Consider the following 63656-nt stretch of genomic DNA (forward strand, 5'->3'; position numbering starts at 1 on the left):
TCCAAGATCTCACCAGGGGCCAGCTGGACACGGGTGCACTCAGAACATGGCTGCCTGTGCCAAACAACAGGAGGAAACAGAGACAGTGCTGTGAGCATACACCTGGGGAGCAAAGATGCAGGATGCAGTGGGTGGGCTTCTGCATGGTGCCTGCAGAGGGGTATTTGGGGTCAAACACGGGCTGGGGACCTGACCCTGTGTCTGACTGTGGTGCACTGATCCTGTCTCCAGGCTTATGGAAGGCCACAACAGAGCCAATCCATGTGAGATGCTCCTGAAACCCACCATGAAGGAGCAGGAGGGGGCATGCAGCCAGCACCCAGCCCAGCAGGCTGTTAGCATCTGCTGTCAAGTACACAAAAACTCTCAACAGAAACTCCTGATGTCTGCAAGCAGCCACAAGGGATGGGAGCCTCCTCCTGTGTCCTATGCAGAGGGTTTGCCCCACCACTGCCAGTGCTGCAGGTGCACCCAGCATTGCTGTGACAAAGGAACTGTCCCCAGCACAGCGTCTGCCCCCACAGCCCCTCTCACTGGCTGCTGCATTCACCCATCCCTGCCCAGCTGACCCCCAGACTGATTACTCCACAGGAGCTCAAACCAACAGTACCACCTCCACCTCTCAGCTGGTCTGATGCCCCATTCCCTCGCAGGCAGATAATTACCATCTCTCGGATGTGGTACTTTTAATGAGGCCAGGTGCTTGTTTCCCATCTAAGCAATTTGCTCAGCAGATCCTCCAGTGAAAGAGAAGTCCCAGCAAAGGGCCTCAGAGAGTGAATGTGGCTGTGATGGATGTGTGGGACATCAGAGAGGGATTACCTCCTCAAGGGAGGAAGTGGAAAAACAGATAAGGGGAAGGCTGGAGAGCACTGGGATGGGGGAAGGAAGAGACAAAGGAAAGAATGGGGAAAATGCAGGCCAGGAAAGAGAGCATCTAATGAATGCTGTTCTATGATTTCCCTGTGACCAAGCCCTGTAGCACCAAAGCTAACACAGATCCAAATAACACACTGCAAATACAGGCTTCAGGACTGCAGGGATACCAGCAGCGAGCTCCAAACAGAGCAAAAACACAAACACAGGAACTCAAAGAAAAACAAAAACATCCTGCTTGGCATGGGGAGCCATGAGGAGGGGGTGAGGGAAGTGGAGAGCGGAATGCAGCACCAGGACCCAGCCTGATGCTTCACTCCTTGCAGCCACGTGCTGCAGCAGCTTCCAATGAGGGAAGCAGCATTTTGGCCAAGTGATCAGCCCCACACACAGCTCCCAACTCTTCCCAGGGCTGCTCTGGACCTGCAGTGCTTGACAGTTCAGGAACACCACTCTGATACCCAGCTTGGATTTTGTGCACAGCTAATTGACAGCCATTTGATTTAGTGATGATATCATGTAATGTAAATTGTTTATCTCCTTCCTTGGCAATCACTCCTCTAAATTTGTTTATTAGGAGTCATTATATCCCCCCTGTCTCAACCTCTTTTTGGCCAGGCTGAGCAAATTGTTCCCTGTTCTTTTCTCAGGGCAGGGCAAATAAGGTCCACACACTTCCCTGCCCTCCTGTCTGGGTACCAACACCCACAGCTAACATCACCACAGCCCCAGCTGCAGGAACATGGCAGCCCCAGCACCACCCTCACCCTGGAGCAGCTCCTGCTGGGAGCTCCCAGCCAGCTCTGCATGAACAGAGCTTGGGAACAGCAGTTGTGCCCACAGGTGCCCACCTCCAGCAGCACAGCCTGAGCAGGGCCGGGTCAGCAGCCGCTCTGAGCATCACTCTGCTCTACTTCTTCTCTTCACACTTCCCTGATTTACAATTGGGCAGCCGAGCCAAATGCAAATGTACCCAATGAGGCCAGTTCTGCTCCCTCAGCTCCATGGAACAGGCGTTTTCTCCATGACCATGCAGCAGCATTGGGGTCTGTGGTAGCAAAACAGGCAGCGGTAGCTGGGGACACCCAAGCAGAAAATGGAAAGCCATTAGAAAAGAACAAATGATCTAAACGTTAAGGGAGGAAAAATGTAATATATTAAATGTAAATCTATTTTTGTTACATCTGTTCAGATCCTTTAAGGAGCTTTAGGACAGATGTTTCTATAGCCCATTTAATCTTGATGTTATTGTAATGAGCTGAGCCGCGGGGTCTCCGCTGCTTCTCTCCCTGGACACACTGCTGCTCTGTGCTAAAGCCCCACCCAGCCCTGGGAGCCACAGCACACCAACACCATGGCTTTGGACACCTCACTGCCCTCTGGGTTCAGCCTCCGGCCACTCTCCCACTTCTCTGACCTCCTCCCCCCCCCCCCCCCCCCCCCCCCCCCCCCCCCCCCAAAATGGTCACATCCCCCCTCTGCGTTCCATCTCCATCCCCTGTTCGCTGGCAGAGTTATTACTCCAGCATTAGAGGCTTTGTTTTTAATTTCCTAAATTACAGCATAATTTAGGCTAATTATTGCTTTGTCCCTCTGATCTTATTAAACCTTTAATCCCCCAGTGATTCCCCACCCAGAACACAGAGCTTTTCTCACATCCATTCCTGCACAGGGCCAGCTCTCACCCCTTGCCCCAGGCAGCCTCACCTCTCCAGCATTACAGATGCCCTCACACCCTCCCTCTCGCCGCACCCCCTCCTCCTCAGTGCTGCAGGAAGCAGGGTGGGACTCCACACAAACACACAGTAACCACGAGAAGGGCTTCCAGGGCACCCCACTGCCCCACCACACACACCACCTACATCAGCTTTCGGAAGCAGTGCTCATAGGACAGTGCAAGAGAGCCTGGGAATGCTCACACCCTGCACTGTTTTCCCTGCTTACGGGTCCTCCAGCTGCCATTGGGTTACAGGGAAGGCATAGCTCACTACACACCCCCAGCTCTGCCACCCACACCCAGCAGCACCCCACTATGATAAGCAACTCCCAGCACCCTGTACAGGAAGGAGCCTGGAGGTGGGGATGTTGGCTGCTTTTAACCCCCCTCCTTGTACCCCTCAGCACCTGGCAGCAGAAGCAGAGCTCAGCCAAGCACAGGTAAGGGCACTGTGCTCATCCAGACCAGGTGTTGGGCACTGAATGCTCCAGTTCATTTGCATAGGCAAAACAGGTGATAGCAGTGTACTCTTTACAGCAACAAAGTTGAAGGCTTTTCTGACCACGGGCTGCAAAAATCCTCTTAATGAAGGCCCACAGCTCTCTGGGGCTTTAGGAAGAGCTCTGGCCCCTGGTCCCCCTCCTCCACTTGAAGCATTGTTTCTGCCTTCAGTCGCCTGCCAAGAATCTCTTCAGCTCTTGCAGCTGGATTTGATACAGGGTGGGGAGTGAAGTTTAATCACCGCAATAAAGAGAGTGGCAGAGGAGCTGTTCTGGGGGAGTCTTTCAAGGAGTGGGGTTTAAAGCATCCCTGAGAGTAGAGAGAGTGCCCAGATGTACGGCACAAAGTGGGAATAGAGGGAAGAAAGGAAAAAAAAAAAAAAAAGAAGAAGGAAAAAAACCAGAAGTGACAAACAAAACCTCTCCTGGGCCCTTTCTGTCTCTAATTTATCCCAGGCCCTGGATTAGAAGTAGGTTGTTAAAGTGGCTACAGGGAAGGGGTATGGGCAGCACTGCTAATGCCAGTGAGGCAGCAGTAAATCACAGCCTGCACTGGGCAATGTGGAGGGGACACTGTGAGAGCCAGAGCTGTGCTGAGCTCTATGGGGAGAGCCGTGTCCCGCAGGCACCCTTGGAAAAGGACAGCCAGGCCTGGAGCAATGGAGGTGGTTCGAGGGCTCTGGGACCTCTGCACACCCCACCAGCCCTGCGGCTGCTTCCAATTTCCATCTCCGGAGCAGGGCACACCTGCAATTACGAGGCACAGCACCACTGAGCGCGGGGACAGCAGAGCTCCCGGCCCTGCACAAAGGAGCCCTTACATCAGCTCAGCAGCCGACGTGCTCTGGAGAGGGGAACAATTATATTTTTATTCTCTCATTTCGGCACTTATTAACATTCCTTCACACGGCAGCCGAGGGCCGGGCCAGAACAGCTGGGAGCCGTGGTGAGGACGGGCATGGAGGCAGATGGCCCCAAGGCACACTGAGTCCCAGCATCTGCTGCACCACCGTCCTCTCCGAGCGAGCGCCAGCGGCCCCTGGCAACATCGGGCAGAGCCAGGGGGAGCTGGGGACCGGCCATGGCTCACTGCTATAAATAATAATAGCAAACCTGTTTGCCACAGGCTGACAAGGAAGTGCAAGTTAGAAACCATCAGCTGCGTATTGTGGAGCCCAGATGCATCTTGCAGAGCAGTGGGGAGTGGAGAAGAGGCTGAAATCCCGAGTAATAGTAATTACACCGAGCATGGAACGGCATAGGGCTGGGAGCTGTTGCCGTCTGCCATGGGATCCCCCAGGTCCCACCCTGCTTGCTGCCCCAGGCTCCTGTTGAGCATGGAGATTTGCTGGGAAAGGGCCAGGATGGGCGGCTCAGCTGCCTTTGGGGCTCAGCTGGAGGCCAGAATGCTGGCGGGAGGCCCAACAGCCCCATGGCACGCTGGGGCTGCATCGTGAGCTGTGTGCCCAGAAGGATCCACTCAGCAACCAGCGCAAGGGATGGGGAGCAGGAAGGAAGGGCTCAGTCCTATGGTAAAGGTGGGGCGGCCATGTGCTGGAACACCCAGCCCTGGCAGCACACACCCATGGGGCACGGGCAGGAGCGAGCAGAGCAGCCTGCTCCAATGCAGATGGCCCCAGGAGATCCTTGCCATGAGCTGCCAGCCAAGGGGATGCTGAGGGCTGTGGGTCCTTCTGCACCACACAGAAGGAAGACAACGTCACAGCAGCTGTGAGCATTTGGAGGCTGGGGTAAAGGAAAATAAGCAGGGGATCCATGCACACCACTCCCAGAGCCATCCTGCTGCACCCAAAGTAGGGCACCCACTGCATCTCGTTGCCATTCCCATCCTTCAGCAGCTGAGGATGTCCCACAGGCAGTGGCACAGAGATGAACTGCTGTCCCCAGTCACGATCTGGTGCCCACAGTGTAGCCACCCTTGAGCAGACACATGAGACACACTCAGCTGCCCAGCAGCATCTTGCCCACTGCCCTAATTCCTTTGATCATCACTCAGCTCCTCTCTACAGCACAAGGGGAGACTGTGAGGGTACAGCGGGCACACACAGGTCTGGGACTGCTCTCCTGCACCTGGAATGGGTCAGGAGAACCCTGACCATTGGTGCCCAGGCACCCCAGCCAGAGGGGCTGCTCCCTGCCCCCCACACCCACTCCTGGGCCCCTCATTACCCTCCTAAACACTGCCTGGGGTCGGGGGCCCAGACGACGGCACTGACAGTAGCGAGGAAGCTCTGACTGGTGCCGGCGCCGCGAATTCTGGGCAGCCCGGCTCACCACCCACGGCACAAAAGCAATTAAAAGTTGCACACTGAGGCCACTGTGAAGAATGAGGGCACGTCGCTATGTCATCACTGCGGTGTTCACGCCTGTCACACCCGCAGAGCCGGTCCTGGAGTGCACAGCCAGGCTGGGGGACGCTACTGGGGAGAGCCCCAGAGCTGCTGCAATGGGAAGTGGGGCACGGCCACCAGCAAGGACCCTCCCGGAGCAGCGCCACCCCCACACCCACCCGTTGCTGCCGTGTTCTTAGGGTAAACAGAGCACTTCTGCCTGCTGCATCCAACCCCTCCCAGGGGTCACTGGGGTCCTGTCCCATGTCCGTGTTGCTTGCAGAGCTCTGGGACATGCCCCTATGGCCACGGAGCACGGGCAGAGCTGCCACCTCCACCTCTGCACTCTCCCGGGAGCACCCTCATGGAAAACCCTGCAGATACAGCCCAGCACTGTTTTGCCTTCACCCCACTCTGCTGCCGCATGGGCCCAGGCGTGACCCATCCACACGGGGGGGGGGGGTCCCTCTCCCCACACCCCCCTGCCCGCCGCAGCCCATTGTATAACATGGCCGGGCCGTCAGGACGCATCTCATCATCTCGCACGGCCGCAGGGAAGCGGCGGCAGCAGCTGCCAATGCGCATTAGGGAGCGCTGCCTGCGTGCACTAAAGTGGGGGCACAAAGCACGGGGAGCTGCAGGGAAATGGGGAGGGTCAGAGCTCCAAAACACAGCAAACTGCCCCAAAAGGAGCAGCCTGGGGGAAGCAACACCCCAATGCGCTTCTCCGGAGAGAACCATGGCAGGAAGGTGGGAGAAAAGCTGATGGCTGTGATAACCGTGAAAATAACTGATTTTCCATCCAAGAACCAAATAATAATAATAATAATATAGAAAAGGAATCAATCTGAGTAGGCCCGGAGCAAAGGAGGAACGTTGCAGAAGGGAATGTCTTTGTCTCCAGAAGGATAAACAAACAAACACACGCTCCGTGCAGCCAAGGAAAAGTTTATTTAGGGAAGAGAGTTATCTTTAAGAAAACGTTCCGTGCAGCTTAACTTGATCTGCGTGCTTTGTCTCCAAAGGCAAAGCCAAAATATTGTATTTAAAACATGTCAAAGCCAGACGTTGCTGGAGGTTTGAAAATCCGCTCTCTTGGCCACAGATCCAGAATGTATGAATAGTTCAGCCCGGTCCAAAGCTGCATATTTGTGCCGAGCAAAACGTCCGTCAGAAACGTTCCCCCAGCTCTTTGGGGAACAGGAAACGCACCCCGTGCAGCTGCTCAGCCATCTCCCATCCCTCAGGGTGCTGCAGGGCATCCTGCTGGTCACAATGCCGGCAATACATCGACCTCCATCTCCCATCACCCTGCAGCTTTTGCACCCTCTATGCTGACGCGATGTCCCCACTCCCCCCCCCCTCCGTGCCTGCAGCTACGGTGCAGTCCCTGCCCGCGCCGGGGGAGCGGCGTGCATGGCTGCACTCCCTGAAAGGCCCTTTCTCTCCCATTCACACCGACCACGCTGGGATTTGCTGTGCATACAGCCAGCATTGCACGCATGCCCCTAGGTTGCTGGGGCACGGCCGGAGCACCCCAGCGAGGCAGAGCAGGGCTCGGGGATAGGGAACGTGGGGCTCTGCTCCCGGGGAGCCATTCCATTGCACTGAGGTGCAGGAGGGTACTCAGCTCTTGGGCGCATCGTGGCTTCCGTGGTGCCTCCGCACAGCTCAGCAGCTCTGCCAAGGGCTCCCTTTTATTAAGAGCTAATTACCCCTCTATTAGTTTGGGGAAGGATAGCGCCGATGTTTGTAAAATCAGCATTCATTAACCCTTTCACCCCGGGCTGGGATTAATTTCCTGCTGACCCCGCTGGGCGATGCGCGCCCGACGGGAGCGCGGCCGCAGCGCAGACAGAGGGGCTTTGTTCGGCGCTGCTGCCTTGTCGACGCAGGATCACCTTACGCCGAGCGCTCCAGCCCCGCGGCCGCTTCCAAGAGCAGCACAGCCCAGCAGGCAGCGGGGGCTGCTGGGGGCCGGGCAGGGCGACGGGCGGCGGTGGGAGGCACCCAGTCCTGTGCGCGGCCGTATCCGACCGGGGCAGGCGCGCTGTTCCAGTTACAGCGTGGCTCTGCTGTCCCTCCGTCGAGAGTTCCTCCCCTGGCCTCCTCGTTAAGCACATAATTAATGGCCGACACTTGACTGCGTGGAGCAGCAGGAAGCTGAAGTTCGCCACGCGGCACTCTTCCAGGCTGCCTTTGCGCTTAGAGCCAAAGCAGGGATGGATGGAGCTAACCTGCACGCCACGCTGAGTGCTGCTGCCTGGAACAAACTGAGCTGCCACCGGCCGAGGTCACATCACTCACATCGGGGCACGCAGGGAATGGCACCGCTGTCCTACGGAGACGCGTGTGCCCCAGCCGTCCCCGTTCCCATCTCACCGCAGGCTGCGGCCGTGAGGCACCTGCCCACAGCGCGGGACGGGAGGGCCTCCCGGCTCCTTCCTCTCATTAATGCAAAGGAAAATAAACCCCGCAGCCAGCTGCCTTTGTGCCGCTGGCTGTGGCCAACGTGCCGCTTGCCTGTTCTTCTCTCAGACTTTCCTGCGTCTCTCCCACCGTCCCGCAGTGAGGCCAATTCCCCGTACCCTGCCCCAGCCCCATCCCTCTGCCACCCTCCCGGTGCCGCTCTCCCCAGCATCCCCCAGCACGGGGCTTTGCACTGCCCCGGGCCCGGCTCCCGTTGGCTGTGGCACAGTAGAGAGCAGAGCCGTCCCGAGCCGCTTCCTCTGCAGCCGCCGTCTCTCTTTTCCTTCTGGCTCAGCTGCGTTACAATGACCCCTGAGCCACAGCCAGAGCCAATTTCCAGCCAGAACCTGGCGCTGGGCTCGCTCGGGGGGATTACACCAGGCTGCAGGAATTGGGAGGAGGAAAGCCCGGCTGAAACCAAAGCTCCAGTCCTTCCCAAACCAAACAGACCAAGGTGACCCTGGGGACAGCGGCAGTGGCTCGCAGCATCCTCACGGGGCTGGGAGAAGCGTCTGGTGCACAGTCCCTGCCACAACCCCCAGGGCACGTCAACCCCGCAGTGCACAGTGCCCTGGGGACAGGTCGTGGAGCACAACAAGTGACTGCACCGCACAGAACACGCTGGCAGAACCCCCTGCTCACAGCGCTGACAACTCCCATTTACCTCTCATCCTCAGTCAGGACTAGAAAAAGGAAAAGCTCTCAGTTTCCTTCAGGCTCTGCTCCAGCAGCCAGGAGACCCCCTCAAAGTGTTTTGTTTCAGTAACATTAAAACCTTGCACATAATTAATTTACATTTGCTGCAGAGTAATACTCGCACTCGTTCCTTTTTTTTTTTTTTTTTTGCACGAATGATGAACTACTGGATTTGCCCTCAGACTGCTGCTCTGCTGGGCCTCACTCTGCTGGAAGGAATCTCTCTCCCTCCTCCACTTCCCAGCTCCTTTTCTGGGCTCTACCCCTTGTTCCAGCCTGATGGTTTCCCCTCTCTGCTGCCCCACTCCTGTACCAGAGCCGGCACCTGAGCTCCTCACCCATGTGTATCACATGCCCACCTCCACAGCAGGGCACACAGACACAGCACAGAAGATGGATTTGGGGACACCAGCAGCACTGCCATGGGACTCCTCCTGCCTCAATGTGGAGCTTTGTGCAGAGCACAGTGCAGAACAACCCAGCAGCAGTTCCCAGCCCTGGGACTCAGACTGTGGGAACCACCCTACTGCTGTCCTCGGGGGTCTTCAATGGGTCCATGCCGAGCAGCCCATGGGGCCCTGCAGCTACTGCTCCCACTGTAGAGCCTGTGGGACCCGCTGCATACCACGGCCCTAATGGATCTTCCAGGACCCTGCTGGTGTGAGCACAGAAGCCAGGTGCAGCCGGGCTGGTGTGCAGCATGAGGCTGCAGTGTGGGAAGAGCCATAGCCCCAACCAGGGGAACCTGTTGCTTATTTCAGATGAACTACAGGGAAAACAAGGATAAACCTCCCCATCCTTGCTGTGGCAGCTGGCCTGGCCAAGGTTTATTAAGAGGGATTGCAGCTCTGCAGCACCATACAGGCAGGGTTTGCCGAGGAGATGATCTCTGAGCACAATGCCGTGTCCACCCAGATCCTGGCTGACTGACCTGACCGCAGCAGGTGTCATTTCTCAGCTGCAGATGTGCCCACACTGCCTGGCCCCTGCCCATGGCTCAGAGTATGCAGGTGCTGCCAAGGCACGTGGAGATGGAGGCCAATCAGGTGGGATCTGGCCAAGGGTGAGTTAATAAACTTGACAGAAAGCTCCTTTACATTTTATAATTAAAATAACTTCTCCAGGCCTGATGGATGTCCAAAAGCATCAGCTGCTGTAATGCTCCCGATCCTCAGGCTTGAAGCGAGATGCTGCCAATTCCCTGGCACCAGCTGGCCCTGGGGAGCACAACCCACACCTTCTCACTGTGCTGCAGCTGGGAGCAGGGATGCTCTGAGCAAAGCCCTTCCTGTTGCCACTGCTTGTGTTGGTCGGGGCTGTGAGCAGAGGGAAGTGCAGCCCTGTGCAATATGGGATGCTGCACCGTTGGGTCTGTCCTTGCTCTGTGCCCAGGCCATACAGGGTGGGACTCCGGGGGCTGGCAGTTCTGTGCCATGCTCTGGGTGCTGTTGGTGTCCCCTGATCCTTCCCCCCTGCTGGGTGCTGGGCTACAGGCAGGTCCCAGCAGGCTGGGTGCACAGTTTTCCCCTTTGGCCACCAAGGCCCTCTGAAGCTGTTGAAAATTAAAAGCATTATTTAATTCACACCAGGTTCAAAGCATTGTGGAGGATCGGGATTTCAGAGCAACAGACCACTTATGAGCCCACATGTCACACCCCAGGGCCTGCTTTCCCCCTGACCCCAGGCCCAGGCAGCCCCTGCCCACTGCTGGCACAGTGCTGCAGACCCACCTGCTGCTTTGATCTCCCCATCCCACCTTGTCCAACACCCTCTGCACATTTGCCAAGGGGAAGTTCCTTCTCCATTCTCTTTTGGTGCCCTAAACTCGTTTTTCCCATGACCCCACAAGCCCAACCCATCCCCTCAGCCATCACAGCAGCACCATACAGAACAGTTCAGCACCCACAGCCCACACAAGGTCTGCAATAGGCACGGCCTCAGCTCTGCCAGACACTTTCAGAGCTGTTGTTGGGCAAACAGGGGAGCACCAGCCCTGCTCCCACCCTGGGCTCCCTGAGTTTCCCATGGAGGTGGCTCATGGACACCAGAACACACCTTACATCCTCCATCCTGCACCCCCCACCTCACACCCTGTATCCCATGACCACAGCAGCCACCCCTCACATGGTGCTCCATTGCGTGCCAAGAGCCACATTACAGCAGGTTATGAAGAGCCAGAGCTGTGGCCGTGGCAGAGCCCATTTTGGACCTGGTTAAAGCACCATCTGTTAAGGATTTATTGCCATCCTATTTCCTAAAACAACTTTTTAATAACTTATTAAATGAAACTGCAACAAGGAATGGATAAAATACATCATCAGGAGAGACAAGCACTCCTCCTCGGGGAGCAGACCCTGAGCCCCATCCCTATCTCTGGATGCAGAGCTGCCCCATGGAACAACACACACCCAGCACCAAAACAGCACCAAAATGGCACCAAAATCCCTGCCATAGCACCCACCACACACATGAACAGCTGGCTAATGCCATGCTGCACTGTCCTGGCCCTCTGGAGACAGGCTGAGGTATCAGAGCACAGCCTTGGGGCAGTAAAAAAGCACACGGGAAACAGCCAAGGTTTCCATAGGAAAAAAACCTTTTATTTAACAATATATCAGGTTCCATCACGGCTCCATGGCGCTCAGCTGCCACAGAGCAGGTTACCGATGGCGATGATATGCTAGGGAGAGCCGGGAGAAGGTGAGAGGGAGAGAAAGGAGGGACATGACAAGAAGAAACAAAAGCCCGCATTGTTGGGGGCGGTTACACGGGCAGTGGCACCACCCCCATCCTTGCGTGCGCCCGCAGGGACCCCATGAAGGATGCTATGCAGGGGGTGCACATGGGCACAGCTCTGAAATGCAGGAGTGGCGCGGGGTGCTTCTGTGCAGGGGTGCAGGCTTGGGGCTGCCCATTTGTTTCCCTCTGTAGATGCCACGTGGGTTTAAAGCATGGGCTCCTGGGGGCAGCTGGGACTCGGGGTGCCCAGGGCCATCACCTGCACTGGAGACAGTGCCACCCCCTTCACCGGGCAGCCCCCCGCCCATAGGAAGGGACAGTGTAAAAAAGGGGCCCTGCAACAGCAGCAGCTCTGCAGGGCTGGAACAGCAGAGCAGGACCTCAGGACACTGCATGGAGGTTTGATGATTGTTCATCTGTCTGCTTTTATGGGTTCGATATATAGAGACGAATGGGATGCTCCTTTTGCTGATGTTGCACTTCCCAGCCCTCAGCCTGCGCTCAGCCCTGCACAGCAATGCACCCCCTGCGCTCAGCACCCCTCCTGCAGTGGGGCATGGGGAGCACTCTGCACAGCAGCACCCAGCACAATCCCCCCCAAAAGGGGCACTGTGGGACCTCCGCACATCAGCACAGCCCCCGCAGGGGCTCGGGGTGGACTGCAGTATGACAATGTTTTACACCCGTTCTCTTGGTTAAAGTTTTTTCTTTTTGTGTTTTTTTCTTTTTCTTTTTTCTTTTCTTTTCTTTCTTTTTTTTTTTTTTAGTTCTCGTTTGGTTTTTTTTTTGTTGTTGTTGTTTGTTTTTGCTTTTTTTTTTTTTTTTTTTTTTCTACGAAAAAGCAACCAGAAAATAATTCGGAGTTTATACAAAACATCTTTACATTATTTCTTCCAAAAAAGACCTACTATTTACACGAACCAAATGAAACAAAAAGGAAACAACAGGAGGGGAAAGGGAGGGGGGAGGGGAAAAAAAACAACAACAAACCAAACCCAAAATACCAACAACCCAAAACCGAGCGCAGCGCCCTCAGCGAGCAGCACAGAAGGGATGGCTGCTCTGTGCCAGGGCGCAGCACTGAGGGCTCAGTCAGACCCAAAAGCTCCGCTCCCCACTCCCTGCACACCTATTTTACAAGGTCTGCCCATCACCACCCGCACCCCAATGCCACTGTGGAGCTACAGAGGGGGGGCAATGTGGCTACTCAGTGACCACTATGAGGATGCGGCCATTGGCTTTTGGCGTGGGGCTCCTTGCCCAGCCCTCTCCTCTGTATCTCAACTCCCTCCCTGCTGCCACAGCCCCGGGGGACCTCCATATTGTTACATTGTCGGGATTGGAGGATTTTGTTTTCTTTATTTGTTTATTTTTAAGACACAATTTACTGTGATGGAGAGCAGAGCCTGCGCCCTGAGGCAGCACCAGCACAGTGCAGCATCTGCATAGACACCCATAGGGGAAGGCAATGGGCTGAGGGGGTCTAGAGGGCGTTCTGTAGGGGGTGAGGAGAAGGGATGCCCACACAGGGGAGGGGAGCGGAGCTGGGGTCTCCCACACTGCTCCATCCCGGCCTCACATCAGCACAACCAAAGCAACACAAAGGAACGTTTTGCTCAGGGCCTCACTCCTGCCCCAGCCCCTCCCTGATGGCACCATTGGGCTGCCCCTCCTGCCACCCCCGGCCCTCTCCTCATCAAGGCACTTTGGCAGAGCAGCTCTCTTGCTCTTTGGGCACTTTGCAGCCTGGTCTGGGGCCACAGGCACATGCCCAGGGCAGGGTGAGAAGCGGAGCCGGGAACACATGGCAGGCAGCAGCCCCCCCCCCCCCTTGCTCCACACCCACTCCCTGAGCAAAAGCAGCTACTTCTGAAAGGAAAAAGGAACACAAGGGCTGAGACAGGCAGGGCACAGGGCTGCCATCGCCAGCCCCAGCGTGCATCCAGGGTGGCAGAAATCTGGAAGCGTCCCACCAGGACAGCCCAAAACTCAACCCTTCCATTTTGGGACATGAGATGGGCCGGGCAGTGGCACAATGTGGTGTGACGGAGGGGCTGGGTGAGCACCCAGGGATGTTGAGCTTGGGGAAACTACATCGGCGGCTGTGGGATGGCTGCACGTGGAGCACTGAGCACTGTGGCACTATGATACCTCCCCTGCAAACATGAGTCAGGGCACAATGGGGCTGGGATGACAAGTAGGGGGGGCGAAGCTCCCCAGGGGCGAGCAGCCTTGCCTGGATGGATGTAAGGATGGATGGATGGTGACCCAGACATCAGCCTGATCCTGGCAACATCCTGTACGATTATTTTCCAGTTTTCCTTTACAAGGAGAAGTGCTATAGGGCTGCACCCAGGGGCGGCCACCTGCAGCCCCAGCTCTGGGACGGGAGCAGTGACAAGGGATGTGCCACCAGCCCTGCCCTCCCTCCACCCCCAGCTGCTCCATCTTTTGCTTCCAGCAGTCCCAGCCTGACAGGAACCTGCACGGAGACGACTTCAGCCCCGCACTGCCCAGAGCCCTGGGCAAGAGGATGCCCTGGGGATACCCAGGATTGCTGCTGCTCCATGGGCAGAAGGAGCGCTTGGACCCCCACACGCTGAATGCTTGAGACATCATTTATGTGATTTTTTTTTTTCTTTTTTTCTTTCTTTCTTTTTATAAAGAGAGACTAAAACAAAGAGTCAACAGCTACGAACACAAAGGTTTTAAAAGGCAGAGGCGGATCTGCCTGCGCCAGCAGGATGGTGTGCTGGAAGGAGGCTGTGACATGTGCCCAGGGCGGGGGGGGATCCCGCCACGATTCACAAAATTAAAAATGTTACAAAAAAAAATTTAAAATAATTATAATAATAATAATAGTAGTAGTAGTAAATCGGGTTTGCCAGCTTCCTCCCTGCACAGTTCTCTGCATCTCGGGCACCTGGGCGAAGCATCCTCCTCCCTCCCAGGGCTCCTCGCTGCTCCTTGCGGCGTCTGACACAGCTCCCAGGCCCCTGCACGGGCACTTGTTGTGGAGGCGATGAGGGGAAATCCCAAAGTGCAGAAGGGGAGGTGGGAGTCCGTGGGTGCCAGCGGTGTGCAGGCAGGCGCGGGAAGGCAGAGTGCGCGCTGCAGCCGCAGTCCAGAGCAGGAGAGGAGGATTCTGGCAGCTCACCCTCAAAGTCTCGGGATTACAAAAGCTGAGAACTACAAAACTAAATACAAAGGGAGAGAGGCAGCGCACGAGTGAGCGCGGCGCTGCCGGGCGCCAGACCCCTGTGCTCCCACGCCGTGCCGTGCCATGGCTTAGCACAATGCCTCCCGCTGCCAGCCCCACCGGGCGCTCCTGCGTGGCGTGCTCAGGCTGCTCCTCACACCTTGTAGTAAATGTTGGCTGGGCTCTGTGGGGGCATCTCCTGCACGATGTAGACAGGGTGCCCATAGTCCCCGCTCACCTTCTCGTAGTGAGGGCAGTAGTTGTTCTCTGTAGTCCGTAAGGGGATGATGATGTCGCTGGGCTCTGAGCCGGCATTCCCGCTGCATTTGGGGCTGGCCAAGGTGCTGAGGGACAAGGCCGCGGCCCGCTGCTGTGTGTGCTTCCGGTGCCGCTTGCGGATCTTGATCAGGAGGACGACGAGGAAGATGATGATGAGGATGAATATAACACAGCCTGCGCCGATGGCAGCGAAAACGGCGACTTTGGAGCTCAAGAACCCGTCGCTGGGACCTTGGGTCTCCTGGCCGTTCTGGTTGACGGAACCTGTAAGGAAGGGAGATGGGCATCAGTGTGAGCAGGTGGGCTCCCTGCCCTCCCACCCCAGCCCCACGTAGCACATCTCACCCCATCCCCACCCACCAAAACCAGCACATGGCTCAGCCCCAGGCTGTGACCAGGGCACACCCTGGGAGCTCTGCACACAGTAATGATCTCGGGGTCTGGTGCCCAGAGCCCTGCAATATCCGATGACTGACCCCCACCTCCTGCTGACCCTGGCCCCAACAGCTCTGGGCCCCTGAGGGGCGGTCGCTTGGCTGCCTGCACTGCGGGAGAAGAAAAGAGCAACTTTTCCCGACTTCATCTGATTTCATTTTTCTCCCAGCAGGGTCAGGAACTCAGGAAACCACCTTCAAAGGGCTTTCACACTGGCTCGACTCAAAAACCCAAGGACCTCAACTCCTCCAAAACCTCTCAGATGTACGTGGAGGAACAGATGGGCAGAAGAGGGAGGAGGAGGAGGAGCATGCTGAAACAGCACTTCTCTGCTGCACTGCTGCCAGCACAGCCCAGAGCTGGGAAAACAGCCCGGGAGCTCTGCTCAGCAGCACCTCACTGGGCCACCGTGTGCAGAGCTGGGGTGTGAGATGCTGAGGGTATGGAGATGCTGGGGGATACAGGGATGCAGCAGGTGTGGGGATGCAGTGCCCAGCATCCTGCAGCACAGGCAGCACAGCTTCAGCCTGCACAGCACATTCGTGCAGACGTTACCTGGTTTGCCAGGCTCCTCCACCGTGGGGACTTTGTGGCGTGGGCTCTGTGTCACAATTTTCACGGTGTTGTCTGCCTCCTTGCTGGGCCGACTCGTTGTCAGCTGCTCCGGAATCACTGCGTTTGGATCTGAGGGAGAAAGAATGGATAAAGAAATCTCAAGTCAAGCATACCACAGTTGGCCACCCCAAAACAGCCACTCTGCTGTGGCTTTGAACGTCTGAGAGCTGGGGCAAGCCCAACAGTATGGAAACCTAGGAACAAGGATGCAGCCAGGGAGCATCACTGCAGATGGGCTCCTCCTGGAACAGGCATGAGGATGGAGGGAAGGTGCTTCCCATCCTTGTCCGACACCCAACATCTTTTCGTGCTTTCTGACCCCCTGAGTGTGGGCTGCAGTGCGCTCCTCATAGGGCAGCAGGACCACAAAGGAAAAGAGGCTGCCAAGGCTGCAGTGCTGCTTCTTATGTTTGTTATAAATATTGGCCCCAGAGTGAAAACAAAATAATGAGAAGCAGGCAGCAGGAGAGCTGCAGAGCAGGGCCAACACAGGCCTGTGGCATGGATGGAGCTGGAAGCAGCCCCAGAGAGGGAGGTTCTGGGGGCAGAGACCCTGAAGCCCATTGAGTTAACTCTGAAAGTTGTCCATGCTCTCAACAGGAACTGGCCTGGCCTCAATGTCCCCAAAATCCAAAAACAACCGTGTGCTGGGACTGGGGCCCTGGTTCAGCTTCCCAACCAAAAAGACAGGCTGCCATAACACACAGCTGAGGGAAGCCGTATCAGGAAGCAAAGCCATCTGAGGACAACTTGCAGGTCTATGATGGCGGCTGGGCAGAAAAAGAAATGGGAAGGGTTTTCAGCTCCTCTGTGGGTATGGAAGGATGATGAGCACACTGAGAATGGCAGCCTGCTTCAAGCTGCAACTTATTTGCACGGAAACAGAACTAATTCAACCTCCCAGCCTTAGTAAGGAATAAGGTAGCTCCCCTGGCTCGCCTCGCTCAGACTAAATGCAGCCAGAGGAAGCCCTTCCCCTGCACCAGGCACTTGGGTACCCACACACCAGCACTCACCCTGCCCCACTTTCATGACGATCTTCATGGAGCGTGTCTGGCAGACCCCTCCTTCCCGGTTCTCCAGGCCATCCAGTGTCCCGTTAGAGGTGGCTGTAAGGACAAGAGGCAGGAGGTTACAGAGCTGTAAGGAACACAGAGTGCTGACAAGCTGGCTTTATTTAGCTCTCCTGTCTGTGGCTAGTCCCCTTGGGCCAGCTTAGAACAACGCCAAGGAGCAGAGAAAAAGATGTGTACACCACTCCACACAACTCCCACCCTATACAACCATCTCAGGGTGGTTTCTGTAAAGCAGCATGAGCACTGCCCATGTATTTACCCATCAGAGCACTCTCTGCAGCTCCAGGTTCCTCTGATTGCAGCACAGTCCCCATCAGGTGCAGCACAAGAACATGAACATTATTCCTCACTCACGGCTGCCAGCAGCCAGCACTGGGCACGCCTCGCCCAGAGATGCTCACAGCAGTGAGGATGTGATCCCTCCAGCTTCCCCCTGCCACCACATCCACACAAGTGAGCCATTCTCAGTGCCTGCACCCTCCTCCCCCTTTAATTCCTGGATAATTTCCTTTGCTCCTCGGTGTATAATGGGAACACATGCATATGCACAGTTTAAATTATACATATATAATTACACACTGTACCTCAGTAAAGAATGTAAACTCAGAGCCCCAATGGGCTCGAACGGCTTTAATTGCAGGGCAGAAGTCAGTTAAATTCACATTAGCTTTTTTCTTTAGCCGGCACAGATTTTTTTAAGCCTCCCTCCTGTGGGAACACAGTGAGCTGCATCCCCTGGTACCAACAGCAGGATGGGGCACAGGAGGGGAAACCACCAAACCAGCCAGGTCAAACTTCCACTGGGCAGCCTTACAATCACAGTCATTCAGGTTGGAAAAGACCTCTCGGGTCACCAAACTCCAACCCATCCCACCAAGCCCACTGACTGTGTCCTTTCATGACACATCCCTACTGTCCTGGAACACCTTGGGCCATGTTAACAGCACCAGGATGAGGACTGGGTAATGCTTTGCAGCAGGGCCAGGGTAGGTCTGAGAGCTGTGGGAGCTCTGATGCTGTCTCCCTGTGGGGCTGGAGCCCTCAGGAACACAGCTGAGCTTGCCAGGACGCCCTTGCCAGGGCCAGAGCTGCAAGCCCTCTGCTCGGTCCAAAACCTTCCCTGCAGTCCAACCTCAGTGAGTGTTTTGCTCATCAGAGCTTCTTGGGCAGCCAGCAGCCCATGGACAGAGCTGGACATCCACAAGTCAGAGTTTGACAACAACACTATCAGCATAAATCTCAATGCAAATGTATGGGGAAAGCAGAGAAAAGTCTCCCAGTGCCTGCATGAGCTCTTCCCAATTGGAGCCAAGTTCAGGCCCAAGCTCCAACAGCCCATAAAAACATCTGAGGAAGTTCATTCCTTCCGAACAAACAGCAGCTCTGCACTCCGAGGCCAGAGGCACTGCTTTTGGGGTGAAATAAACCAAAATGTTCCATGTACAGATTCCCTGCCCAGCATCACACTGCACTGAAAGGGGACATGGGCTGCTCCACGCACATCTGGGTCTGCTCCACCTCTGACAGACCCCAGTGCTGCATCTGGAAATGGGGCAACACCATCCCACAGTCAGGGGCCGGGCAGCACCTCTTGGGGACAGACCCATTTCCACCTGCTTCTAGCCCAGACTGCAGCCTGCCCACACATGTCATTGCCTGGAGCATCAGAGCACCCTGCTCCACACAGCTCCTGTACAGCCAGCAGGGGTGGGGGAACAGCACTGCAACCACTTCCACAGATTCCACGAGGTCTTATTTAGGAGGTGATAACTAATGACAGCAAAATGACCAGAAGAAAGCATGGCTGCAGTGCTGGAGATCTTGCAAAGGTAGAGCACGTGGCAGCAATGGGAGACGTTGATTTCTCCAAAATAACTCCACAGACATGGCTTTCAGATACGACCGAGATATTAAATGTTCAAACAATATCAAAGAGTGCCAGATGGATAATCACATGGATGGGCTGAAGAGGACACAGCTGAGCGCCCTTTCTCCCAAGCAGCGTGCAAGACTTTGTTGAAGGAGTCTCTTCTTATCCTGATCATAATAATTACGAGGAGAAAAAGTAGCTTTGAAAGGGGAGCCACACACACAAAAAAAATGAAGCAGCTACTTGAGGGAACATGAAAGGGGCAGCAAAAACGGCAAAGCGCTCCCAAAAACCATGGCTGTCATCTGCACTGCAGCCTCTTGAAACAAGCTTGAAACGAGGACGTGCAGCCTCAGCTCCGGCTGTACCAAAATAGGCCACAGCCAAAGCACAGCCGCGGTGCAGGCAGCACAGCCACATCCCAGTGACATAGCAGCACAGCTTCTGACAGGCTGTATGTGAGCAGTGAAGGGAAACTGAGGGGCTGCTGCAGGGCTGTGGGCACAGGATGCAGAGGTGAGAGCCTGTGCACCTCAAGCAGTCCCCGTGTAGGTTAGCAGGGCTGCTGGAGAAGTGCAAGGAAGGAAATAAGGATGTTCCGTGTGAAAAAGTCTTTTTGTCCAATGCGCCTAAAATCCAGCTGCAATAAAGAGAAGAGGGCAGCTCACAGGTGCACCACCGAGACGACTTGCTTCTCAATGAGGATATATCAGCAGGCATGGGAGTGGCTCAGGAGCAATGTGCAACCTGGGAAGCACCTTTCCAACGATGACATGAAAGCTCACAGGTGACATTCAGGTATTGCTGATGAGAGCTGCTAAGACAGGTGTGGAGCTGTGATGGCACTGCGCAGCACAGATTTTAAATGGCATCACCTAATACAAAGCAACACATGGGAGAGAAAGGCAAAACACATTTACTGCACAGCGGGTTCAGTGAGAAGATTACTGTTTGGGTGGGATGCTGGAGACAGCCAGGAACAGTAAACACAGAAGTGACGCAGAGCCACACGTGGCAGCAGGCAGGGTCAGACCCGCTGCCCCTCTGTGCACCATATCCCTGCATCCCCACAGCACCACGAGGCTGTTGCAGGATGGGAGCAGCCCCAAGGCCTCAGGTGACTCACAGGACAGACCCCTAAAGTGATGCATGCAGCTGGGGAGATGCAGGGATGGGATGAGGCAGATCTTACACCCTGGCAGTGCAGACAGTGACAGGGCCGGGTACAGCCGTGCCCAGTGCAGAGCCACCTACCCACATCCCTGTGGATCCGAGGGGATTCGCTGCTCCCTGTAGGACCAGGAGAACAAAAGCAGCCTCCAGACAAATCACTTCTACTTGGGCTTAAAGACAGCGCAGCTCCCAGCCCAGAGAGCTATTAGATGCCTTTGCCTTAATGAAGCATTAAGCCTCAGGCTGCTGAGCGATGAGGATTTAACATTGATACTATTAACCATGTAATTGCTTGTCAATTTAGAAGAGATGCTCAGCCTCTGTGGAGGCAGGAATGCAGCAGGCTGACACCGCTCGCCCTAGTCCCTGGACACAGGACCTACCCAGCACCCAGCACCAGCTCACAGCACACCCCAAAGGATGGACCTGCTACGGGGATGGGAGGGAACTCCAGCAGCACTCCCACTCTTGTCCCACTGCACTCCCAATGCATCCTCTCCGCCTTCCTACCACTGCACTTAGAGCTGCACCATCACTTTGTTTCCTCCACTAAAAATATTTCAGACAAGAGTTCAGTTTTGGCAAGTTGGAACCTCTGGAAGTAATACCTGGCAGCAGATAAAGGCAAGGGTCTCTTAAACGGTCAGCCTTGGACAGAGTGAGACGTTTGGTTTCTCTTCTGGATTCCCTCTTGCAGGACTCCGTTATGATTTGGGCCCCAAAGCACAATTAATGTGCTGAGACTGTAGCGAATCCAAGTCTCTTTCCTTTTATTATTCTTAATTACTCTTCCATCTGTGTACAACAGCCCCGCTGCAGACCCAGCCAAGTACCGCATGGATACAGCGCGGCCGCTGGCCCGCAGCCCTCCCCTCGCCCCCAGAAGTGTCAAAGATTCAGGTTTCCACACTCTATCTCACAGCCTGCAGCGGAGCTCACGGTGGATTTCCCTTCCTTTCGGTGAGCCCCAAGCCCTGCACTTGGATTGCACACACCTCATGCACCTCTGGGTGCAGATCTACAAACACACTCCAGGAAGGTTTACAACAGAAACAGCTCATGCCACCCTCTCTGCCCTCCCATCTTTCTGATTGTTTTCTGCACCCTCACAGACCACGCTGTGGGTGTTGCATTGGTGCATGTGCTGCAGTGGTGCTCAGCCCCATCCCAGAGCATCTCGCTCCCTCTTTCCCACTGGGGCCAGCACATCGCTGCAGGAGCACTGGGACATTGCAGGAGCACAGGGACACTGGCAGCTCCCCCAGCAAGGAGACAGTGTGCTCAGTCACATGTGCTGCCTTGCAAGCCCTGGGGCACCAGCACACATTCCTCTTACAACCCCCATTACTTTATCCTTCCCCATCCATGCTGGGGGGAGTTGAGCCCCGCACACAGCCCCCTGCACCCTCCCCACACACCGGGGATGAAGCTGTCGGGCTGCCAGCAGGGCTGGGAGCCGCCTCCGATCCCAACAGCAGCTGCGCCGGGAAGGGGCCCCGCAGCCCCAGCAATGCGCACGCATCCAGGCCAGCCCCGGGCTGCTGCAAGAGGCACAGGGCTTGGGTTTCACACGGCCAGCCAGCAGCCAGTGAGCCCAGCTCTGCTCACAGCAGAGCCCACGCTAACAGCAGCACTGGGGACTGCTTCCCCCCTGGCACCCTAAAGCTCGAGGACATGCTGCAGCCCCCAGCACTGGCCTAACCTTGAGCTGAGTTCAACGAGCAGCACACCCTATTCATTCACTGCCTCCTCCTCTTTGCTTCACGGGGTCCCACAGAGTGCTGAAAAACGTGGGTGTTTGCCGCAGAATGTACCATCCCAGGAGCACACAAGCTGGGGCTGTAAGAGCAGTGGGGTGCGAATCCTTCTCACTTCCCAGCACTGTTTGCTGCCCACACTGCCACAACCCACACACACATCGCAGCTCCTCCAGCACCAACCCCAACAACAGCTGTGAAACACCAACATAGGCAGCTCTTATGGCTCCACCTGGCACAGGCACAGCCCCGTGCAGAGCAGTGCACTTCCAGCACAGCTCCACTGGCACCGCCACACTGTGGGGATCCAGCTGGTGGCACACGGTGGTGACACACAGCTCCAGCTGTCCCCAGAAGGGAAAGGATGGCACAAAGCAAGCAGGGGGTCGTGCGGAACACTGCCACCCACCAGCAGCAAGCAGGCAGCCTTGGGCTGTACCTGGCTACATAAATACAGGCTGGATGAATAAATAAATGCATGTTGAAAATTAAATATACATACATAAATACATACTATCTGTATAAATACGTAAATAAACAAACTTAGCTGTAAGTAAATAAAGCACTGAACCAAGCAGGTTCAGTCCCTGCAGTGGGGGCACTGGGGGCTGGTGGGGCCCCCCAGCAGGGGCCGGTGGCTCAGATACACCTTGCAAAACATTAAGTGGCTCACTGGGTCTGTCTGGGGCAAGGGAAGCTTTCTGCCAATCAGGGCCAACTCAACACCAGGACCAATAAAACACTTTGTTAAAACCATCCCTTAGAGAGAGGCAGCTGTACCGCAAAGCACAACTCCAGCAAGGGCAGGTGAGAATGCACACCAACAGTGTGCTCAGTGTGGCACAGGGAATTGTGCAAAAGAAGATTTGCATTTCAGCATCCTGGCTGCATGGCCACCTGCCCAACTCCTGGAAGCAATGCTCTGCTGCTGCCCATGGGCAAGAACCGAGGTGCCACACAGAGAAAGATGCTTGAACACAAGTGATGACATCGAGGAAGTGATTTCCCAGAAAAGCAGTTTTTTGATGGAAAAATTATAATCAGCTCTAATTAGCACTGTAATTAAGAGTCACAGCCACGCGGCAGGTAACCTTGTCAGGGCCAGAAAGCACGGCTCAGTGCCGCAGCACCGCTCGGCTGCACGCTCTCCTTGCATCCAACACACTGAGAGTCCACGTGGGATCGGGTCACAGAATGGAGCCTTTGTCCTACATCTATCCACCCCCTTCCAAAAAAAGGCAGCGTCAGGAGGAGAGAGACTATTGCAGAGGCTCAGGCGCAGCCCTGAGCAGCAAGCTGCACGTCACAGGAAAAAAAGTGCCATGTAATTCTCCACCTGATGCTCTGCCAGAGTCATTTGTGGGCCCCGCTGGGACCCTGGCAGGAGGAAAGCACTTATTGAGTTTTAACAGGGTGTAAATCTCCTTGGTTAGGTAGCAAAACATCTGTGACTCCGACCAAGCAATCTGTCGCGGGGCCCCGAAGGACAGACGGACGGAGATGCACGGCTGCAGTGGGCTCAGCAGGGCTGTGTTGGCGCTGCCTGGATGCAGAGCTGGAGGTGGCTCAGAGCAAAGCCGAAGTTACCAGGGAGCAGAGCGGCTGATTTATGCGTAGATGTGTTGGGAGCAGGATCTGCTGGGCTTGGCTGCAGCTGGAAGATGCAGAAGGTGGGAAGCAGCAGGGAGGGAGAGGGTTTGGGGCACGCTGCAGGACAGCCCAGAGGAAAGCACACACTTTGCATTTACGCCAGGAATCTGCTGGCAGCAGAGAGAGTTACATGGGTGCAAACAGCCCCACAGCTGGGATGGGACACAGCCCCAACCATCATCCTGATCCCAGCCCTATACTGGGACGTGGGGCTGCTGCTTCCCCAAGCCATGGGAGATGGGTGCTTGCAAGGGATGCTCGGCAGAAGGCTGGTCCCCAGCACACACCTGCTTGGTGGCCAGAGCATTATGTAGGATGGGGGCACACAGCCCTGTGCCAGCAAGGCAAGCTGGGATCAAAGCATGGCATCATCACACAGCAGCAAAACCATCAGTTTTAGGGCAGAGTGACTTCAAACAGCAACACAAACTTTTCCTCCCCAGCAAGGCAAGCTCCAGGGGGTGAGCATGCAGCAGGGCAGCCCTCTGCCAGCACAGACAGGCCAGCCAAGAGGATTTCAAAATGCAAACCATTATAAATTAAACGAAGATGGAAAGGAGCTACATATCGCAATTCATTCATACCAGAGCCCAGTTTGCTTGCAGGGCTGCACGTCCCATGGAGCAGGTGGTGCAGTGCTTCCCAGAGCCTGCAGCACTGGCTCGGCTCACAGAAGCACAGCAGAAGCAACACATGACACATTCCATGTGAGGACAGGTCAGAGCTAAGGGACACTGGCAAGCCCACGGCAATGCAGAAAGTGCAGGCAGCTCCTACAGGGGCTGAGCTCACCAAGAACAAGAAAGCATTTCTGGGTGGTCCTCTGTGCAGCCAAGAGTTGGACTAGATGATCCTTATGGGTCCCTTCCATCTCTGGATACTCTGTGATTCCATGAAAGCACTGTGGGTGCGCAAGCAGCAAAAGGAAAAGCAGCACGGGGGGCTCAGGGAGCAGCAGTGATTTAAAACAAAGCGTGGCGCATCGGCTGCCTGCGCTTATCGGCTGCACACCCCCAGGCATGCCCACACGCTGGGAGCTTGTTTCAAACCATCCTCAAGCTGAAGGCTCCTGCAGCCTTTAAAGGGCCTTGGTAAAAACTCGCTCCCAAAGCAGCCACACTTTGGTTTTCCCTGTGCTATGGAGGAAGCACTGCTGAGGACAGGCTCCCTCCTAGCAATGCTGCGCTTCACCCTGAGGACCCCCCCATGCTGCTGGCAGGGAGCTGGGCTCTCCAGAACGGGGCACAGCAGGCAGCAGCAGATCAAAGTGCTGGGCACTGCCCTCCCAGCCGGGCGCAGGGATGCGGGCCCTTTCTGATGGGGCTTTTCATCCCTATTAGCACCGTGAAAGGCTGAGCCATGAGATCAGCTGCCAGGGCCTGCGCGGGGACAGCACTGAGCCGAAAAGGTCAGGAGGGAGGAGAAGAAGAGAAAAGAGGCAGAGGCTTAAGGGACAGGGCTCAACAAAATCGCATTTACCGTGGTCACGGTCTTCAGACAAGCCTCCGAGACAAGGAACCGCGTGTTGTCTAAGGGCCATTATTTGGGTTTGACATGTCCAGCTCAGGGGCTTTGAAGTTCTGAGTCAGGCACGGTGAGAGCCTGCTCGTCCCCCACACCACTACCACCTCCCGTGGGGACCCCAGCGGGGCAGACCTCCAGGACCCCCACACTTAGGCACAGCTCCAGGATCTACATACTCAAGTTGGACAGCTCCAGGACCCCAAAACTGAGGGACAGTTCTAAGACCCCCAAACTGAGGGACAGCTCTGGGACCCCTAGACCCACCAGCCAGGGAGGAGGAGCCTGCAGCCACAGCTCAGTTCCCAGAGTGCGTCCCTGCAGCCATGTCGCAAGGGCAAGGAGGTTGCGCAGCTGCAGCCCATTTGGATGAAGCATGAGGAAGTTGGTTAATTGGGGTTTTATCAGCAGAAGTTCACAGCTCTCATCAAGGCATCAAACAGCACTTTTGCTTTCAACTCGATTTCACCCAGCGAGTTGTGGGACGGGAGATGAGGAGCACATGAAAGCGGCCACATTCAAATGGAACCAGCAGGAAAGCAGCAGAGCGTGTGGCTGGCGGGTACCCAGCACGGCCCCCCCCCACCCAGAAGCACTGCAGCTGTGCACATAAGGGACAAGGGACAAGGAAGTACAGCAATGTGACCCCCCCCAAAAAAGTATATAAAAAATTTTAAAAAAAGAATAAAAAAAAGAGAATAAGAAAAGGAGGATTCTGGCATTTGGCAGTACACAGGTGACCCTCTTCTCCACATTAAAATTCAATCTAGAATAGAAATAGAAAAGTGCTGAGGAAGAAAGGCCCAGGGATGAGACCCACATCGCAGAGGCAGCAATGGCTGACAACAATAGCTCTTGCCAGGTTGGGTCTAATTGCATCTAAAAACAGAAATGCAAGACAAGGGGTTTAAGGGAACAGCCGGTGTAATGTATCTGGTCTTACTGAATTCTGCTGCCAAAAAATGTTAGATTGGATTACAAACATTATTACATCAAAAATGGATTGAAGTGCTTAAAGACCAACAATCAACAGCAAGCGCACTCGGTTTGTGAAGCACATCTCTTCTGCTGCCTCCCTTCTACTTCAGCACTTTCAGCTAATGACCCTGCAGAGGACGGGCATTCAGCAGCTGCCTTCCCACTGCTCCCCTGAAGGCGGGGGGGGGGAGGTCAGACACAAGTCTGCCCACCATGCTCAGAGGGGGATGAGAAGGAGTTGCACCCAAAAAAACAGAGATGCTTCTAGACTGGGGATGAGGACATGCACAGAAGCAGAACAGATCGCAGGAAACAGGAGCAGATAAGGCTGAAATGAGGCATGGCCAGGTCTGGGACCCTGCAACAGAATCTCAAGGACCCTCCAACACCTCTATGACAGCACAGCTCTGCAGTTCTCACCTCCTAATGCATTTGCTCCTGCAAGTCCACAAAGCATCTGCTGGCCTGTTTGTAAGCATTCAGAGCCATCCTTCCCTCCCAGTACAGCCATTTACAAGTGACAGCTTCCTCACCAGCATGTCCTAAACCCCCACACACAATACAGCCACCCTGCCGACCCTGGGAATGGCAGCAGCACCCACATCCATAGATGGGTCTGGAACCCAACCCAAGCCCTACCCTGGCTGCCCAGCAGCCTGCCCAGGCTGGGATTTGTGCTTGGGAAAGGAAGCCCCAATGGGCAGGAAGTGAGAATTTGCTTTCGCTGGATTCACCTCCCCATAGAGCAAAGCAGGAACCGTGCCACAAAGAACCTCTCCCCTTCCCCATCACCAGGTGCCAACCAGACCCCAAAAGCAGGAGACCAAATGCACAAGAACCCATGGGCTGCCCTGAGCCCACATGTGCCGAGGAGCAATAACGGAAGCAAAGCACCAAATACCCAAATTGTGCCCAATCCCCGCAGCCCTGCCGTGCCTTTGTGCACAGCCCCGCCGCACAGCCAGGAGCTCCTGCATCTTTTTCTTTATGAAAAGGCTTAGGGAGAGGAATCACCTTCCCCTGTCCAGCCACGGGAGAAAAGATGCTTTTAATGAAAGCCTCTGGCTGGCATTGAGGGGCTCTGCGCAAGGATTCAGAGAGGATGGGGAGAGGTTACGTCTGCTTTCAAAAGCCTTTTTCATCACTAAAGCAGCCTAAGCCGAGGGCTGAGTGTCCCTCGGTGATAAAAGTGGCCCTAAACGAGGCTTGGCATATCCAACGTGATGCGGGGGAACAGGGGGGGGGGGTTGCCCTGAATGGTGGGGATGGGACCGCAGCGCTCGCAGCGAGGCTGGGACAGCACTGTCCTGCAGGTGGCCACTGCCAGGCCGTGTGCTGCATCCCCCGGCTTAGAGCCAGCAGGAGAAAAGGAAGAAAAATCCTTTTGTGTGTCTGATCAGGCTGGAGGAATACAAAAAAAAAAAAAAAAAAAAAGAGAAAAAAAATAATAAAATTTAAAAAAAAAGAAAACACGTGGGTGGTCTGCTCGGGAGACTTTTGACTTTGTTTTTTTGGCTATTTTCTTTCTTGGCAGAAGGAGTTCCTGGGGCTGCTGGGCAGAGGCTACGGGCAGATCACAGGAGCATCCCCAGCCCACCCAGGGGCCAAAGAGCAGCACACAGCAGCCAGCCGGCCCCCGCGCCGCCAGGGCTCGCTTCAAAGCACGAAGCAGTCAAGAGAAATTAAAGTCAGAAACGGTCGGAGCCGCACGGGCAGGGGGCACCGGGGGGACACAACAGCACCAGCACCGCTCCTGGGGTGGAGGCCGGGATATGGTGGGGGGGGGGGCAGTGGGAGTGTGACAGCCTCCAGATTCCTCAGTGCTCGGATGGAAACCAGATTTCAGTGCAAACATGAGAGAAAACTGCTGCATGTGGGACAAGGTTCAATGTTCTGGTAGTGGAATAAAAATGCAGTTGCAGTCTTCTAACTCTGAAAGGAGAAAGGAAAACCAAGGCAGGAAATAATAATTGAAAAAGAAAAAAAGACTGCTTTCACACCAGCAGCCAGATAACACAAACACAAGCAGCTGAGGAGGTGGCATGGGAGGGGACAGGTGTGCTGGCAGCCCAGGTGCACAGGATTTGCAACAAGGAAACCCATGCACTCGTTCTCCCTTGGGCTTCTATGGGCTCTGAATTTGTTCTGGTGAATGCATTTGTCCTGGAAAGGTACTTCCAGCTGCAGAGGGTGGTGGGCTCACTAGTGCTACGAGAGCTGCCAGGGGTACAGCTCGAGGTGTAATGCAGGACCAAGTGTGCCCAAGCACTTCCTGGTGTTTGCCCCAAACACAAAAGGAAAACCTCTGACAGTGCTTTCTGTCCCATCTCACGGCGACCACGCTGCAGCCAACCCTGGGTACACACAGCGAGCCAGGCAGGACCAGCAGGCGTGCGTAAAGCAGGAGGAGCTCATTGCTGTACCAGGTCCTCACCCAGCTGCAGCACTACAGGTCTGGGAGCAGGTGAGCAGAAGGGCTGTTTTGGCAAGAAACTGCTGCAATCCCTTTTACACCATCCTATGCTCAAGCCAAGCATTATAGAGAGCTGAGCAAATGTATGCTAAGGATCCAAGGGTGGGCTGAAATCTGACCTGCAGGAGCCCATTTGGCTGTTTCCTCAGTCCCGGGCTTAGTGAAATTAAGCTGCAGTGAAAATAAAGCAATTTCCAACACCAGATAGGGCAGCAGGGAGCTCTTAGGCTGGCAGCATCTCTGCGGTACCTCCTGCCCCACAGCCCCAAGCTGGAGGATGCCTGTAGGGTCCTGGCCATCCACTCTGACAGTAGAGAGCTCAGGCTAAAAATACCTCTCTGACCGACTCCAGTGCCCCAGCCTGCAGTCTCAGCTGACCCCTGTGTGCCAGGCTGCTTGTCAGTGAGCCCGCAGCATGTGACAGTGAGCGCAGGGGGTAGCAGGGCCTCCATGCCCTTTCCCGGCTGCTGTGTTGTGGGCTCGCACGCGATGTGAGCAGCCAAGCAGAAATCCCAAGGCATGGGGCAGAGGGAGAGGGAGGAGGCAGACATCACACAGCACCATGATGCAGCCCCAGCAACGAGCTCACAGCCACCATGGACGATGGGGATGTGCTGGTTGGTACCCATAGGTGCATCCCATGCGCATCGTCTGGGTGCTCAGAGGAAACTCAGCCTCCTTACTTCTACAGTGCCATGTTACAGATGGAAACAACGACAACAGGCCAACGTGTAGGATTTTACAGCCACTTATATCATAACAAGCTCCAGGAGCAGCTCCCCAGGCTGCTTTCCATGGCAGGCATCAAGGACGGCTGAGAGACTCTGCACACCATCAGCATCCCAGTGCCCTACAGGACGGCCCTGCAGCACTCCAGCCTCACAGCCTGGCTCCACAAACAAGCTCCAGTCACAAAACCTCTCCAGACACAGAAACCATTCCAGCTGCAGGCAGGTCCCTCCCTGCTGGAGGGGCCATCCTGGCTCCTGGCGTTGCCAGATAAGGACCCAGGACCCCTTGGCCAGCACATTCCTCCCTTCTCCCATCCAGTGGGAAATACTTTCCATGCGTATCAGCACTGAGCAGCAGCCAAGTCCCAAAGCAGTGCCTGGTGACACTCTGCAGGCCCCCGAAGCCCACGGCGAGGAAGAGGAGGGCGACTCACATGTGATGAAGTAATCCTGCTGCCGCTTGAACTCCAGGCCCATGTAGTTGGGGCTGAACTCCTGAAACTTGATAGTGAAGCGGATCTCCTGCTCGGGCCGGTTGCATGTCACCAGCACATTGGGGTCCATAACGGTGCTGCAGGCATCTGCCTGGTCCTTTTTCACCAGGTACAGCTTGTAGTACTCGTAAGGCTTGGATGGCTCCGCCTTGGGGCATATAATGTCCAGTTTGTCCCCAATCTCTGGGTAGATGACCAGCCCTTTCCCACTCATGAATCTGGAAGAAAAGGAGAGGGAGAGACATCAGCAACACTCACACCCAGGTGTTCCACTCCACGCTCAACCTACAATTTATTTTGGACATAAATTCTGCTGCTCTCCCTCCACAATATGCTTTTTTTGTTGTTTGACACCAACATAAAGCTCTCCTGTTCAAAGCAGCAAAGCCAGAACCTTCCCACCACCACTGCTGTCCTGCAGAGCTGGGCTGGGTTCTGCCCATGTGGTGTGCCCCAAGGCAAGGCAGCCAGCTTCCTGCAGGGCCGGCTGTAATTAGGGAGCAGTGGGGAGGGATCCCTCCCCGCCCCGCTCACGGAGGAATTCCTGTCCTTACATGGCAGAGAGGGAAGCATCTCGCAGGGCAGCTCCTACCCACCCGGCCACTGCTGAGGCTCAGCGGCGTGCCCAGGAGCGTGGGAGGACCGGATGGAGAGGAGCAAGGAGGGAGGAAAGCTATTTGGGGCTGGAAGGCAGGGCATTGCAGAGGGAAGGAAGGCAATGTGCTGATAATTAACATTCAGATTTCGTTATTGCGGAGCAACACTCTGAAGTAGAGGATTAGGGCAACAAGGAGGGAAGCAGCAGAGTATCTACTTTGATGTAGGCAACGTAATGCATTCTGATGGAAGATAACATGGGAATGGATGTTCCTGCAAAGCTCTCTGCTGCAACTCCCCCATGTAATCTGTGCAAACCAGAGCTGCGCTCCACCAGCCTGCATTGCACACATCCACAGCTCCCCTCTTCTCTGCAGCCCCTGCCCCATACCATGGCAATGGGGCTGCCTCCTCCCAGCGTCAGCAGTGCGGGCTGAGGTTCCAGGCACCAAAGAAACAGCATCAAACATACAGGACCAACCTGCTCTGTGGCTCCTGTGCAAGTCTTAGCAAGAAGCCGCTGAAACCGGAGCCACAGCAGCCCAGGCTGCGGGCCTCTCGCTACACGAGATTTACACGCCAGGGAAGGCAGGCGGATCCCAAGCCCACACACACCCGATGCCCTCGGCAAGGGCTCCTGAGTCGGGTTTCGACTGCAGGATCGGGAGGGACAGAAGACGCAGGCATTGCCTGCACCTCGCCATCAGCCCATGGAGCAGCTCCACGAGGCCACACGTGGGGACAGAAGCTATGACTGCCCTCCATCCACGCTGCCTCAGCCATGGAGCTGGATTTGGGTGTGCTGGCTGCATCATCCCATCTGCCTCTCACATCCCTCTGAGGACAGCAGGGCACAGTAGCCTGAGCAATGAAAGCAGGTCATCAGGAATGGGGACAGTCTCAACCATCCCCACTCGACCACCTGTGTAGAAACAGTTCTGCCTCCTAGAAGCCACAACCTCTGGTACAAGGCTCTCCAGCATCCCCAGAACAGAGCAGGAAGCTTCACCCCTCCGCAGCCAGGCTGCTGCAAGAAGGTGGAAGGCAGCCGGCGCTCCAGGTGAGCCACCAAGTAGGTCAGCTGGACCCCAGCCAGAGCATTACACGCGATAAAGGCTTCCCCCACCCACTGCCTGTGCCCTGATGCAATCCCAGGAGATGTTCAGTCGGAGATGCAAAGAAGCCCCTGCCCCTCCCTCCCCTTGCTCACCAACCCCACCCTATGCGAGGCCACAGACATGCAACGCAAGTAAACACTTGCATGCTCACTCACAGGTTCCCACCCTGCAAGGCAGCTGGATCCCACATTCATTTCTCCGCAGTTGGGCTGAGTCAGACGTTTTCTGGCAAAGGGCTCCCGAGTGACTCAAATTCCCTCCTTCAGCCTCTGCCAGCTCCCTCCTGCCCAAAAGATGCCAAACAGGAAGCCGCAAACAAGTCAAGCAGATGTCTCGCGACTCCGGAGCCAGGGCAGAGGGCTCCCATCCACCTCCCAGCAGTGCCAGCACAGCCCATGTGCCATCCCCGCGGCTCCGGGTCAGGTCACGCCAATTTCTGAGCACAGCAGGATGGGAAAACGTGGGGAAGGAGGGAGACGATAAGGGAACATCCACACGTGGCTCCCTGTCGGCATTCCGTAATCTCACAAAACTCAGAAACGTTTTGTTGTATTTGTTGTAAGGACAAAATCATAACCAATTTTCTTAACACAAACGCTCCATCTCAACTTCAGAAGCGCACAGCTTCTGCCTGGGCATCAGCCCAGCAATATTTTCCAGGCTGCCTACGCCAGCACCAAGAACCGTTCACCGGCACCGCACGCAGCACTCCATCACTGCCATCCCCACGGCTTCAGGAGCTCTGCACCACAGACCTGCACATACACCGCACACCTCCACCTACTGCGCACAGGATTCCTGCCCACATGCACATCTTACCCTTTGTCCTTCTATTCCCCTCATGTTTTCTCCTCCATTTTCCCGCTGGTGTGCTCCCTCTCTTCTCTAAAAGCCAGGCTGTCTCCAAGGCTCTTCAGCCTTAGTGACGATAAGAAAGCTCTGAAAGTACCTTCAAAATAGCTCCCACATTTCTTTGAACCCTTAATGATAGATCAAGACTTTTCCCTCAAACTGGGAGGCTTTTTGCAAGCAGTGGCTTGTGGCAGCCATCTTCAGGAAGCCTGCAAACAGATCCCATTGGGAGAGCAGCCAGGCCTCCAGAAACTCTCCTTTAGAACAAAAAAGGTGAAGAGCACCATTCCTCTCAATAACAGCCAAGAGAAAAGCACCAAGCATTTGGAAAAATCACCCTTGGTCATCACCAGAGCAAGTTTTGCACAGGAGAAATTTTCCTCTACGAGGGTCTCTGAAGGCAAAAAAAAGGCTCAAACTCTTGGCACAAGGTGACTCATCCTTACAAGGACACATCTCCAAATTGATGTTAACTGGAAAGAATGAACAAATTACTTTTAAATTAAAAGGTGAACTCGTTGAGCCCTAAGAGCACATACTGTAATTTTGGGGAGGATCAGCTGTATTCCTCATCCATACAGAGGATGATTTTCCTGCTTTAAGGTGGGGAGCGGAATCAAATTCAATTCAACCTTAAGGATGAAACTGTGACTGACAACTGTATAATAAAGCACTCGGGGATGCAGCTCGAGACATGCAGTGTATTAGACAACTTAAATTAGGATACAGCAGACTGGCGAAGCACTGAGGAGGATGGCTGTTGCTCAAAGCAATAACCTACTTATGTCCCAGCCCCAGACAGCTACAGCCAGCACTGGGGATGAGTGGACCCCACGGCAGTGATGGGGTGGGAATGCAGCAGGCAGCACACAGCCTGCAGCACCTTCCCCAGCACCTCTGCCATCCAAAGCCTTGCTCTTCTGGGCGAATCACAGCACGATGGTTTCAAGGGCAGCAGAACCAAACAGCCTTATCACTCTCCACCCCCCTCTGCTCTCCTACCACCCCGCAAGAAAGCTCTCAGATCTCGCACTGGTGCCAGCACAAGCATGTGAGGTGCCCATGCTACACACACTGCATTTGATGGGGTCGAGCGCACAAGGAAGAAAGCAAAGCCGCTGCTGGGCTGGAGAAGAACAGGCTGCTGCACGCGCCGGGATGCTTCTTCCCCAAGGACCTCCCAAGTCTAAAGGTTGGAGCCCTTCAAGTCACTACGAAACCAGCGGCAAGCACTTAAAGCCGATGCAAATCGGGAAGCGTGCTCTGCTCAGCTCAGCTGGGCCTCCTTTTTATCTGGAAATCTCAAGTGCTTCATGAGATCGAGCCTCGCAGCCGCAAGGAGACAGCTGAAGGGCTTTGTCACCCCCGAGCACAGCGCTGCTGCGGTTGGCTCGAGCTCAGCTCCATCCGTCCCTGCAACCCAGCACCTCTCATAGAGCACACAGCCTCCCCACGTGCCCCCTCTTGGGACAAGGAGTACATTTCTGCTTTGATTCATGGAGTATTTGTAACCACCACCAGTTAGCACCTCACGGAGAACATCTCCGCATCCTTTCTTTCAGAATCAGACACAGTGGGAAACACTAACTACAGCTACTTGAGTCACCTGCATTCCCAGCAAGCTCACCACCTCAGAGTGATGCTGGTGGCACTGGCACTGTCTCCCACAGACCCAGTTGGACTCCCAGTACTGCATCCCGAAAGTGCAGCCCCACGCACCATCCGGCCCCGCAGCCCCACAAATTCCTGGCCCTGCAGGTTCCTTGGGAGATATCAGGTGGCAGCGTCCAATTTCCTCATTGTTTCGGGAGGTGTTTTCTGATGGGAAAGGTGAAAAGGGTATTTGTGAGCCTTGTAAACCAATTCCTCCGAGTTGGGTAAACAAGGGGAGCTCTGTTGGCAGCCAGCCCCTGCAAGCCAGAGATGCCTGAGCTGAGAAACCCAACCAGGGGGCAGCCCCCAACCCAGACAGGGGCTCAGGGGCCCTGGGGGAGATCCCAGCCCCAGTGTGGAATCAAAGGGACAACCTCTGAACCCCCTGTGGGAGCTGACAGAGCAACACGGGTGCGACAAGTGGGACCAATGCAGTGACACAGGCTCCATGCTCCCCAGCTTGCACAGTGTCTGGTGTCAGGCACGGCTGCACTGACATCGCAAAGGGGATTTAATTGGAGAGGAAAAGGACCAGAGCGATAAGGGATAATCCCTCAAAATATGCCGCTGGGCTACTTGGGGGGATTTCTGTGGCCTTTGTTGCACCAGGCTGCACCCAACTCAGTTTACAGGACTCTGTACCCCAGAATGCTCCTCAAGCAAAGGAAGATGCATCCCACAGCACCTGCTGCCTCCTCCCTCTGAAGCATCCCAGCTCTGCCCGCCTGTGTCAGCACAAAGGAAACTGGTAAACTGCATGAAAATATACATGTAATTTAAAGAAGGGGCTAACATGCTTTTGAACAACCTATCTCCCAGCCCAGGTACTTATTGTGTCATGAGAACTACAAAACCTCTGGGGCAGGCATCACATTTCCCTGTGTCTGAAGAACAAAACGTACCTCTTACTGTATTTCAGGCTTTGCAGAAAACAGAACAACACAGAACAACTACCCTCTCCCTGGATAAGATACTCCAAAGCATGAATTCTGACGTACATACAAGATGACATATGCTAAATGCTGTTTTCTTCAAAGAAATCCAAAAATAACCATCTTGCAAGGAGGACATGTACTCTTAGCAGCCAGGGCTGCAGGAGGGCCTGGCAGAGTGACATGTTGTGAGCAGAGAGCAGCAAACAGACATTTAGATATGGCATTTACTGCTGTGCAAGAGCTACAGGTTCTGCTAGGCCTTCAGAAGCCGAGGACCACATCAGGAGAGTTCACCCTCCCAAGAGAGCGTATCAGCTTGCCTTACAGGTTATTTGGGGGCTACACCTTCCCCACGGCTCCCATAGGTCCTCATGGCTCAGAAATGGGCTCCAAGACAGGAAACAGCTCTGCAGCTGAAGTGGTCCAGTAAAAGACCTGGAGACTCAGTGGAAAAACTCATGAAAAGCATTTGCAGAAGCCCTCCACTGCCTGCCTTGTTCCCACCTGTTTTTCAGGAGCCCACGACCACATCACAGATGAGAGGGCTCTCTGCCCGAGAAGAGCCCTCCTGCCCATGCAGGCAGCCTCCAGCAGCCCACATCCATCCCAAAGAGGTGCAGGAGCAGCAGCATTGTGCTGGAGCACCAAGAAATCCAGGTTCCTACCCAGCTACCAGGCCATGTGCTGAAGGAGGAGGGTCCAGTTCCATACAAACTCATTTTTTCAATCTACAGTGCTACCACAATCCAATTTCTTCGTTTTGACTCTTGTGAACTTCTTGGAATAAAGATATCCCACAGAAGGATGTTCATTACAACTCGAGCAAAGCAGTTCCCTGCTCTCTTCCACCTCCCATCTGTGTCTATCACCTTTCCATTTGTCGAGTTCTTCGTCACTGCAAGGAAGGGTAAATAGAAGCACGTGATTCCCCATCCTCATGCTTTCAGATCCCACTTCTTTCATGTGCTCTTCTATTCTTAGTCTCCGCTAAGTGCAGCCTTCGATCTCCTTTTTCCTGCTAATCTCTGTATAATTATTTCCACTGCCCTTCTGCAGACCTCTTCTATTTCTGCGGTATCCGCTCTGTGCTGGGGCGATGAGAGGAGAGCACGGTGACTCAGGTGAGCCTTAAAGCAGCCTCGTGGGGTAGTCACTCCTTTGGCCTTGGCTCCAAGCACAACCACCAAAAGTCAGTGTTTTTCATTGGTCCTTTACACCATCCAACCTTGGTCCCAACTCCATGCTCTCCATCCATCCACCCTTCAGCCATGGAGCCCCAGGAGCAGCCTCCTGCCCTCAGCCCTCACACCAAGTTCCTGGGCAACATTCCCCACAGCCCAAGTCTTAGCAAAGAGGCCAGAAGCCACCTCTGCCCACCGGCTCATGTCCTCCACCAACGCCAACCACAGGTGGTTCCCACCACAGCACGAGGCTAATCACCCCAGCCCATTCCCTGCAGGCATTTAACCAGCTCCATAGCAATGCACCCTGGTCTGTAATTCTCTGGGATCATTCCTAATACCCCTAATGATAAACACAACGCTGGCTTTCTGCCCACCGCACCCCCCAACACAGCAGCTGAATTAAAGACGGATCTGCCTCGTTAGCGGTGCTTGGAGTGACCCCTCCCAGTTCCCCCATTCCCTTCACCCCACTTGCAGCCCCTCGGCCTCATTCAACAGGGAGGAGGCAGACATGGAGCATTTTAGTTCTGCTACCAGCACCCACAATCCCACAAGAAAGGGGCTGTGCAAACAGAATCCCATTCTTATCTCCAGCACAAAGTGGGGTGCCTGCACAACCTGGGAAGCCTGCAGCTCTGCCTTCTCCTCTTGCAAACCACCCCACAGAGCCCCCCGCTCCCCATTCAACCAGTCCCCCTCCCGGACACACTTTAAGGCCCCTTTTTTTTTCCTTTCCACATTTCAGGTTTAATGAGGCCCATTCAACCCTCCCAAAGACAAAAGGCCCTTCTCGTTTCTAAATGGATTTACACGACGCATCAGTGAGGCAGAAATGGGTTGCCATGGCAACGTGGCCCAGCCATCCCCCCCTACCCCCCCCCCACACACGGCTGCCATTTTGTCCCCATGCCGCACCCCAACCCCCCACTGCTTCCACAGGGGGAGCATGGAAGAATGGGGGGAAATGAAATAAGCCATAACGATGACGCAAGCTGAATGCACTGGGGAATGGAGATGTGCAGCCCCTGGGGACCCCACACCCCCACATACATCTCTAGGGTCCCAGCTCTAGGGGCCCCCCAGAACAGGAGCTCCTTAGACCAGGACACCCAGACCGTGGGGTCTGTGGTCTGTAGGATCCCCAGAACAGGATCCCATTGCTCCAGAGCCCCCCCAGGCACCTGTCAGGGCCACAGCAGCTACACCATACAGCCATAGAGACCTCCAGGACCTCTCTAGGAAGCAGCCTCTTCTGAGATGAACTTAAATCTACTTAAGTAAATGTTTCTCCCAGCATACGCAATCCCTTGCAAGTTTTTCACTGATGAGTGATTGGGGTTTATTATCAAACTGGAGTTAAAATGTAAGCAGAAGGCAAGTAAACACCAGCTGTGGGGGCGAAAAACAAATCGGTAACACCTCACGGTCCCAGCAGGAGGCTGAAATGGTGAAGCTGGGGAAGCTCTGTGCTCAGCTTCCACGTGTGTGTCTGCAGGGCGATGGTGGCTGCAGTGGTGCCAGGACACTACCCCACACCTCCCACAGGGCTCGAACACAGCAAGGCTCCTGCTTCACACCTCGTGCCCCAGCTCCCTCCTACGCCCAGCAGCGCAGATCCCATCACGCAGCGCCAACCCCTATCAGCTGCCCTCAGCTGTGATCTGGAAACACCACATCCCAAGGAACACGCAGCCCGGCAGCACCAGCCCATCCCTAAGCAAGGCTTTGCTCAGCCAGTGCCATTGGGAAACATGACTTCAAGTGTCAAGCACAAGCTGGCCAAACAAGCTGCCGGTCCAGCTTGAGCACAGCCGGCACTGCTCACACCTCAGCAAGTGGATGAGAGAGCAGCCTCACAACAAACACTGATGGGAGCAGCCAACAAGGGACAGCAGTCCCTCGGCCATCAGAGCAGGTTCCTCTTTCATTGTCACACACCAAACCACGTGGCAAAGGAAGTCCAGCTCAGGACCAACAAACACAGCACACTGGGGAAAAAGGGCCATTCCCACAGCCCCCAGGCAGGCTTCTCTGCCCATGCTCAGCTCCCTGCTTCCAGTCTCACAGTCTGCAAGCACTCCAGGTTCCAGATCACACCACACCTGCCACCAGCAGTACCGACTGAGGACTCCAGCAGTTTCTGATTGCCATAGGACAGCTCCATTCCCTGTGCTTGTTCTCAGCTGTCTGTCTCACTGGAGCTATGGGACCTCTGGGGTAACTTTGGGCTTTAATCACCCAGACACAGTCATTCCTTTAATGCAAGACTGGTGTTCATTTGGTGAACCTGATGGATTTCCAGCAGAGAAGCAGAGCAGATCGGACACAGCCGGAGAGGCGCTGACCGCGTGCACATGGCACCGAGGAGTTGCAAAGTTGCCGTCATGCATTACAGCCACTTCCCAGCTCCGTCCTGCACAAAGGCATTTGTCTGAATCAGCTTATTTATAGCTGCACGCCTCTATGCCGTGCTGCCCGCATGCGCTGCTGCCAACAATGTCCCCAGCCAGGGGACAGCCAGCAAGCTGCACATGGCCCCTGTGCTGCAGGAGAGCCAGAGGTGGGTGTGCTGAGTCCCTGCATGGGCACAGGGGGGGGTGCCAAGCTGGGTGACAGAATAAGAGCACCCAAGAGAAGGCAAGTGCTTCCGTAATGAGATGAGCTCCATTACACAAGCAGAAGAGGCTGGTCAAAGCTAATGCAGCACACCGAACGCACATCTCCTGCCAGGTGAAAGCTCTTCTGCATGACAAGAGCACAACAGTAGAATGCTCCACTGCCTATCCGCCCCAGATGCACCCACCCTGACCGAGGAGGAGGAGGAAAGCACGAGACCCTTACAGGAGCCAGGCACTGATGTGAGCACCCCATGTATGCAGGCGCAGCACCCAAACCGTACAAATACTATTTATCCCAACCCTGCAAGGAAAATTAAAAACAAGCCAGTAATTGAGGCCATTTGGAGGAGATTTAATTGGGGCCAGACCACTGGCGCAGGCTGCTGCTGCCACCTGCAGCGCTCTCTGCATGCAGTGACAGCGGCTTGGTGGGGGGGACCAGGGGCCCCAGTCCCTGCTCTCTGGGGATAGATGCTGTTGGGACAGGACATGGGATGCATCCTGGGTGCCATGTCTGCACTGTGCCCAAAGGCATGCTGCACACTCCTTACTGTCCCAGTCACGATACGCTGCTCCATCAGCAACAGAATCAAGCAGCTGGCCAAAATAATAGTTAATAATAAAAAATGAGAAAGTCTATTTCTACCCCCGAGCGCTATCAGCCCTCACCTCCCCTTGCAGAAATAAAGACAAGCCGTGCTATCTAATTAATGCTGTCAGGCTGCGGCGTGGGGCGGTGGTGGCAGCCACAAAGGTGGCGTGGGGAGCGCTGTGCCCGCAGCCCCGCGCCGTGCATCAATGGGGCCCCACGCTGCGCATGAGGTAAGATGCGATTCAAAGCAGGGTTTGTAAGAGGTTTTGTTTTTTAAAATGGGGGAGGGGAAGGGAACGGGGACTTGACAAGAGCTGACAGACAACTGAACAAAACCATAAGGGCCATGAATGGCAACACGGCTCTTTAATTGGCGTAGGAATGGAGAGAAAAGTGAGACAATGAGGCGCAGCCCTGGTTGCGGGGCCCCAGCCTGACGAGGTGCAGGGGAGTGAGTGTTCCCCTTCTGCTGCTGCTTGCAGCCCCCCAGTACAGGTTGTATTATTAATTATTAATATTATTAAGCTTGCTGGTCTTCGCCGATGGATACCTCTGCCCTGCAATTTGTTTAGACAACAGAAGGAGATACGACACGTCTTTGAACCAAGGAGATAAGGAAGTTCTGCCGAGGTTTTGCACCAAAGAAATAGAAGGCCCTGCTTGGAATCAGCCATGTAACACACCTCTTGGAAAACTAACACAAATGATATATATCAAACTGAAGATCATCTCTGTAAGTTATGCATGAGAGCAGGGTTACCCCCATGCATCCGCTCTCTAACACTCCAACTTGAGTCATACAGAGTTTCCTTATTGAACATCCTATGGTATCACCCTGGCCCATCATGCCCAGAGCTGCACACCCCAGGTCCCACAAAGCACCAAACCTAAAGGTGCCAAGGGAAGAGGAAAGCACAGAGGGGTAGGCACAGGGAGCTGAGTGGGACCACCAGGCCAGACAGTGCCTTCCACCCCCCAAAGAGCCCAAGCTCCTCTTGCAGGAGCCCGGCCAGGAACAACGTCCCGCAGCCAAGCCCTGCTCACCACCAGGAATTTCGAAAGCTAGAATTGCTCCGAAGCGGCACGGACCCAAAACCCAAAGCCTGGACGCTACAGACACAAAATGATCCGACGGAAGAGGATCGGGTTCCCCGCTCAGCTCCGTTTGTTTTTCTATTTTGCTTTGGTTTGGGGGAGGCCCAGGAACGCCTGTGCCCGTGCTCTGGCTGCAGCCCCGCTCCTTCTCCATTCATTTGGAGGCTGGGGGGAGAGGGAGAGACGGGTTAAAAGGGAACAAGGTCCAAGCAGCAGGGTTCCCACTTCTTCCCTGACCCCTCAGCAATAAGATGGAGGAGATTTCGCCTCCCAGTTCCAAAGCAAAGAATTACTTTGGCATGGCACACAACGGCGGCTGAGCGCCCACTTGGAAGGGAAGGCGGCGGCACTCACGTGCCCAAGGAACCCAAGAGCAGAGCGAGACCTCCCCGCCAGGCCCCGCTTTGTGATGCAGATGCAGCCCCAGAGCAGAGCAGTGCAGCCCCCTGCCCTATGCAGGAGCTTAGCACCGCTCTCCCAGTCCGAGGTCTGACTCCAGCCCTGGCACCTTCTGGAAGATCCTTCCCCCCACAAGCTTGGCCTCAAAAATTAAGAAATGAAAGCAAACAAGGGAAGGGATGAAGTTACAGGCTGCAGTTAGCAGCACGGCACAAGGAAGCAATCTCCACTCTGCTTGCAGCATGCTGTGCCCAAACCCCAACTGGTCCCAGACATGGGAATCCAAAAAAAACCCACCAGAACTGAGCATGGCAACAGCACCAGGGTCCTGCAGGGGACTGTAGAGCGTGGGGACAGGTCACCACCAAGGGCTCCCCCCAGGGGCATGGGGGGGCTCCCCAAGTGACTGAGCTCTTTGCACCCCACGTGCCAAACCTGGGCCCTGCTGCTCAGCGTGCCTTGGCTAAGCGCTGCTGTAGCTTGAAAGATTCATCCTGACATCAGAAACCGGGCAAGAAGAGGAGAGAAAGCCAGGAGCAGTTAGCACAGTGCGACGGGATGCTCAGCCCAGCACCGACGGGTCATGCCGGCTCCAGCAGCCCCGCGGGCAGGACAGGGCCGGGGCTCCATCCCCGTGACTAACACTGCTGCTTTTGATCTGCTGACTCCCAGGGTGGCGAAACGGGTTTTGTAATTTGGGCTAAGTCTGGAAGCGCCATCTTCCCAGGCAGCTGCAAATCTCTCCAAGCCCTCGTGTCATTACTAGGAACTGGCTGGACTACAGTCTGCGTTAGAACTTATTCAGGCTTTCTTAACCACTCCATTATAACAAAATGCATGCATACAATAACCATAACGACTGTCCACTCCGGCTGTGTAATAACTGCCCCAGTAACCAGGTCACACAATATTCCTGCCCTCTGAGTCAGCCCTGTAATCTTCACGCTATACTTGGCCATACAGGACTTTCAGCCCCACACCACAGGCTGTTTTGGATGGGTCTATGACAAAAAAGTTAAAGATGAGTCATAAGAGCTCAAAAGACGTTTTCTTTCTACCCCTCCCCCCCACCCCCGGCCTTTCCCCCTTGTCCTCATGCACACAAAATCTAAGAGATTCACCGAGGACTAGTGAGCCTGTTCCACAAGACAGCATAAGCCCAGCCTCCACCTCAGCCTGCGTTCCTGAAAGTCACTTGGCAGGGCAGAAAATGGCCCCTTTCTTCCTAAAGCCCCTCCTAAGACCATGGGAGGTCCTGTTGAGATGCAGAAGCCACAGCTTCCTGCACAGCAACAGGATAAAGCCCCAGCTCAGGGGTTTCAGCAGGGAAGGGGCCAGGAGCCTCCAAGCTTCCCCATGTCTCAGCAAAGGGACGGCAGCACAGCCACAGCACAGCCAGCACAACGCAGCCGTGTTGGGTTGAAGCCTCGCCCCTCGCTGAAAGAGATCTGGCTCGTACTTGCTTTTATTTTTAGGCTAGATACATGTACGGCTGAACTTTAATAAAATGTACAACCTCCTTTGGGGAATATGAGAAGCCAGAGAGGAACAAGAAAGCCCATTACTTTCTCCGGTGTCAGAGCAGCTGCCAGAGCTGAAGGTCTGCCCTTCTCTGGGGACGCTGCGCAGACCCAGCGGGTGGCACAGAGCTCTCTGCACCCAGGGCTGAGGCAAACACAGTGTGCAAGCTGGCAGGAAGCAATGCACCAACAGCTCCACGCACTGCAGTTTAAACAGAGCCAAGCCCAGCTCTCCACCATGCAGAGGTGAGCAGCAGCAAGACTAGAGATCTAGAGATGTGTTGGACAACATGATCTTTAAGGTCCTTGCCAACCCAAACCATTCCGTGAGTCTCTAAGCTGCTCCTTTTGCAGCAGCAGGGGTACCTGGACCTGCACTGCTGCAAGAATTCCTCCCCCACCAGCACAGCAGCATCTCATCAAAAGAGACTTTTAACACAACAAGCTAAAGAAAGCTCACCCCAGCCCAGCAGCAACCCTTTCTTTAGGGAGGCCACCACCACAAAAATCAGCTCTCCAGACATGTCATTAGGAGCTCCGTGGACTTCCTCCTACAATCCGTCACACTGCAGACCGGCCCGTCTGTCTTTAAGGCAGGATTTGCGATTGCAAAAGGGAAATGAGTTTGCTGGTCTCAGGGTTAGTCCCAAGTGCTGACTTCTATGAAACCAAAGCACTTAAGTGTGGCTGGCACCCACTGGGGCCAGCCTGTGTCACCCCACACCCAAACCCAGCCTACGGAGGGCTTTAATCTTGCACTGCCCTTTTGCAGCAGGGTAGTGCAGGCACCCTGGGAGGGCCCATAAATCTCACACCGCTGGCTGGCCTTTCCTCTGCATCGCTAGGCAAATAGCAAAGGAGCTAAAAGGCAGCAGCTCTCTCTGGCCGAGCTTTCTGCTATTTGCTTTAAGGTGATAGGGCAGGAACAGAGAAATTGCCTATCTCCTGGACAGCTTTTCTTAAGGCCCCAGCCTGCCTGCGTTCCCCATCACTTCCCTGGGAACCACCAGACAGCACTGAAGTTACCTTGGAGATATCCCTCTGCCCAGGACGCCAGCCAGCCTGGGGAAGGGATGTGCTGGCACCTGGAAAGAACACAGATAGCAGGGTAAGCAAAGCCAAGCAGAGCCCTTGGGAAAGCCCCACCAGGATCCTAGCAGGCACAGGGACAATGGGACCACATGCCACCAGCCTTCACAATTAGCCCAGGTGAGGTTCACAGGGATGGCGAGCAGGAGCAGCCCCTGTGCCTGAGGCTGGCACCTCATGTTTAAAGCCCAGAAACTAACCAGCATTGGGGAGGAGGAAGAGGAGCAGGGTAGAAGCACCCCATCCATCCCCACTCCCCGGGCCACCCTCATGCTGCTCCCACACCAGCTGTTTCCAATTGCCGGCAGAACCCACGGATGGGGACCATTCACAATCCCCGCCCCAGAGACAAAAACCCTCCAGCTTGCCACCCACACGCATGGAAGAAAGCTGACGAGATGCCGCAGGAGACCAAAGTTCCCCCAACCACTTCCTCCCCCCATAGTTTCGTTGCCAAATGCCATTCCCCAGGGCTGTACCCCAGCATCCCACTAGCTGCCTGCGGTCCTCTCCCCACCATGCACTGTGCCACCAGGATGGGGACATGTCCCCACAGTGCCACCGTGCTCGCTGTGGCCATTCCCCCAGTGCCAAGCTGCAATGCCCCACACACAGTGCTCTCTGCCAGCACTGCTGAATGCAGAGCAGAGCTGCTCTGCCCTGCTGTATTGCAGGGTGTTACTGCAACGTACCTTGCTGACTGCACAAGGGCAGCGGGCGTTCAGGACACCCAGCAGGAAAGGGGCTGTAGTGACTTTAAGCCTGTAGTCCTTTAAGCCTCAGGGTCGGTGTGGGTGTTAGCGGAGCAGCCCCCAGCTCTGCCCTGCTGGACCCCATAAAAATCCCCCCATAGATCCCTCAAGAAGCCATCACAAGCATCCTCAACCAGAGCAGACCCAGCCCTGGGGAGCCCACCCACCCTACACTGAGGCTTCAGCTGCCACCAGCTCAACCTTGCCGGACACACACAGCGCTGCTCAGTGCCGCAGCATCCCACCGTCACCTCCTTTCATCCTGCTACCCGAGTGCATTTTCATCCCGTTTTGCACTCAAGGGCTTTTATTATTATTATATAGTTTTTCCCCAAACTTATTAAGGAGAAAGTTCAACACGTCTGCAAGGACTGCGATGCACTAATTTAGAACTTACTGCGGTGTCGGCATTGCATTAAGCACTGCTGTCAACCGTGAGGACAGACTATGTCTATGTAAGAAATTACACCAGCAATTAGAGCTAAAGAGGCATGTAAAATTTCAAGTAAAAAAAAAATAGGAAAAAAAATGTAATGTATTCAGAAATGATAAGTGACATTCTTATTAGGATTAATCTAATTTTAGTCGAGTCATTTATATCCTGCCTTTGGAGAAAAAAAAAAAAAAAAAAAAAAAAAAGAAAAGAAAAATGAATTTCAATGTTAAAACCTGGATAAAAATTGGCATTTAGGAAACTACTTTCAGAAGTCGCCCCACATGATTAAGGGCAATGATCTTAAGAGCAAGTCAAAGAGAAGAAAAAGCTCTTCCATTACAGAAGATATTTGTTACACGGGCACGAAGCCCCCCGGCCCCACTGTGCTGAATCCCAGCCACAGGGCACAGCTTGGGGGGGGGGAGGAGGGTGGGATGGCCATCAGAAGCCTCAGCTTCCAGTGCAAGCATTACATGGGAGAAGTTTATAAGCATGCTTCAGTCTCGACTAAACCTGTTAACGTAGGTTTGTACGCACGCCAATTAGTGGCAGCCCACACCTCTTCACAAAGAATAGCTCTGTTTGACAATCCTGACATCATTCTGCAAGGAAATTACATGTTTTGCTGATACAGGCAACTGCGTGGAAGCGCCGACTGCGGCGCAGCACCAACCCAATCATACGTGTCCTGAGCAGAACGCAGGCATGGGGCACTGATGGGGCACTGATGGGGCACAGCACCGCAGCCAATCCTGACTTCAGCAGGGTTTGTATTGCCTGGAGATGAGCAGAGCATCACTCCTCCCCTGGAGTGGAGGAAGGCTGGTGCGGCTCAGAGGTGAGGAAGAGAAGCAGCAGCCAGGAGGTGCTCAGAGCAATGCTTCTGGGTGCCAGAGCACGGGATAGATCCTGCACTCAGCATGCATTCATGAGCAAGAGCAGCAGCAGGCACTGCAGAGAGCAACACTGCCCTTGAGGTACAGCAGTGACCAAAGACAACAAAATTAGTGGGCCAGCTTGGCTTACCTCCCCAATTATGAAATCCCCCAGCATCAAATCCCAACTCATGAAGAACCATCAGGGCACTGAGGTCTCCCCTTGCATTGCACAGAGGTGCACCAGCAGCAGCAGGCATGCTCATGCCATTAAGAACCCACACATCAGCAGGGAGCACAAGGAAGCACGGTGGTGTGCTCCCACCCCAGAGCTCTGCCACAGATCACTCGTCTTTTAGCAAAAACTCACTGCTGGCCTCAGGCACCATCCCTGTGCTGCTGGAACCAGCTGCCAAGGGCTGCCCCCGGTGGCACAGGTCCTGCCTGGCCCTGCGGCTCAAGCCCAAGCAGCCCCAGCCTGCAACACCAAGCAGAGCAGAGCGCAGCAACACAGCAAAGGGAGAAGGGAAGAAACCTCCCAGGATGATTATTTTATTTTCTACTGACAGTTTCAGCCACGAAGGCCAATAAATCCTGATTACAGATTTTAAAAACGCTTCCTGCAGACACTTGGACCATCAAGGCAATTCCGGGCTCCCATAACTCCCGTTTTATGATGGTCATACATGTCAACTTCTCACAGAGTCCGGCATTTCAATAAAAATGACCGTAAACCTAGATTAGAGATTAAAGGACTGCCTCAGAAGCTTGTCAGAAGAAGAAACAAGTTGGCCCGCAGTTGGCCTGCAGTTCTGTTACCAACAGGTAGGTCATTTCTGATGGTTTTACACCAGCAGTACATTAACAGGCTGCCAACAGCTCCACGCACAATGATGCAGGGACACAGAGCTGGGTGCAGGCAGCAGGCACGGGAAGGAGTCCAGCCCATGGAAAGCTCCAAGCCATTCTAAGACACTTAACCGTGGAATCACTGGGGTTGGAAAAGCCCTCCCAGATCCCCAACCCAACACCAGCCCACCGCACCATGTCCATCACTACATCCCTAAGTGCCACAACCCCACAGTTCTGAAACACCTCCCGGGATGATGACCCCAGCACTCCCTGCGCAGCTATGCTGTGCACCACTACCCTTTTGGAGAAAAGACTGTTTCTAATATTCAAAGTGACCCTCCACTGCTGTAACTTGAAGCGATCAGCTCCCATACTATCACTGGCCCCGTTCCTCTGCACAGCTTTCCATCCCTCTGCCCCAAGCCTGCAGCGATGGACGGTGTTGTTGTAGCCAAAGTGCAGAACCCAGCACTCAGTCTCGTTGAAGCCATGGGACGGTGAAGCACCGCAACAAGGGACAACGTCACATGTGGCCAAAATTCACGGTGCTCAGCTCCATCAGCACAGCTGAGACATGGTGCACATTCCCCTCCCTTCGAGCTCACTTTGACAGCACAGATGCAGCTGCCGGACCTGCCTGACCTTCCTATGTCTCTCCCACATGCCCTTCCCTCCTCCCCGGGAGCAGCTCTGTTCTCATTTCTCCTCCTCTTGCCTTTGCAAGGTTAGCTGTGCCACGCAGGTGCATGTGGAGAGGTGACAGGAGGGGACAGCCCATCACCAGCACTCCACCACCTCACCAGAGTGAGCCAGGAGGAATGGAAGTGTCTCTCATGCAGCCAACAGCACGGGCTTTTACGGCATGAGGTTCATCGGATGAACTGGTGCTCACATTTAATAAACAGAGAAGGAAAAGAATGATGAGAAAAAAAGCAGCAGAAAGAATGTCGGATGACTCACAACAGACAACGTCACATCTCCACCAGCACCGAGAGGTGCTGAGATGATGCCAAGGACAAGGGCTGGGTCCAGGCTGGATCAAAAGGATGGCACTGCTGGAACCAGCCCTGCGAGCAGGGAAGGGACACAGGAGAGCTCGCAGCATCCAGGATGCAGCCATGCCCCCCACTGCATGCAGCCTTACCCAGGGCAGCAGCAGCTAGTTTCCCTTTGGAACAGGACTCACCAGCTGTCTGCTCCCTTTGACAAGCAGTGGGTGAGGATGCTGTGCCCAGCACCAAGCCCCTCTCTTGCAAAACACTTCTCCAAACCAAATCTTAAATCCTGCTCTGGTCCCAGAGGCAGCTGAGGATGAAAATGGCCACAGTCTGTCACTGCAAGGTGTGACCATCCCCATCACATTGCTGCCCACCCGCTGGGCACGTGGGGCTGCCCCTCACTGGGACACAGGCAGTGACGGGGTCAGCGGGAACACTGGCTGATTGTAGGTGCTCCAGCTAATTGTAGGTGCACCCAACAAAGTGTCACAGTGATCAAAAAGTGCCCTTTCCTGACCACATAAAGAGCCCGGAGCTCTGCTCACTGAAGGAGGCTGGTGCCCTTTCTGCTGGTGTCTCTCAAAGTCCATCAAAAAGTCCCATTTACATCAAAATGCACTTCCAGACATGCTTCAATTTTACTTTTCCCCTTTCATCTCCTTCCACCCTCCCACCCCACCTCGCGGCCCTATTGTCGGCGAGGCATTTGTGGCACCTCACGCTGCAAGAAAGCTGCCAAAGTTAAAGAAACAGGACAGGAAGAATGAAGCTTTCAACTAAGCAAGAAGCCGGAATCGCTGCTGGTCGCGCTCCAGCATCCGCGCAGGGCAGGCAGGAGGCAGCCCGCTGCTTGGCGGCCGCCCCGGGGCACGGTGCTGGCCACGGCCTCAGCCATGGGTCCTGGCTCTCTCTGGCTTTCTGGTCAGGCTCCGGTAACCACAGATGGTTTTAATGAATTTTAACAAAAGCCCTGGGCAATGGGTTTGGGATGAGTGGTCCCACACCCGGCAGGGGGCTGCCACGACCCAGTACCACCAAAGCCAATGAAGCACCCAGGGTGATGGATTCAGGTTCCCCCTCTCCACCACAGAACTTAATGGAGGAGATGGAGTGTTTTCTCCCAGCTCCAGGTTCCTCTGTGCTGTTTGGTAGGAGAAGCCTCTGCCAATTGGGTTTAATGAACTATCTCTTTCCAGTCCAGCTCCCTGCAGGCTGCATGTCCCAAGGCAATTCCTCCAAGCAGAGGGGAAAGAAACTTTTGGGAGACCTGCATTGAAAGAGGCACTATTCCCAGGCTGACTGACAACCAAACCCAAGTACAACCCGCTTCAGGTTATGACAAGCACAAATGAGCTTTAATTCCGGTCTACAACCATTAAAGCCCAGCTCCAGCAGTGCAGTGTAATCCAGCCGCCTCTCGCCCAGCTCCTGTCCACTTCCCTTAGCATGGAGCTTTTTCAGTCCTTCCTTCCTATTGTCAAGTGCCTATTTTTAACCCCGAGCATTATTCCTCCCTGCATGGCTTCAGAAGCTCTCCGGGGATGATCTGGAATTGCTGAGCTTGTACAAGGCGAAGTGACTCCACTCTCACCTTCAGAAGCACTACAGAAAGCACAGGAGTAGTAAATTTCTCTCCACTCACACTTTCCTTTCTCCTTCCCACCGAGCTTTGTCCTGAGGCTGAAAGCAGGGGAAATTGTCCATCAGCCTGCAACCCGAGCCGAGCCATTCTGCTCCCTTTTCTCCCCCAGCGCCCTTACCAACAGGCTGCATTTATCCTCACTGCACTGAAAAAAAAATCAAAAACAATAAAAACCCACATCAATACGCAGCAAAGCAGGGCCAGAGCCACAGCCCTGAAGCTGAGTGCGAGAGCAGCACCACTGCAGAGTTTCACACATAAGCAGCTCTCCCAGCACCCAGCTGAGTGCAATGGGGAACAGCCACATTCCTGCCCCTGTGATGTTCCTGGAGCTGCAAAGCAGTAATTAACCAGGAGGACAGCGGCGGAGGAGTCTGAGAATCTCTACCTTGAGGAAAGTTTATCCAAACAACCCCCATTTGTTCAGCAGTGCTCCCTTCCCGGCCTAATTCATGAAGTGCTTCCAGCCCAGCTGAGCGCTGGAGATAAGCCCGCGTCCCACCGCACATTTGCGCTGCATTAGCCAGATGTTTACATTACTTGGCATTAAGAACCAATAAATAATCATTAATACCGTTGCTGGCGATGCTGCTCTCTGCACGAAAGCGCTGAGGCCAAGAAACGCAGCGCAGACGGCGCAGGAGCAGATGGGGTGGATGAGGAAAATGCAGCTCCTGCAGCCCACCCAGCCCCACACAGGGCTCACACACCCAGCAGTGCTCATGGACACAGTGATACCCTGAGCTCAGCACCACAGCATCACAGAGAGCTCCTGGAAGCCATCAGCCCACTGCTTCACTACTTGTCACCCCCACTCCATCCTGGTGCAAGGAAACCATCCTTTCTACCCGAAAAGCCCTTTATCTGTCACGAAGCAGGAAGGAGATGCTCCTGCCGCTCCCTGCAGAACGGCTGCTTTGCAAACACAAGGTGCAGAGACACGGGGGGAACTGGGAGGACACGTCCTCAGATGGGACAACAGGAGTTCCTCTGTGCTGCTACAAAGACACAGTACATTCACATTCCACGTGCCAGCCTGACATCCCAACTGCTGTGTGTGCAGCAGAGCCCGTGCACCTCCACCCCAAACTATGCCCAGAAAGGAGAACTGAAAAACAGGCAAAGTGCTTCTACTGGACTGAAACGTACAAACCCAGTGCACAGCAACACCATGAGAACCAGCACCAACCATCCCAGTGCTGGAGGAATGGAGCAAGGTGCACGGCACAGCCGGAGCAGTGCTCAGATGGACATCCAGCTTCCAGCCCTGCTCACACACCACAAAGGGAGGAGGTTCTGGAAAACTTTCGTGCCTCTCCTGGATGTTATGAAACTGAGGAAGGAGCATGAAACTGCCTGCCGTGGGTGGGAGCACCCAGGGCTATATGAACAGCGCTCCAGGATTCCAGCGCTGTATGGGAAAGCACGCTGCGCTCCCCACCCTGCACACGCCCTGGCAGGAGGGCTTTTATTAATTTTATTTACTTTTTTTTTTTTTTTTTTTTTCCTGAGATGGTATAAGCACAAACAGCCCCAGCAGCCCTGTGTAAGGGGGTAATTAGAGAAGCAGCTCCATTGCTCACCAAGTCAGGGCAGAGATCAAAAGCACCATCCCGCATTAAAGCCCCCAGTACCTGGAGCTGCCCCTCTGCAAGGGATGTACATGGCACCGCCATGCCCCACAGCCTCTATGGGGAGCAGCACAGGGCTGTCCCCACCAATTGGGACTGTCACTGAGCACTCTGTGGGGGGTACCTTCTGCCCACACCACTACCTGGTGTCCTCACTAACCCCCATGGGAACAAAGTCTCACAACACAGAGGAGCAGTGCTGGGGCTGCTCCCCTGCTTCATCCAAGGGGGAAAAGTCCCCAAGACCCAACACAAGTCACCACAGTCCCTCTGTGCCATTAGTGGGGTGCACACACCAAGGACGCATCCCCGCCGAGTTTACACCAAGTAAGAATAACACGGGTTGAAAAACAAACACAGCTGAAGGGGAAATTCCAGCCGCCTTCGGCTCTTCGCACCTCTGCACAGCTTCCTGAAACCCTAACCCGAGTGGCCCAGCTCTGCCCGGCCAGTACAGCAATGGGGCACTGAGCTCCACTCCTCCATTCCTCATCCTGCTGCAAAGGACTTGGACTCAGTGACCCTCAGGGGTCCCTACTGATTGGGGATATCCTATATTGTATGAATCTGGGAGCAATGGGGTGCAGCGGTGCCAGCTGCAGAAGGGACAGCGAGTGCCACCACAATGCATGGGGACGCTGGGGACAGCCATTAGGGTGGAGTCTGGGCAGCCCCAGCTCCTGCTCGGCACAGCAGAAGGCGATGCACATCCCTGCCACCTGGAGACGGGTTGGTTTTTTTTTTTCATAGATTTTTCTCTTGAAGAAAAAAAAGATCCTAAAAATAATTGGCTAATTGGCCCAGCCCCAGTTCCGTGCTCACAGTGAATTCCTGGCTCACTCTTGCATGAAGCGTTTATTAAATACATCAGAGCAGGAGATTAGGATAAATCACAACACCAGGCAAGCCAGAGAAACCGGGCGGTGCCAGGTGGAAATTTCCCATCGCGCCCAGAGGGAGGAAGCCCAGCATTCATCCCAGCCCCCGCAGCGCTCCCCTGCCTTGGGGCACAACTCAGCCAGGGGGGGCCCAAAGCGCAGCCCCCAGGGACACAGCCCCACGTATTGCTGTCCCCACGAGGGACCATTCCCCCTCCCCACACGGGGGGTTGCTCCCTCCTCTCGATCCCCAGCACCAAAGCAGAGCCCTTTTAGGGGAAAGTGTAACGCAATACCTGGAAAATTTCTCCCACCCGCTCTCCGCTGCCAAATTTAAAACATATTTGCTGCTCTGTGCTGAAGAAATGTAACCTGCTGCTTAATTCCAGAACATCGATTCTTTGGGGGCAAGGGAAAAATCCCTGCTCCTCTCCTTACAAGCTGCGGTACCAAACCTGGGTCCCTCCTGCATCCTCAGCAGGAGCATCCCCACAGAACAGGGGAGCACCTCCAGCAGCACCATGGCCACAAAGCAGGACAGGGACCCACAGCTGCCCAAAGGAGGGGTGGGGGCTGCTGCCAGCCCTGCAGGAAGGGGACCCCTCACCTCCACTCCCCTCCGCCCTGCAGAGCAGCCCCCAGCCCTGCCCATTCGCTCCAGGAATTTTCCATAGGGGCTCCATTTGTAAGCAATGCAGCATGAGTGGAAAAAGGCTGCGTAGCGAGGGGCGGTGGGGGCTGAGGGAGGGCATGCAATGCGTTTCACAGACTGAGCGATCCGACAGGGCCCATTAAAGGAAACAATTTGTAATACAATAATTATTACGTCGTTTCTCTGGACTCTTTCCTAAGCCTCTCTTTAAACAGTTTGAGGCTTGACGTGCCTGTATAAAACAGACATGATCTATGGGGCTAAGGATGCTCGAGGACCACGCGCAGTGGGATGATGCTCTCCCACACCCCACAGCCCCAAACCCAGAGTCTGAGGATGCTATGCATCCTAGGATGGGGAGGCAGGACCTGCATTCTCCCCACTCCACTTTTGTGCTCCTGCGCCCTCGGCTGCACATCTGAGGAGCACAGCAGGAGCGAACAGCAGAGCGGGAGCGAGCAGCACAAATCCCCAGGATAATGAGCCCGGAGGAGGGAGACGGTGGGCTCTGTCTGAGGAGGGAGAGCTGCTTTTATTGGAGAGGCCTAAAAGGGCCATAAATCCTCCAATTCAAAGGCGAGCTCGAGCTCTTTCAAGTCGGAGGAAGGCCTGGGATGTGTCAGCCAGAGGACTAACCGTGCCGCGTCCCCTGCTGAAGTGGCCTCTTCAGAAAAGCTGTTCTGCAGCCCGGGATATTACACCCAGATCCTTTCCATATGCTGCCCGTGCACCACAGCCCCCCCTGCACGCAGCCCCCCCTACACACGGCCCCCTGGCACCTGGTCCAGCCCTGCACAGCGCAGGGGTCCGCACACACCGCCCCTTCCCAGTGTATAACCCTCTGGACTGCCCCTCAGAGCCAGGTGGGGAAGGGGCCCGGATCTGGGGGGGCCCCCTCAGACCTCCCCCTCGCGTTGGGCTGTGTTACTACATGAGGACAGACAAAGGAGCACCGGCTCCGTGCTCCAACATGCACCGCTCTGTCCGTCCATCTGTCCAAAACCAGCGTGGCAGCAGGAAAGCACTGAACGCTCAGTTGAGGAGCGTGCAACCATTGCTCAGCCTTAATGAGAGGGAATGCACGCAAACATTCTGTGATTGATGTGAGTGGGGTAAGGATATTTATAGCCAACGAGCAGCAAAAGAGCACTGTGGGCAGCACCGACCCAATGCTGGTGCATGCTGAGAGCTGGCACAGCATCCCCCAAGCAGTACTGCCCTGGACAGCACATCACACAGCACCCTGCCCCTTCCCCAGCACCAGCACATTCAGGGAGGTGCATATCCAACCTCTGACCCCTCCTTGGGGCCGCTGCTTACAGCCAAAGGTCACAATAGCAACAAGATCTGGATCTCAGATCCAAGCAAAACAAGAAGGACCCACTCAAATTCAGGGAAACAAGTGCCCAGATGGCATGGCCAGAGCATCTCTGCCACAGCAGCACTGAGCAACACCAGATTCCATGTGGGGCACAGGTGGGGAGAGCTCACACAGCAGCTGCTGTGGGCTCAAACAAGGGAAAACCACCCCAAAGTGCTCCCTGGGGGCAGCCACAGTGCCAGCAGTGCCCCTCACCTGCACCACACGCAGCCCCGGCCCAGCAGAGCAGTGTTAGTCAGTCTTATCCACACAGTAGGACCCAGCCTCAGCAAGGTGGTGGAACCGGGCACCTCCAACTGCTGGCATCGCACTGCCAAGCACCAGTACTACACATAGCACTGCCCTGAGCCCAGTACCACTGTCCTGGCTCTGGTGCCAGCCAGGGGACAGTGCACACATGGCAGGAAGAGCCTCCCCAGGAGATGCTCAGGTGCTGCCCAGGTTTGGCAGAACAGAACTTTCCAGGATGCTGGAAAGGAGTGTTCCCTCCTCCAGCAAAGCAGCGAACAGGAAGGGAAATGGAAAAGAAAACTCAGCAGAAGGCAGCAGCACGGACTCTGCTCTCCCCAGCTGAGAGCACAACAAAGCCCCACAGCCAGCACCACATTCCTGCCCAGATGTGAGGCCGCGATAGCGCCAGGCCCGCGGTCCTCCTGCGCTCCCGATACAAGCCATCATTAATTAGACACAGAATGGATTTCAGCTTTGTTTCTCCCCACCCTGTTTCGGCTGCCAGACTCCAAGTAGCATGTGCTACTGATCGCTACAAGATGTTTTCCCACCGGGCTCAGCGCACTTTGGCTGCCGAGCGGCAGGGACAGGCACGGTGCATGACAGGAACCTGCATGGGGAAGAGAATGGCATCACAGGGGACACCTCCCTGAGTGCCACGCAGAGGGCTGTGCAGCTCCAACACAACCTGCATGCCCTTGGAAGAGCCCTGCCACGGTGCACAGTGCGCTGCTATGAACAAACACCCGTGGGTGCACACAGATAGGAGAGCCCACCACCAGCAGAAGCTCCAGAAAACCACCCCCCCCCAAAACAGTGCTGCCCCAACTCAGCTCCAAGGAACCCAGCAGCCCTTTTGCTCTTGAGAAAACTGTACTTTTACAACCAATCAGCCACCCCATCACAGAGCTTTTTATTTATTTTTTTTCTTTTTTCCCCTCCTCTTTCCCCCCTTCTTTTAAAGGAAGCAGTTAAATCCATTTTATAGAATCCAGTGGTATTTACCCAGCTACTGCAAGAGCCGCAGCTCGGCGCTCACTGGCTGTTGTTTTCTTTTATGGAAGTTAATGAAGTCATTCCCAGGAGACATGCACAGCGCCCTGGGTCCCCCCAGCACAGTGCAGGAAGGGAGCAGACCTGCAGCCGTGCTCCCAAAGCACTCAGCCATCCCAACACCCCAAACACTGGGAGAGGCTCATCGGGGAAACTCAGAGCTGGGCTCGGACTGCTGGGTCTCACCTCACCCAAAGCGGCCTCAGGAGGTCAGGCAAAGCCCCTAGACGTGACCATGAGCTCAAGATTTGGCTGTGTAGGCCCCATTGGCACAGCACCTCCCGAGCATCCTCAGTAAGCAGCACGGAAACAAAGCCACAATGCCAAGCCCCCAGAAGCACACATACAAAACTCCATGGGACTGCAACGTGTCATTAAAGCCAGAACAAAAATACCACCAAGGATCAGACGTCGGTCTGCATCTGGTCAGTCTGTCTGTCCTTCCCTCCCCACCCCAGTTCTTTCTCTCAGCTTTGTTTTTAGCAAGTCACTCACGACCCTGCAGGGCAGCAACAGGAGCACAACGGGGAGAATTTATAGAAGGGGGAGAGAGAGAGAGAAAAGCTGAGCAGGAACAAGCGATCCTTAAAAGCTGGGCGGATGATGTGTCCCATTTCCCCCCACCTCCTTATTAAAATGCTTACTGGAGAGCCGAATTCCTGGCCGAAATGAATTTTCCAAACCATATTTTATTAGGAACGTTTCCTTTTAACGCTTGGCGCAGGAGCCCACCAGGGTCAATATTTCTCCTGAATTACAGCCCAGGGATTGAAGAGCAGATTTCACCAGAATTCCTCATGCCATTCCGGGCTGTTTAACAATAGCAGCAAACCCCGAGCACTGACTGCTAAGTAGCCAAAGGGCCGATTCAATCACTGGAACCACACTCCAGCTCCCCCCTCCCATAAACGCAGGGAACAGTTTGCAGGGAGCCCTTTCAGACACGACGGGATAAAATTAAAACCAGATCAGTTCGCCGGGACCCCTTAAAGGGGCTCTGCTCACATCCACGACAGGCATCGCATGGAGCCCAAACTTGCCCCAAGCACAGTGTGGCCAAACGGCAGCCCTTCACCCAGCAGGGTCACTGCACGCCTTCGTTTTTCCTTCCTTTAAGGACACGGAATTATTCACGGTGCAATTACAGCAACAAGTCTGGAGCTCACATCGGGAGCATTCCCCCAGCTGAGGACTAAGCTGCTCCCAGCCCATGTAGGAAGGTGAGGAAATCGTCCTGGTATCAGCTGTGTTATCAGTGCCCCTGTCAGATGAGAACCATCCGTGTGCTGTGCCCATGCACACCATAGGCTGCCCAGGGATAACAGAGGGCAAGAGAATATTTCCATCAGTCACATCAACACTGCCAAGGCCAAGTGTCCAACGCACGGCACGTTTTCCTTCTATCTGCTGGGAAGTTCCACTTCATCATGTTATTTCTGTAAGGTTTCTGCTTTCTTTACTCTAGAAATAAACACGAGCGCTCATTGTGCTGCATTCAGAGCCAAGGGAGCCCTGGGATCAGAGCTGGGAGCCCAGTGCCCATGTGGTGAGGTAACCCCAGGGATGCTGGTCCCAAGGAATGCAGGTTTGGGGCAGTTTGGGGTTTTTCACTGTGCGAGGCTTCTCTGCCCTCTCTTAGAAACATGCCCATTAACTGGGCTGGCAGGAGAGACTGCGAAGGGGCTCTGCCCAATTCCACATCAGCTGAGGAGGAGCACAAAGGCATTTAAAAAAGTGAGGAAAATGAAAAAGGAGCAAAATTGAAGCTGGAGGGGTGACGGGGATAGGAAGCAACAGAGTGTGAACCCATGCAGACAGAGAGCCCACACCACTCTGGACACAACACTGCACCTCCTCGCGCACTGTCACCCCACAGCACGGGTGTGACAGCAGCAAGCCGTGCCCCCAAACCCACAAATACAGGGAGAGGACCCACCGGCCCCAAGCAGCCCAGGAACAGCAGGAGGGGATCCTCACCCGCAGCACAGGGCTGGGGGCACGCACCGCGAGGCACACAAACCCACAGACGGCAGCGTGCAGCTGAACACAACGGCCCTTTGCACGGGCAGCACCGCCCGGCACCCAGCCCCGCTCCGCCGTGGCCGCCCCACAACTTCCCGGCCCCGCACGGTTCCTTCCAGGCGCGCTCCATCACGGCACCGACCTCCACCGCAGCACGGCGGGTGCGGGCTCGGTCACGGCACAGCCCGACATCGGCCCCGGCTGCGGGCACTGCCAAAAGCCCCGCACAGAGCACGGAACCCCCCCCCCCCCCCCGGCACCCCACACCCTGCTCAGCAAACCCCCATCTCCAGCGGAGCCCCTTTTTCAAATCAGGTGGTGGCGGTTTCTGGAACCAATTTGCTTTTTCCTCACCCTCCCACCCCTTCATGCTGACAGAGCAGACTTAGAAACACCAAAGATCAGTTCCTAGGGGGAAAAGTTCCCCTTTTTGCTCCGAGCAAACAGACGGATCTTCAAAAGAAGGGGGGAGGAAGGCAAAAAAATCAAGCACGGGAATTAACTTATTGGAGTTTCTACAGCCACCAGAGACCTCTTCCAGCTTTTCCAACACGCTGAATTAGAATTCAAGACTTTGTTTGCACGACGCTCCCCACAGCCCCTTCCAGACACACCACAAACGTTCGGGTTGCGAAGCGAATGTCCGACTGGGAAGGGCTCCACGTGGGGTCAGAGCTCTCCAAACCTCGAGATCTTTTCTTCTGAGAAATATGGAAGGGGGGGGAAGGACCGAGATAAAAACCAGATTATTTCTTCCCTCAAAGCGGAGAAGGGATATATAAACAAACACTCCGCGATTTACAAGATAAAGCCCAGCGAGAGAGCTACCAAAAACATCCCGACATAATCAGTCCCAAAACATCGACGGCTCATTAGTGACCGCGCCGAGCGCTTAAAGATCTTTTCAGGCTCCTTCGTTCCTTTCCATCGCGGGAGCGAAGGGAAAACCACGCGCATTGTTCGCGTCCTGAAGCCACGAGAGCAGCCGGGGGGGCGGCTGGGATTCGATTTTCCTGCGGTGCTACATTACAGGGCGGACAGATCCCCCCCTCCCGCACCCCCAGCACCGCCTGGGGGGAGCACAGGAGGGGGCACGGCACCGCCCGAGCCCCGCACTCGCACACCTGCTTTGGGGCAAAAAGCGCCGTTTTTGAGGCTTCGGAAGGCCGGAGCCACCCCCACAACACACACCGGCCCCCGGCTCAGTGCTGGGCAACCCGGTGCCTCGCTACCACCAAACACCCCAGATTCCTTCACACCGCTCGAGGGGGGGGGGGCTCAGCCCGCTCCCCTTCCCCAGATTCCTCCGCAGCCTATTAATAAAATGACAAGAAAAAGAAAGGAAAGGAAATAAGAAAGGAAAGAAAAGAAAGAAAAACCCTAAAAGGCAGCCTAATACTGCGCTCGCCACAGAATCCAAGCCCGGAGCGGAGCCCACCTCCCCCCCCCCACTCCTCCTCCCACCCCACCCTCGGCAGCCCGAGCGCTGCGGGGCGCTCCCGGTGCCTCCAGGCGGGACGCGACGCGCTCCCAACATTCCGGACCAGAAACAAAAAAAACAAAAAAAAAGGAAAGAAATAAAGGCACCACCCGCCCGGGCGGCACCGAAGCGGCTGGAAGCGAGCACAATGCCGCCGGCACAGCCTCCGGGGCTCTATATTCCAAGGGTGGGGAGGAGGGGGGTTCTGTCCATCCGTAGAACGAAGCCTCGAGCTCCGGGCGGCTCCGGCGTCCGGCGGCAGCTCCGCACGGCGCGGGCGCTCTTCGCGGCACCACCGACCGCTCTGCTTCCGAGACCACGAAGGTTATTTTAGAGAGACATTTTTTCATCGCTCTGGATTTATATATTATCTTTTTTTTTTTTTTATCCTGCCACCGAGGGAGGGCGAGGCGGGCCCCCCGCACCCCCCGCGCCCCCGTTTTGCCGCACGTACTTGGGGTTGCCGGCGCTCCAAGAGACGGGCTCCAGGCTCTTGGCGAGCGGCGCGGCCAGGCGGCACAGGGCGAGCAGCACCCCCAGCAGCCACCGCCCGCCGCGGGGCCGCGCCATCGTCCCTCGGCGGCGGGACGGCACCGGGCGTCAGGCGCCCATGCCGCGGGGCTCTCCGCTCCTCAGCCCCGCATCGGCGCCGCGCAGCCCGCGGGCAGCGCCCCGTCGCCGCCGCCCTCCTCCTTCTCTTCCCCCAGCTGCTCCTCTCGCCTCGACGGCGACTCCGCCGCGTCCCCTCCGCCGTCCCGGCTCGCACAGCGCCGCCGCCCGCCGTGCCGCCCCCTCTACTCCCCTTCGCAGGCAACGGCACGGACGACTCAAGGCGGAACGGCCAATCGCCGTTCGCCCCGACGGGGCCTTCGAGCCTCGGGCACGCCTCTCTCCGCCCCCACTGTCTGTTCTTAAAGGGCACGTACCGCCTCGCGGCTCCCCCCCCCACCACACGAGCGGGCGGGGCCGGGGGCCGGGCCGGGGCCGGGCCGTCGAGGCGGTACGTGCCCTTTAAGAGCCGTTGGCGGCGCCCCGACGGCCCGACCCCGTCCCGCCCCTCAGCGCCGCCCCCCGGCCCAGCCGCGATCCAATGGCGCCCCCTGGTGGTGCTACGGCGGCCGCTGATTGGCCGAGTGCCGCACCGAGATTTGCCGCGCTTCCCACGCCCCTCGGGACGGGCCCGGGGCTGCGCGCGGCCGGTTGGGGGGGAACAGGGGGAGCGGGGGGAAGGGGGTCGGCGTTGTTCCGTTTGGGATGTGAAAGGGTGAGGCTTATTGCCCCTTAAGTGCGGGTAAATGGGCCACGCTAAAAGGGATTTGTCCCCTTTTGTGGGGACGGAGAGGGGAGATTTGCAAGCCGGAGCATCCCCGGCTGATTGCTCTTTTTTTTTTCCCCTCTGAAACTTTGTAAGGTTTGGGATTGTTGGTTTGGAGCTGCGTCACGGACGAGTGAGGTCACTGCGTTCAACAGTGAGAAACCTGAAATGAATTGTCATTCAGAGTAGCGACCGAGCACTCGGAGTCGGCTGTGTGACTCCATCAGGGGCAGCTCGCGTTCTACTACCGCGGCTTTTGCTTAAATACTCCGAAGTCAGATCGTTTTCCATTAAGGATATCCAAAATCCCCTCGTTTTGCGACAGCCTTAAATGCCCTCAGCCCCCTCGTTCTTTCATTCCTCGCATTTCCCTTCTCCAGCCGGCACACCCCCGCCATCCAAATGAAATCGACGTTTATTGGCTTTCTGCGTTTTAAAAAGAAATTAAAATCGGGAATTAAATGTGTTGTTAAATTGAAGCTGTGCAGATGCTTTCCATCGGCCAGGCCATTCCCAGCTCCTTAAATCAGGTTACACCGCGCCTCTCGCAGCCGGTTAAAGACCTGGAGACAATTGTCGGTTTGATTTAAACTAAATGAATGAATCTATCAATTGCTTCTCCGACGACACCTTAATTCAAAGGAGACAAAAAAGGAAATAGAAAAAAAAAATCGAGGAAGGAGGAAAAAAAAATAAGCGTTTTCATTTTAGGTGGGAGGATTTCGAGCCTACAGTAATGAGTTATATTGCAACAAAGGTAATTATTCTAAGCGAGCTGGCTGGGGAATTGAAAACTGCATTAGAGCGTCAGTGACTTCCCTCCTGCATCTCCCATCGCTGCTTCCCATCAGAGAACCACACGCGCGTGGCACGGAGCGGGCGCAGCCCCGGGTCGGCCGGGCAGCCGTGGTGACCCCCACCCTCCTGGGGACACGTCGGGCGCAGCCCGGTGCTGTCCCGGTGCTCGGAGCAGCGACCGGGAGGAGCTCCCCCCCCACCCCCGGCCGGTGGCAGCCCTAAGGTGTTCCTGTCCAATAATCTCCGCAAATGACATCACGATTAGTTGCCATGGCGACGTCTGCTCACAGCACAACGGCTCAGGTGGGAGATGGGGAGCCGAGGAATTCTGAAGCAGGAGAATGGTGTTTTCACGCCTTCCCGGTGCCAAAAGGACCGCGATGGGCTGAGGGGAAATGAAGCAAAACAGCTTTGGGTGCTGCTCCAGCCCCGCGCTGGGCGCTGCCACTCACTGCCCATCAGCCACACGTGCAGCACAGCACAGCGCTGTGCCGCCTCCACACCTCCGTGCCCAACCCTGCTGGCACTGGAGCACACAAAGGCCTTTTGCCTTCAGCATTTCAGCTGTTTTCTTCCAAGGGAAAAGAGGCCCGGGGTCTGTCTGCAAACAATCCGGCGTGTTGGGGTTGAATTGTTGAGGTCTCTCACACCCCAATCCAAACCTGTGGAGACCAGTTTGGTGCTAATCAACACTGGTGCATCCTTAGGATGAAGGGAAACGCAGCCATGTGAGCAGCGCGAGCCGGCTGTTGTGGAGACTCATTACAAGTTTAAGATAGGTAATGTCAACAATGAGCATCCAAAGGTCACCCGGTGCCTCTTTATCGTGAGCTGAAATGGTATGTACATACCTGACACACCAGTATAGCTGTGTGCTTGTGGGCTGTGTCAATATCCAGTCTCACTCTGTGTTTTTATTGTTTCTTCCCCTATTGGAATTTCTCAGTTGGACGGATGGACACAAAGAAAATCGAACATTTCTGGCGTGGGAAAGGCAACTCGGCTGGCATAGAAGGATGGATACCGGGCCGTGAGGGTGGGACACACCTTCCCACCACCACCATCACCATGGAATCCAGGGAATGTGTGACACCAAGCAAGGGTGATGCCTCAGAGTTAATTTCTAAGAAGTAAAAAGCAATAAACTGAATGAGGAAAGGTGCCCAGCCTCAGTTGTTGATCTCTGGCATCCAGCAACACCAATGAAACCCTGGGCTGTGTGCAGGCAGGGGCAGGAGGAAGGTTTTGCTGTTTTGGGGAAGCAGAGGAAAGACTGCAAAGCAGTTGCAGGGCTGAGTGCTGGACGGGGAAAGGACACCCCATCCTGCCCCAAAACCCCAGGCTGTGTGAGCCCTCCTCTCACCTAGACAGCAAGCTGTTTCCTGGCCCATCCTTGTTTGTTACCCCCAGAAGCAATGGGGATTCAATGCTCTTCCTACTTTCTGCCTTTCTCCTTCCCCAGTGCACTCGCTGGGTTAGTGGGGACATCCAGCAGCCAGCAGAGCCTCACCCCATCCACACCTCCCCACAGACACAGAGCACCCTGAGGTGAAGTGTGGGTCCAGAGGGCAGGGAACTGAGCCAAGGTTTCCTCATGAGGCTCTGCCTGTGTGCCTTACTCACCTTCAAGGGCACATCCAGGAAGAGCAAAAGGGACAGAGCGGGCACAGAGTGTGTGAGCATGGGTTATGCATGCACAGAAAGTGTGTGCATAAACACTGTGTGCAAGGAGGGTGTGCGTGGGCTGTTTGCATGGAGAGCACGATGTGTGTGCAGTGTGCACAGTGGGACTGTGCCACACACAAACACACTGGATCCCCCAATGGCCAAAGTTCTCCCCCTTTCCATGGGCCCAGGGTGCTGGCCCCAGCCCTGCTGCCTGCACACAGCACTCAGCCAGGCACCAGGGGAAGCAGCACCTCTAAGATCCCATGCCAAGGGCAGAGATGTGCACAGGGGCATGGGGGCAAACACAAACACACATGCATTCCAGACCCAGCCCAGCTGTAAGGCATTCCTCTGTGGCACAGGCACACACACGGTGAGCAAAGCAGGATGTGGGGGCACAGAGGGGGGGCTTGGCCCACACCTCCGATGCAGCAGTCAAGGGTGGCTCTTGCTGCTTTTGATGTCCCTCCAGAGACAGCTGCCTGGTGCATCCAATGTCACTACTGTCGTGAGTTGTGGGGCCCTCAGCACTGCAGGATGCTTCTGTTGCAGCTGGGAGTCCCCAGCCTTCCCAATTTCCACTGCCCGTTCCTTAGCATCCACAATCACACCCTTATCAAGTGATGAAGGTCTGCATCGCCAGATGTGTTCCACAGCCGCTTTATATCAAAACTGCCTGGGACAGTTTATAGTGAGAGAAGTAATGAGATGAAACGGAGCAAAAGAGAATTTAGGTTGAGCACCGGGAGAAAGTGCTTAGTGCTGAAATCTGCAGGATGGCTCCCTCAGGGAAGTGGGCTGGAGTTATTTAAAACTCACCTAAATAAAAGCCAGGAGGGAATTAACTCCTCTGGTCCCACAGGCGTGGGCACGGCGGGACCTGGGAGACGTTCCCCGAACTAATTTCTGTGGCTGAAAACATGCGAGAGCTCACACAACTGAACTCGTGCAGCCTTGGGCTGAGCAGAGGGGAAAGCAGTGGGACTGCACGGCAGGGGGTGGGGAATCAGAACTCTGCGGCTGAGCCAGGAGCTCTCCATAAGAAAAGAGACGGATTGTTGGAATAGCGGCATGCCGGCAGCACGGAGCTCTCCGACGAGCCGTGTAGCTTTTAAAGAGCAAACAGCCGGGCTGAGCGGGTGCCAGAAAGCCTACATTAGCCTTGCAGGACCACAGGATCGGATTCAAAAATGAAGGTGATGTCAAGGATTTTCCCTCGCCACGATTTATACCGTCATTCTGGGGCTCAGACTCCTGGAAACTTGCACCTTCTGCAGATGTGCCGGCTGATTAAAATGACGCAACGTAGTCGCAGGCTGGGTGATGTGATTTCAATTAAAAGCCCGTATTCCCACCAAAAATGTGCTGTGGTTGCTGGCAGCCTTCTCACTGCCACGTCCCACCTGTGCAGGCAGCAGGTGTGGGGCTGCAGGGAACCAGCCTGGCCCGTTGTGCACTCCCAGGTCCTACAGACAACCCCCACCCACTGGGTACTGGGGGCAAGTTGGGGCTGCAGGCTGGGCTGCTGGGATAAGGAGCAAGAGAGGAAGTCAGCGGCACAGAGTGATTGGGTTCCAGAAGGCACATTTTTATGGGGCTGCAAAATCTGCTGCATAATGGTCCAGGGAAGGAAGTATTAAAATCCTTAACCAGTTTTGAGGGATGCGATAATTAAGGTGTTGTAAGCTACCATTGCCTGGAAAAAAGGAAGCAAAGGAAGCAAAGGAAGAAGGGAGGGAGG

The 63656-nt window shown here is 55.2% G+C and overlaps 1 protein-coding gene across 2 annotated transcripts; it reads right to left on the bottom strand.

Moving 5' to 3' along the window:
* Window positions 1-12180: 12180 nt before the first annotated feature.
* On the bottom strand, window positions 12181-58964 carry EFNB1 (ephrin B1). 2 transcript variants are annotated; one of them, XM_015860125.2, is made up of 5 exons: window positions 58589-58964; window positions 29540-29817; window positions 16893-16985; window positions 15817-15945; window positions 12181-15090 (listed from the first exon to the last, which is right to left on the bottom strand). In XM_015860125.2, exons 1-5 carry the CDS (start codon window positions 58702-58704, stop codon window positions 14702-14704), a joined length of 1005 nt encoding a protein of 334 aa, XP_015715611.1. In that variant the 5' UTR covers window positions 58705-58964; the 3' UTR covers window positions 12181-14701. The 2 variants fall into 2 exon arrangements, with proteins under 2 accessions (XP_015715611.1, XP_015715612.1); XM_015860126.2 differs by lacking the exon at window positions 58589-58964 and adding an exon at window positions 31470-31519.
* Between the last annotated feature and the right edge of the window lie 4692 nt (window positions 58965-63656).

Source organism: Coturnix japonica, chromosome 4 (assembly GCF_001577835.2).
Source record: "Coturnix japonica isolate 7356 chromosome 4, Coturnix japonica 2.1, whole genome shotgun sequence".
In the NCBI taxonomy this organism is placed as follows: Eukaryota; Metazoa; Chordata; class Aves; order Galliformes; family Phasianidae; genus Coturnix; species Coturnix japonica.

What these genes read in the sequence shown, in the direction of transcription:
- EFNB1 (XM_015860125.2), bottom strand. Translation starts at nt 58,704, where the DNA reads ATGGCGCGGCCCCGCGGCGGGCGGTGGCTGCTGGGGGTGCTGCTCGCC. An exon ending in GCAGGATTACTTCATCACAT is followed by an intron (nt 16,986 to 29,539) that starts GTGAGTCGCCCT and finishes TTGTCCTTACAG; the next exon opens with CCACCTCTAACGGGACACTG. An exon ending in GGAGGAGCCTGGCAAACCAG is followed by an intron (nt 15,091 to 15,816) that starts GTAACGTCTGCA and finishes CCTTCCTTACAG; the next exon opens with GTTCCGTCAACCAGAACGGC.